Source organism: Simochromis diagramma, unplaced genomic scaffold (assembly GCF_900408965.1).
Source record: "Simochromis diagramma unplaced genomic scaffold, fSimDia1.1 OVJJ01000619.1, whole genome shotgun sequence".
Classification (NCBI taxonomy): Eukaryota; Metazoa; Chordata; class Actinopteri; order Cichliformes; family Cichlidae; genus Simochromis; species Simochromis diagramma.
The window spans coordinates 211246-273333 of NW_024386917.1; the positions used below are offsets into that span (position 1 = coordinate 211246).

General features: G+C 40.8%; 4 protein-coding genes and 1 long non-coding RNA gene across 8 annotated transcripts in view; 1 reads left to right on the top strand and 4 right to left on the bottom strand.

Moving 5' to 3' along the window:
- Positions 1-4252, bottom strand: part of LOC120736389 (interferon-induced protein 44-like) — an 8249-nt gene extending 3997 nt beyond the window's left edge. The window contains exons 1-6 of one of the 2 annotated variants that reach the window (XM_040036442.1): positions 4049-4251; positions 3925-3966; positions 3615-3648; positions 3287-3479; positions 2526-2681; positions 2226-2397 (exon numbers count right to left, since the gene is read on the bottom strand). In XM_040036442.1, coding sequence (XP_039892376.1) covers positions 2226-2397; positions 2526-2681; positions 3287-3479; positions 3615-3648; positions 3925-3964 — 595 coding nt within the window. In that variant the 5' untranslated portion in view covers positions 3965-3966; positions 4049-4251. Of the gene's footprint in view, positions 1-2225; positions 2398-2525; positions 2682-3286; positions 3480-3614; positions 3649-3924 lie in introns of both variants that reach the window. The other variant, XM_040036444.1, reaches the window with a different exon arrangement.
- Positions 4253-30902: 26650 nt separating this feature from the next.
- On the top strand, positions 30903-33812 carry LOC120736391. The gene is made up of 3 exons (XM_040036445.1): positions 30903-31725; positions 31951-32307; positions 32477-33812. The coding sequence occupies exons 1-3, from the start codon at positions 31674-31676 to the stop codon at positions 32734-32736; spliced, it is 669 nt and encodes a 222-aa protein (XP_039892379.1). The 5' UTR covers positions 30903-31673; the 3' UTR covers positions 32737-33812.
- Positions 33813-35929: 2117 nt separating this feature from the next.
- Positions 35930-38172, bottom strand: LOC120736392. The gene is made up of 3 exons (XR_005696495.1): positions 37826-38172; positions 36542-36886; positions 35930-36303 (listed from the first exon to the last, which is right to left on the bottom strand). It is a non-coding gene; the product is annotated as an uncharacterized LOC120736392 (long non-coding RNA).
- A 5166-nt stretch (positions 38173-43338) lies between these two features.
- LOC120736396 lies at positions 43339-46014 on the bottom strand. The gene is made up of 3 exons (XM_040036448.1): positions 45934-46014; positions 45112-45869; positions 43339-43362 (listed from the first exon to the last, which is right to left on the bottom strand). Exons 2-3 carry the CDS (start codon positions 45763-45765, stop codon positions 43339-43341), a joined length of 678 nt encoding a protein of 225 aa, XP_039892382.1. The 5' UTR covers positions 45766-45869; positions 45934-46014.
- A 6873-nt stretch (positions 46015-52887) lies between these two features.
- On the bottom strand, positions 52888-58843 carry LOC120736388 (interferon-induced protein 44-like). 3 transcript variants are annotated; one of them, XM_040036439.1, is made up of 8 exons: positions 58696-58843; positions 58572-58613; positions 58440-58473; positions 58111-58306; positions 56412-56573; positions 56109-56280; positions 53619-53719; positions 52888-53517 (listed from the first exon to the last, which is right to left on the bottom strand). In XM_040036439.1, the coding sequence occupies exons 1-8, from the start codon at positions 58838-58840 to the stop codon at positions 53341-53343; spliced, it is 1029 nt and encodes a 342-aa protein (XP_039892373.1). In that variant the 5' UTR covers positions 58841-58843; the 3' UTR covers positions 52888-53340. The 3 variants fall into 3 exon arrangements, with proteins under 3 accessions (XP_039892373.1, XP_039892374.1, XP_039892375.1); XM_040036440.1 differs by having other exon boundaries at positions 58111-58303; positions 58696-58841; XM_040036441.1 differs by having other exon boundaries at positions 58572-58840.
- Between the last annotated feature and the right edge of the window lie 3245 nt (positions 58844-62088).

Sequence of the window (62088 nt, forward strand, 5' to 3'; positions counted from 1 at the left end):
ATAAGTGCATTTCTTTAGTGCCCACTTTTAGAGAAACTGAGGTTGATACATACTTTGCAGCATTTGAACGTATCGCTGGCCTAGTGAGATTTGGCCTCTTTTGCTACAGGGCAAACTGTCCGGCAAAGCCCAAGAGGTGGTGGCTGCACTTTCTTTAAAGGACAGTTTAGATTACTCGTGCGTTAAAACAGCTGTCTTGAAGGCATATGAGCTAGTTCCCGAGGCCTATAGGCAGAGGTTTCGCCAGCAAAAGAAATTGCCAACACAAACTTATGTGGAGTTTGCAATAGAAAAGGGGGTTCTCTTTGATAAGTGGTGTGTTGCTTCAAAAGCGAGTGACTATGACGCTCTGCGCGAATTAGTTTTGTTAGAGGATTTTAAGAAATGCATTCCTGAGCGTATTGTGCTATATTTGAATGAACAGAAAGTGACGTCACTCGCATCTGGTGCTGTTCTTGCTGATGAGTTTGTACTCACTCATAAAGCCTCGTATACTGACAGTGAGAAGCCACGGGTTAGCTCTGTGCAACAGCGCCACACAGCTAAAGAGTCTGGGTCTAGGGAAAACCGTGAATGTTTTTACTGTCATAAAACTGGACATGTGATTGCTGACTGTTTAGCCTTAAAATGCAAAACATCAAATGCTCAGCAACCCAAAGGGGTGGGTTTTGTAAAAGCTGAGGCCCGTCATGAGGTCCATGGTTGTGGTGGTAGGGTGCCAGACCCCTGTTTCGAACCATTCATTTTTGATGGCTCAGTATCGCTAACAGACAATCCATCTGAGTTAAAACCTGTGCGTATATTAAGGGACACTGGAGGTTCTCAAACTGTCATCCTCTCAAGTGTTTTACCGTTTTCTGCTGAAAGTGAATGTGGTTTTAATTCTGTTCTACGGGGGATAGAGATGGGTTACACTCCCTGATCCATTTCCTAAGGTCTCTTTGCTGCCCTTGACTAGAGACCAGCTGTCAGCAGCTCAATCAGTTGATGAAACACTACAGAGCTGTTTCAAACGTACGGTAAGTGCTGAGCAAGTCGAGAAAGAGCAATAAGCCTATTTTGTAGAACATGATGTTCTAATGCGTCAGTGGTCTCCACCAGGTGCAGAAGGTGCAGATTAGCGTAAGGTCAAGCAGATTGTAGTGCCCTCTGTGTACCGGCAAAAGATCCTGGCCCTTGCCCATGAAAGCCAGTGGTCGGGACACTTGGGCATCACGAAAACATACCAGCTACTATTAAAACATTTCTTTTGGCCTGGTATGAAGTGTGATGTTTCTAAATTTTGCAACAGTTACCATGTATGTCAGGTTGCAGGTAAACCTAATCAGGTCATACCCCTGGCTTAAAATATCAATATTTTAATGTGAGGAGACTCGTGAAAATTTGATAAATTCCAAATGACTGTGATTATGACTGTGATTATAACTGTGAATCCAAAGACCAGGTACTTGGCGCTGCTGCGTGGCAGATACGAGTCTGACATTGGGGGAATAGTATTAGATAATGTACAGGATATACACGGGGAAACTGTGGGTGTTTTAGCAAAGAAACGGATGCGCTGTGGCTCCAATTGCTCAGTGTAGCTCTCTCTTAAACCCATCTTACAAACTCTGGTTTAGACTCTGATCCTACCTACATTCTTCAAATATCAGGTGGGTTAGGTTTGTATACTGTTTGTATATTCTTTGTCTTTGTGCTGTGTGCCATTTTGCTCTTGTGAAGATAGCTCTCATTTGTTCAATTCCTCAGGTACTTTCATTTTCACTTATAAGTGCTGTATAAGGCAAAAATAATCCTCTATTTTGATGAGCTCACGCAAGATACTTGACTATAAAAAATATTTCTAAACTCTCTATTAACACACTCACATACAATGAGCTCATAGCTTAGTCATTATATATGTAAATTTGTATCTAATTACTTTGTTAATCACATATTTTGACTTCAGAAATTATACCATGAATATTTTATGTATGAGCCTTCTAATTAATACATTTCTATCTGTATTTACAAATTATATACTAAGAGTAACGCTTTATAAGAAAGGAATTAAGGAAAGGAAGGAATTAAGGACTGACTAATAGCTTAACAATGTGAATAAGTGTTATTCTTTATTGATGGGTGTTAACACTGAAATGGCAACAAACAATAACAACTGATGGCTTACATTAGATTTTTTAAGGCAATTGGTCCCATTGTAAAAAGAAGGAGTGATTTTTGCTCACCCAGCTCAGTGGCTTCATCTCTGACGTCCTGTATTGCTTCCACAGTGGCATCATTCATCAGAGATGCAGTGTTGGCATCAACAACACAAACCAAAACGTGCACTTTGTCGTTCTCAGTTGGAGTGCTGTTGTAGTAACTATCGCCTTTTGACAGTTTATTTTCAGGGTTGAACTAAAAGATAAAGCATAAACATAAAACAAATAATGTAAAATGATGAATTATCGAAAAATTACCAAAAATAATATGAAAATCTTTTCTTTTAACTGAATGTCAGAATTTTAAAAATGCAGTAACTCTACCACGTAACCATCTTTTATGTGGCCCTTCAGCGCCTGTTTGACATCTTTCACATGAATCCTTCTGTTTCTTCTGCTGGTTGCGTCTTTCAACCCTACCATGTCATTTAGGAAAAAACGGTAAACGGCATTTCCCTTTTTGATCTTGTAGGTTGTATACTGTGGATCACATATGGAGAATACATTTATTTATTTTAACATTCAAACACTCTCAGAAACAGGTCCCATAATGATTATAAATTCAGAAGAAATTTACAATCTACTGAGCTCTTGTTATTTTTATAACTTGTTGCCACCATAGCATCACCACTGGGTTAGTGGAATTCCATACCGAAACTTCAAGGTGAAGACTTTTTAAGTTATTATTTTGGCCTTTTGAAACCAGAAGTGGTGAGCAAGGGGCGAATCTGATAGAGAAACTAAAGTGCCACTACTATTAGAAAGTGGCATTGGTACCACGAGCTGGTGAGGCAGGAGGGGCTAACAAAATTAGACAACAATAGCTATTGTATCTAGAAATAGCTAGTGCTATCTATTTCCAGGTTAGCTCATTGACGCTACTGATAGGATAGGAACATGGTGCATTCATTTATCCAATTCCAGGTCTCACCACATGTTAACTTGGCATACATGACAGTAAAAGATAGATAATAGCCTTCACCAACTTGCACATTCATGGATGAAGCCAGATCACTGATCTGCCTACAAGTTATTTAGTGAGTCACATATTAACTGTTACTGGCATAGTTGTACTCTGTCCATACCTTTTTGGTGAAACAGTCACAAGAGTTAGCCACCAAAGCCTCGCAACATACTTTCTTTTGTAAGACACTGTTTACAGAATTGATGAAACTAGATTTTCCAGCTCCAACTGGACCATGAAGAAGGATCCTAAGATTTTGTTCTTCAACCTCAGGTTTGTAGTTCTCCACAAAATGCTGATCAGTTGAGTTCTCTCTGCTCAGGAAAGGAAATATTACATTATCTCACACCTTACATGGAAAAAATGAATAGACATGGAAAATCTGGGTAGTTTACTGACTAAACAGAGGAAATAATTCAAATGTATTTTTTTCTGTGAGCTTCACTCACCCATTGTTAATTTTCCTCCATGGTTTTTCAAGAACTGAGAAAAAACAATTTAATGAGAAAATAACATCAATGTATAGTGCATTTTTTTATTGGATGACAACTCGTATCATTATAGCTTTTGAATAAACTTACGTTGAGGTGGAGCAGCTGTTTTTGAAAAAAAAAACAACCCATAACTGAAACATGAAGTATTTATTCTATTTAATTCAAAGTTTACAGACACAATTTAATGAGAAAATAACATCAATGTATAGTGTATTTTTTTTATTGGATGACAACTCGTATCATTATAGCTTTTGAATAAACTTACGTTCAGGTGGAGCAGCTATATTTGAAGACGAAGAACCCATAACTGAAACATGAAGTATTTATTCTATTTAATTCAAAGTTTACAGAAACAATTTCATTTTTGCTTTGGATTAAAATGAACCTACCTTTGCTGGAGAAAGCCTGCCACCCAATGCCAGAATGTGAACCTATCTACAGTTTTAAAGTCTTCCAAATCCCTTTTTACTTTCAATTTAACAGAACATGTGACTTCTGGGAATTCCCCTTGATCACAGTTTACTTTCATTTTCATCTTGTTAATAGATAACATCAAAACAGCAACATGTTGATGTTTCCACTCTCACTTTTACTGAGAATATTTAATCTCACATTTCATTTGGTTGAGTTTGATATACTTCCATTATATAAAGTCATGTATACCCACAAGGGGTTCTGCAAATTATTAGTTTTTAATCTTATAAGTAACATTTTTTTATATAGTACTTTCTAGATAAAAGATCACAAAGTGCTTCTCACAAGGATAACAAATCATAATTACTTTGCTAATAGTTGAGCTTGTCATGGGCGACTAGGGTTATTCAGGGTTAGGATTTAAATGCAGACATAGACAGAACAACCATTCAAACTTTAAAATGTTCTGAAAGTATTGGGCTATTCATGTATAATTCAGATTTTTCATATCTGTTACCATTTTCATCCTATCCCTCTTTAAGTTTTCAGTTTCATCTTTGTGATTTTTTAGATACAAATACATGCATTGTTATGTCTGTGAAGGTTCTCAGTCATCCAGGTCATCGTAGTCATGCGAGATCAGATGGCCCAGGGCCATCTGATCTCAGGAATTCGCATGATAAGGTGGGGCCAGGTTTCACAATGAACTCACCCGAAACTCTGGCTGATTGGGACCCACACCCAGTTTCACACCTTGTCTCAGGCAATTAGAGGATCATCAGGGCGTTCTTTTGTCCCTGTGTGGGGGGAAACTCCCACTAGGCTTATATCTGGGATTCTCCACCATTTGACCTTAGAACTGAAGAAGCTTCTCGGATGAGAGGTGAAACGTCTTCAAGTAACTTAAAGAAGTCCAGACGCCTTTCTTTGCAAGCTCCTTTGAATGCATTGTTATGGTTGCTACACTGAAAAAAAATTGGAGTGACATTTACTTAAAAAAAGCTAGGCAACTTTTTCCACACAGAAAGTGCTTGTAATCTTTACTCGGGCTATTTCTAAGTAATATTCACTTACTAGAACCATCTATTTTTTATGTGAAATACACAAGTAAATTGCACTGGCAATACTCATCTATAGGTTGTAACTTTTACTCAGAATACCATTGCATCCAATTAAAAAAACTCAAGTGAACATTGCTGATATTTCTATGTGTTTCTTACTCATCTTTTCTTTGTTATATTCTATGTAATTATTAAGTAATATTTATTATGAATGTACTAGTTAATATTAATCGAATTGAATAAATATTCTTATTATTCTATTAAATAATAAATCAATATTTTCCAAAACAAATATTTGCAGCTTAAGAGACACTTTTATTTCACAGTTGAAATGGCATAGATATATTTAAAATATCTACATAACATTATAACCACAAAAAACATGGCCATAGAACTTCTTGCTCGCAAATTTCAAAACAGAGCATATACACATATACAAAAACAAAACAAAACATGCTATTCAAAAACTCCGTGTGCACTGTCCCCTTTCTTCTAATCAACTTTCAGAACACATACATCAACTCTGTCCAGTTGCAATCACTACCTTTGCAGACATTCTCAGAACGTTCAGGACAGAAAGAACTTGTATAAAACTGAGCAACATTTGAAATTACTGTCAGAAAACAGACAAAATGCAAACAAATTAATTGTGCTGGGCAAAAGCACAAATAACACTGGAACACTCACGCTAAAAGTTTCTTGTGGAGAGACTGGACCTTTGGTGACATTTTAAGGATGTCAAGCTCAAGAAACAGCTTCTGAAATACCTCAAACGTATATTTCAGTTTCAGTGGGTAACTTAAGTTGGCAGCATAGATGACACCCATGAGCAGGAGGCAAGCGTTTGTCACACTTCCGCAGTCCTCCACAATTTCTGTCCCCTCAATGATGACCGACACGTTCACGGGATCTTGGTTTTCCTGTGCCACATTGGGATGGATTACAATGATCTTCATCATGTGATTACTGCAGTCCTCTTTCAATGCTTCTTGGCTGACGTCCTCCTGTGAAAACAAACAAACCACAATTAGAAATAACTAGAATAGATTCCAAGTAAAAGAAAAGGTTAAGAGAAAAAAAATGTAAAAATAAAAAAAGAGGTGTACTCAATTTAGTATACTCAAATCAAACAATATTCATATGGCACTTTTCATACGTAAAGTTACAGAACATGCTTCACAGAGGCTGACCCTCAGACAAAGAAAATCACTTTTGGGGGCCATCCAGCCTGGAGCTGTCTATGGGACGGCACGCGTGTTGGTAGACCAGAACTATTAAATCATTAAAATAGGTTATAAAGGTGTAATCAAATTAAATACTCTTTTGCTCATAAAATAAAGTTAATAAGACATCAATCTACCTTGCAATTCTGTGTAAGGCTGAAGACACCAAGCAGTTTGGATTCCAGCGAGTTTTAGAGCCACTGTTAACAGATATCCAAAGCTTGGAGAAAGATGGTCTTTTTGTTCCAGCGTTAGGGAAAGCCATTAAAGGGACTGTGGTCAGTGTGGTGGCAGATAATTTGGGGGCGCACTCTGTGGCAGGATTTGTCAAAAGCTTTGCAGGGTCATACATCTGCCGGTTTTGTGTTGGGGAGCGATCCAAGTTTCAGTCCAATGAAGTGAGATCTGGGTCTTTTCATCAAAGAACCAAAGATCAACATACACTGCATGTACAGACAGCTGTGTCTAGTCCAGATCACCCTCATTGTTATGGTGTAAAAAAACAGTGTGCATTGTCAGAAAAACTTGAGCATTTTCATGTTACATCTGGTTACCCTCCAGATGTTTTACATGATCTGCTGGAGGGCATTGTTCCAGTGGAACTGGCTTTGGCATTTGATAACTTGATCAAGAAAAAATATTTTTCTCTGATGGAACTGAATGATGCCATTTCCAATTTCCCATACAAGTGGAGTGATAAAACAAATCGCCCTCATCTCATTCCTGCTAACTTTTCGACTCGAAAATCAGTAGGGGGCAACCCACATGAAAACTGGTGCTTATTACGTCTTTTGCCTCTGATTATAGGTTTAAAAGTACCCCAACAAGAGCCTGTATGGCAGATGCTGATGACACTGAAAGACATTGTGGACCTTGTCATGTCTCGAGCCCATACTGAAGAAAGCATTTGCTATCTTGACAGCATCATTTCAGAACACCGAAGCAGATTCCTTGATGTTTTCCCCCCAACATAAGCTCATTCCCAAGCACCATTTCCTTGAGCACTATCCTCAGCTCATTCGGGAATTTGGCCCCCTTGCTGCCCTCTGGACAATGAGATTCGAGGCCAAACACAGCTTTTTCAAGAAGGTGGTCAGACACACTGGTTGTTTCAAGAATATTTTGCTGTCCCTTGCAAATAAGCACCAGCTCATGGTTGCATATCATCAATCACATTCTGTCAAACCATCACTTGCAGTCACAAAAACAACAGAGGTCTCTTTAGATGTGCTTAAGGATGATCTAAAAGACCTGGTGAAATGCAGATTCCCTGCTGTTACAGCTGTGCATGTTGCCAATAATGTGTGCAGTTTAGGCACCAACTATGCAGTGGGAATGTTGTTGTGTTGTGGTTCCACTGCAGGACTGCCTGACTTTTCTGAAGTGTTACAGATAATGGTGATTTGTAACAAACTGACTTTTTTCGTGAGACAACAAAATACATGGTACAATGAACATCTGAGGAGTTATGAGCTGGAGAACACAGGGAGTGTGCAGTTACTTGAGCAAAGAGAGCTTAAAGATTTTTATCCTTTGGCTTCATACACCCTTGCAGGAAGACGCCTGACAACTTTAAAGCACCACATTTGCCTACCCTTTTGAAATGTGAGGAGAGAAGCTTGTGAATAAATGTCTGTATTTCTCTTCTGTTGTTGCAGCTTCTTCCTGTTGACATGGCACCCTCAGCAAAACTGCGGATATTTTTTGGGGAGGATCATGCCCACAAACTACTTTTACCTGCAGGCATCCCAAGCACACTTCAGGACCTCAATGATGTTCTTCGAGAGACATTTGATATTACAGGACCATTCACTGTTATGTACCAGGACATGGATTTCGATGGTCAGTTCTTCACTTTGACCTCGATTGAGGAAGTACAAGATAAAGTTAACCTCAAAGTAGTAAAAACTGAACCAGTAATCTTAAATCTCACTACTGTGGACATGTCAGAAGTCGAATCTCCAGTTCCACTATCTACAGAAGCAAGCTCCTCCTCATCTGTATGTGACACAATCCTGTTGTCCTCCCCAGATGAGAGTGGACCATCCTACAGGTCTAAGCCATGGCCATTTAAGTTTGAAATACCAGACTTCTCTTATGATATAGACCTTGCACTGGAAGCAGGAAAGCAAGCTTATGAAAATGATGGCACACTTTTGAACAACCCAAGCGTAACTAGTAGCATTCTTGAGAAGCTTGCAGAGACTATATTTGGCTTCACAGCATATCCAACTGGTGTCCAGATTTTAGCTGTTGCTGAAGCCTTGGTAGCAAAATACCCATGCCTCAAAGAGCCAGGGTCTTTTAATGGCCTATATGGTTGGCAACAGAGGATAAAGTCTAAAATGGGCAACTACAGGGCAAAGTTAAGAGGTCGCCAATTAGCCATTCCAGAGCTCGAGGTGAACACGCTGAAGAGACGATGCTCCAGTGAAGAGGGTTCACTTAAAGGCTTTAAAAGGGCCAAAAAAGCTGAAGTCAAATATCTGCCACCACTGCCATTCGGTGAGACTGAGGAAACCTTTGAGATGGAGAGACTAGATTTGCTGAAGGAAATGAAGAAGAAGAACAATGAGAGGGCAATTAATGAGAAAATGGAGAAGTCTTTCACTATGAGAAGAAAAGAGGTTGTCAAGGATTGCCCTGCAATCCAAGACCTCTTAGAGAGGTGGCCTTCTCTGTTCTGTGAAAATCAGGTAAATCCAGTTCTTGTTCATGCAGCAACTAAGTGTATGTGAGATCTCGTGAGTCATCTTTGATATGATTTTGTGTTTTATCTCTCATTTCAGATCAAAGAGGAGTTTAAGCGAATAACCACAATTCATCTGGAGCGAACATTTTTGTCCAGATTGGACGGGTACACCACCAAACTCCTGGAGATATTTCGAAGGAAAGGCGGGACTGCAGGGACCAAAATAAAACCAATGTTGGACTCACTGAATAAGGTAAAATTTTAAATTATTTTAATTACATAATCTAATGGAAAAGATGAGGTCATACACACTGAGAATGTATCACTCTTATTTAAAGGACAAGTTTGTTATTTTAATCTTAAAGCTTTGTTTTCAGATTGTTTATGATGAAATCGAACGATTTTGATTGAAATTTGGACACATGCTGCTGGCCCGAGCTTTTTTGGTTTCTGTGGTAGCACACCCCCACCTCCACAATGGCTTCATAGGTGCACTGGAACAATTCTTCCTAAAACGCATAAAACTGTCGTTTAAAAAGACGTGAAACTCACCGAGTGGTCAGAAGTGTTCACTGATATGTTCACACAAAAATCGCTGCAAAAGATACTTTCCAACTGGTTTTTATTGTAGTTTTTGTCCAACTACATTGACTTGTATTAGATGTGCTGTGATGTACGGTATTAGTCCGCCACTATTCTATTCTATTATTCAAGCTCTCGGCGGAAGAATGTACAGGTGTAAGGCGTTTGAAAAAATAGGTCCAGTTTTACAACAAATGGTAAAACACCTGTTGGAAAACATTTTTGCAACGATTTGTGTGTGAACATATCAGTGAACACCCCTGACCACTCGGTGAGTTTCACGTCTTTGTATGAAGCCATTGTGGAGGTGGGGGTGTGCTACCACACAAAAAAGCTCGGGCCAGCAGCATGTGTCCAAATTTCAATCAATATCATTCGATTTCATCATAAACAATCTGAAAACAAAGCTTTAAGATTAAAATAACAAACTTGTCCTTTAAATAAGAGTGATACATTCTCAGTGTGTATGACCTCATCTTTTCCATTAGATTATGTAATTAAAATAATTTAAAATTTTACCTTATTCAGTGAGTCCAACATTGGTTTTATTTTGGTCCCTGCAGTCCCGCCTTTCCTTCGAAATATCTCCAAGAGTTTGGTGGTGTACCCGTCCAATCTGGACAAAAATGTTCGCTCCAGATGAATTGTGGTTATTCGCTTAAACTCCTCTTTGATCTGAAATGAGAGATAAAACACAAAATCATATCAAAGATGACTCACGAGATCTCACATACACTTAGTTGCTGCATGAACAAGAACTGGATTTACCTGATTTTCACAGAACAGAGAAGGCCACCTCTCTAAGAGGTCTTGGATTGCAGGGCAATCCTTGACAACCTCTTTTCTTCTCATAGTGAAAGACTTCTCCATTTTCTCATTAATTGCCCTCTCATTGTTCTTCTTCTTCATTTCCTTCAGCAAATCTAGTCTCTCCATCTCAAAGGTTTCCTCAGTCTCACCGAATGGCAGTGGTGGCAGATATTTGACTTCAGCTTTTTTGGCCCTTTTAAAGCCTTTAAGTGAACCCTCTTCACTGGAGCATCGTCTCTTCAGTGTGTTCACCTCGAGCTCTGGAATGGCTAATTGGCGACCTCTTAACTTTGCCCTGTAGTTGCCCATTTTAGACTTTATCCTCTGTTGCCAACCATATAGGCCATTAAAAGACCCTGGCTCTTTGAGGCATGGGTATTTTGCTACCAAGGCTTCAGCAACAGCTAAAATCTGGACACCAGTTGGATATGCTGTGAAGCCAAATATAGTCTCTGCAAGCTTCTCAAGAATGCTACTAGTTACGCTTGGGTTGTTCAAAAGTGTGCCATCATTTTCATAAGCTTGCTTTCCTGCTTCCAGTGCAAGGTCTATATCATAAGAGAAGTCTGGTATTTCAAACTTAAATGGCCATGGCTTAGACCTGTAGGATGGTCCACTCTCATCTGGGGAGGACAACAGGATTGTGTCACATACAGATGAGGAGGAGCTTGCTTCTGTAGATAGTGGAACTGGAGATTCGACTTCTGACATGTCCACAGTAGTGAGATTTAAGATTACTGGTTCAGTTTTTACTACTTTGAGGTTAACTTTATCTTGTACTTCCTCAATCGAGGTCAAAGTGAAGAACTGACCATCGAAATCCATGTCCTGGTACATAACAGTGAATGGTCCTGTAATATCAAATGTCTCTCGAAGAACATCATTGAGGTCCTGAAGTGTGCTTGGGATGCCTGCAGGTAAAAGTAGTTTGTGGGCATGATCCTCCCCAAAAAATATCCGCAGTTTTGCTGAGGGTGCCATGTCAACAGGAAGAAGCTGCAACAACAGAAGAGAAATACAGACATTTATTCACAAGCTTCTCTCCTCACATTTCAAAAGGGTAGGCAAATGTGGTGCTTTAAAGTTGTCAGGCGTCTTCCTGCAAGGGTGTATGAAGCCAAAGGATAAAAATCTTTAAGCTCTCTTTGCTCAAGTAACTGCACACTCCCTGTGTTCTCCAGCTCATAACTCCTCAGATGTTCATTGTACCATGTATTTTGTTGTCTCACGAAAAAAGTCAGTTTGTTACAAATCACCATTATCTGTAACACTTCAGAAAAGTCAGGCAGTCCTGCAGTGGAACCACAACACAACAACATTCCCACTGCATAGTTGGTGCCTAAACTGCACACATTATTGGCAACATGCTCAGCTGTAACAGCAGGGAATCTGCATTTCACCAGGTCTTTTAGATCATCCTTAAGCACATCTAAAGAGACCTCTGTTGTTTTTGTGACTGCAAGTGATGGTTTGACAGAATGTGATTGATGATATGCAACCATGAGCTGGTGCTTATTTGCAAGGGACAGCAAAATATTCTTGAAACAACCAGTGTGTCTGACCACCTTCTTGAAAAAGCTGTGTTTGGCCTCGAATCTCATTGTCCAGAGGGCAGCAAGGGGGCCAAATTCCCGAATGAGCTGAGGATAGTGCTCAAGGAAATGGTGCTTGGGAATGAGCTTATGTTGGGGGGAAAACATCAAGGAATCTGCTTCGGTGTTCTGAAATGATGCTGTCAAGATAGCAAATGCTTTCTTCAGTATGGGCTCGAGACATGACAAGGTCCACAATGTCTTTCAGTGTCATCAGCATCTGCCATACAGGCTCTTGTTGGGGTACTTTTAAACCTATAATCAGAGGCAAAAGACGTAATAAGCACCAGTTTTCATGTGGGTTGCCCCCTACTGATTTTCGAGTCGAAAAGTTAGCAGGAATGAGATGAGGGCGATTTGTTTTATCACTCCACTTGTATGGGAAATTGGAAATGGCATCATTCAGTTCCATCAGAGAAAAATATTTTTTCTTGATCAAGTTATCAAATGCCAAAGCCAGTTCCACTGGAACAATGCCCTCCAGCAGATCATGTAAAACATCTGGAGGGTAACCAGATGTAACATGAAAATGCTCAAGTTTTTCTGACAATGCACACTGTTTTTTTACACCATAACAATGAGGGTGATCTGGACTAGACACAGCTGTCTGTACATGCAGTGTATGTTGATCTTTGGTTCTTTGATGAAAAGACCCAGATCTCACTTCATTGGACTGAAACTTGGATCGCTCCCCAACACAAAACCGGCAGATGTATGACCCTGCAAAGCTTTTGACAAATCCTGCCACAGAGTGCGCCCCCAAATTATCTGCCACCACACTGACCACAGTCCCTTTAATGGCTTTCCCTAACGCTGGAACAAAAAGACCATCTTTCTCCAAGCTTTGGATATCTGTTAACAGTGGCTCTAAAACTCGCTGGAATCCAAACTGCTTGGTGTCTTCAGCCTTACACAGAATTGCAAGGTAGATTGATGTCAATGTGGAACGTAACTGCACCGGAATGTTTCCCAACACCCAATAGACAGCTGTGACTTTGTGCTTTTTTTGAGATGTCCCAAGAGGATTACATACCTCAAAGTCATCAACGTACAGGATGAGACTCACTCTGTTCCCCTCTACAGAGAAAAACTTGTTGTTTTGATAGTGAGATCCATCACGAAATGTCTGGTACTTAAAGTCATTTTCAGTTTTTTTTTTCACCTTCAAATGTGTTTTCTTGAAAAGACTTACTTAGGACCTGCACCAAGGAGGGCAATATTGGGACATACTGGAAGGTTTTGCCCTTTTTTTTTTTTTATCAAGTATGTGTTCTTCTGGTTCAACAACTGAAAAATGCTTCTTCATAAATTCTCTTCTCTTATAATAAGTTGTGAAAGGGCCACCTGTCCCCAAGGCAGTACTTATAGGGTGTGTCTCACAAAGATTTTTCACTAAATCTGAGATAATGGCTGGATCCAGATCACAGTTATGGCTTTTCAAGGTGGACACCACCACATCTCTTAAAAGTGGACCAGATGCAGAGGTGGATATAAACTGAAGCTCATCTACTATTTCATCAATGCATTTGTTTGGGACATTGAACATGCTTTCTAACTTTAAAAATGGCCAAATTTCTCTTTTATATCTTGAGACAACTCCTGTGGTTCCCCATCCCAAAGCTCTAAGCTCTCTTCCACACAGGTCTCATCCTGAGCAAACATGGGTTCATTAGGTTTGCTTTTTAATACTTCAGTTTTAAAATCCTCAAGGGTGTGTGACTGGTGTTTTCTGTGTCAATGTGTAGCAAAGGTGGAATAAATATTTGTACTGAAGTTGCAGTTTTTGAAGACACATGCAACTACTTCAAACTTCCTTAAGTGGTTGTTAAGATGATCAAAATACTGCTTCTCTGAATTAAAAAAAACAGAGCAGCAAAGTAGACAAGTAAATGAAAGAGGTCCACTTTGTGTGACCATCTTCACATGGTGTCGAGACAAATGGGTCTTAAGGGCATTAAATGTTTTAAACGAGCAAGGGCATTCAGTGTGAAGACAAGGGAACGACTGGCTGCGACCACCATTTCCATGCTTTAGTCTGTTGTGTTTTAACAATCCCAACCTCTTCTCTGACTCAAAGCTACATATCTTACACATCCATCTCATGTTGTGGCACCTAAAACAGACAAATTATGTGACAAGTTAAACCTAATCATTACTAATTTGATCTTACCTTGTGGAGTTTAAACTAGCAGTCAGAAGGTCCTATGTTCTGTAAAAAAAAAAAAAAAAGAAAAAAAAAAGAAAAAAGGTTATCTATATGCTTTTCAACTAATTTTTAGTAACTCAAGGATGCACACTGATTTATTTATTTATTTTTTTACATATGTTAGTTCGGTGGCAAATTTAGAACAGGTCAATATGAAGACTTGAGTGAAATCGAGTGCGTATATCGTTTTTTGTTTTGTTATTTTTCAAAATACACCTCATGGCAGCTGTGCAGCAATTATTTTAAACTGGACCGTGGTCATTTTATTCACAAAGACGTTAGTTAAGGCAGCAGGCGTGTGTTGTTTAGGTGGCCATCTAAGCTGTAAAGTGCAGTGGGAAATTCTGGACATACCTCCTGCCAGGAAAGTTAGTCAGCAAGTCTAGCAGGAAAATATACTATTTGCTAGTGCAGCTTCTTTCAGTGCGGAGAAACTGACTTAAAAGTAGGTGAGCCAACAGGAACGTACAAAGTTTGTTCCGCTTAAAACTTACATTCATGGTTCTACTTCTTCCCGTTTCCGTCAAGTCTGCCAACCGTCGAAATGTGGACCATGGTATGTCTGAAGAAAGACCGCTCAAATGTGGGGAGGGGCTTTGACGTCATGCTCCAAATGCAGAGAAGGTGGCCATATTCACTGATGTCACTCCATTACATTTTACTTGGAAATATCAACTAATTAAGCCAATGAATTGGTTTAGTGAATATTACTTGGGTCGAATGATTCAATTTACATACAAAACTGAGGACACATAATTACAAACAATCCTCAAGTAATGCACTACAAGAAAAACTGCTATTTTAAAGTAATAGCACTGAATTTGTATTTTTTTGTAAAATTTATATAGCTAATTGAAATAATAATTACAGGGCCAAAAAAACATTTTTTTCAGTGTATGCACTTGGCTTTGAGTGGGCCTTTCGCAATATTCTCTACATGTCCGAACAACTTCTTGTTCAGCTGACACTTGCGAGACTTTATCAAAGGTGTAAGAATCACAGCAGATGCCTTTGTGTCAAAGTAACTAAGAATAAAACACAGGAAAAACATTAATTTTTAGATGGGAAACTGTTCTTGAAGTATACTGTGTGTGTGTGTGTGTGTGTGTGTGTGTGTGTGTGTGTGTGTGTGTGTGTGTGTGTGTGTGTGTGTGTGTGTGTGTGTGAGAGAGAGAGAATGAGAAGTGTGCATGAAGTGTGATTTTATCGTGGTAAGTACTGCTAAGTACAAGTCTGCCACTGTTTTCTTCCTTTTACTTACTTCCGAAAAGAAAACCTAATTTCTGCCGTTAAATAGGCTTCTGAACAAATTTAAACTTTTTAAAATCATGCAAAATGCAAAACGCATAGCCGTGTCTCTAATAAAATCGCTGTAACTTCAGAGGTAATGTTCATATGTTGATTAATGGTTTTCTTTTGTTTTTGATGTACTGCGGAATATTTGTATAAAATCCCAGGCCAGGAAAATCACTTTCATGTTTTTCTGTGTTTTATCTTCAGCTACTTTGACACAAAGGCATCTGCTGTGATGCTAAAACCTTTGATAAAGCTTTGCGAGTGTCAGCTTTCTTTTTATAGATACAAAAATATGTAAATATACTGATCTGAATTATAATATTTTTGACTGTTGTGAATACATGAAAAATAATTATTAGAATGTAATGTGTTAAATTTGCTTAGATGAGAGGGTCCAGCTGTAGATGGGAGGAATAGGGAAGGATTTGTCTGTGTTTTAGTTTGGCTTAGCTGTAGGCCTGAGAGTGTGTGTAATTGTTTAGAGAGGTCAAAGGAGCTTGCAAAGAAAAGCGTCTGGACTTCTTTAAGTTGCTTGAAGACGTTTCACCTCTCATCCGAGAAGCTTCTTCAGTTCTAAGGTCAAATGGTGGAGAGTCCCAGATATAAACCTAGTGGGAGTATCCCCCCACAGAGGGACAAAAGGACCCCCTGATGATCCTCTAATCGCCTGAGCCAAGGTGTGAAACTGGGTGTGGGATCCCAATCAGCCAGAGTTTCGGGTGTGTTCATTGTGAAACCTGGCCCCACCTTATCATGTGAATTCTTGAGGTCAGATGGCCCAGGATGTGAGTGGGCGTTAAGGCGTCTGGGAAGGGATCTCAAAACTTGATTATAGATGGCAGAGAGTTGGTGTCGTAAACCCCCGCCTCTGTTCAAAGATGGTCGCTCACAGTGGACATAGATGGCTTCTTTCACTCCTCTTTCAAACCATCTGTCCTCTCTGTCCAAAATGTGAACATTGGCATCCTTGAAAGAGTGTCCTTTATCCTTAAGATGCAGATGGACTGCTGAGTCTTGTCCTGTGGAGGTGGCTCTTCTATGTTGTGCCATGCGCTTGTGAAGTGGCTGTTTGGTCTCTCCAATGTAGAGGTCTGGGCATTCCTCGCTGCACTGTACAGCATACACCACATTGTTAAGTCTGTGTTTTGGAGTTTTGTCTTTCGGGTGAACCAGTTTGTGTTTGACACCAGTTTTGTTTGATTCCATTAATGTGGGGGGCTGGTTGACCTCTGATGACCTCTAGAAATTTTCTTGAATATCTTTTAAAATGATAGGAGCACAAACGAAAATTTTTGCAGCACAAAAGTAGCACAAACATCTGATACCACTTTTGTTGGATTTGAAGAAGGTGGGGGGGCCAACTTCACTCATATCTCTCATTTTCATTTCTTCAGAACAGAAACTAAATGCCAACTAAATCACTTTCAATGTCAGATAAATAATTTATGTCACTGAATAAATATAAAATAGAAATATATAAAATCTCCAGAGGTATTAGTGTTTTACACACACACGCATATACATATACGTGTACGTGTGCATCTAGAGCTGTAGAGAGGAGGTGTGTGTGTATGTGTGTGTGTGGATGGGGAGGGAGGGAGATTCTCAACAGTTAGCTTACAACAGGAATATCAAGAAGTGCAAGATTTTTTTTCTTCCACATGAGCCCCAGGCATAAAGCAAGCATGAAACAGAATCCCTGCACAAAGCTGTACAGCTTGTGTTGAGAAACACACACAAAATGACAAACACCCGCCTTTATTCCGAGATGGTCTTTCCCTTTTCACGGAAATGGCCTCCTTGACTCCACAATCAAACCAGCGTTTCTCCCTCTCCAGGATGTGTAAATGTCCAACAGTGAAAGGGAAAAAACTACTTATTTATATTTAATAAAACTCATATCACGTGACTTTCAGTTCTTTGAAACTGATGAGAGATTTTTTAATTTTGTGAATTATGCTTAGTTGTAGCTTCATTAAAGAAGAAGAGGTTGTGAATTGGAGCCAACATAGAGAGAGAGATTGAAGCCATATGTGTAGAGGAATGCGGTGACATACCAAGTTATCTCCTCTTTCAGCTGACAAGCGAACAGTCTCTCATTTTATGGGAATGTCTGCATTTCCATACATACTACCTCCTTTTGTCAACAGGCAAGCTAACGGTCTCTTTCTCCTTTTATGGAAATGTTTTTGCCACTCCTACTTCCTTGAAAACTTGCTTAAGTATAAATAAAGGACGTTCTGGATGCCCTGGGCGGTCTTTCCTCTGTCTCATATGTGCCCTGCACACGTTGCTGTAGGATGGATCTGGGCGATGAGGGGGGGTCGTCCATGTGTGCACATGTATAAGATATCTTGAGTCTGAGTTCCTTTGCCTTCCAACAATTCTCTCCTCACATTTCTTGGTCCTTCGAGCCGGATAGAAAGCATCGGCCGCTGTGTTCTGACGTCGTGGAGTGCCCCCAGTGAAGCCTTTCAACAGCCTCTTCTAGGTAAGAGTGAAAGTCCAGAGACGTTAAATTCGGGTTCTGGCCAGTGTTCTTATAAGTGGTCCACGGCGTTGGGATCCAGTGGCTGACTTTCAACATAACCAGAGAGTCTTGGGAAGGTAAAGAAACCACTCACTTACACTCGCGTAAAACGAACCTAGGTCTTATCCGAAAGGATGTAATTAGTCTAATCCACTGAACGGATTTTCAAAATAAAAGCTTTAAGACTGACTCGCCGAAAGGGTCCAAGTGTCAAAATAAAAGCTTTAGGAGTAATACACCGAACGGATTGAATGAGTTTGATCTACTGCACGGATCTGTAAAAATAAAAGTTTTAAAGACTGACCCGCTGAAAGGGTCCACGTGTAAAAATAAGCGGAGTAAGCCACCGAACGGTTTTTCAAAATAAAAGCTTAAGGATTACATTGGGAATTTTTAGGACTGACCTGCCGAAAAGGTCTGCGGGAGTGTGTAAAATGTCTGTGTAAATGTTTGTGTTTTCTGTGTGTTGAGAGTGAATTGATTTGAACAGCACAATACACTGCTGAATCATTCTCATTGTTATTGTCATTTTATTTCCTGTCAGTAGCTGAAGTACTGGTGACAAAAGAGAAAGGTTGAGTTCCGCCTCATAAAATTGACACCGCTCCAGAATAGCTGGAGTAGAAGGGCGTAGTCAATAATCACTCTTTAAGTCTAATACCAGAGAAAGCTCTGCAGTTTTGTTTTAATGGGTAATCAGCCCACTAAGTTTACTGTTGATGAACAGTGTTTAGGAAAAAAAAAAATGTCCAGGCGCCGGACAAATTAGTGTGCAAAGATGGAGAAATCCTAAAAAGACCAAATGTCCCACCTGGGAAGGAAAATGTAGCCCATCTGCACTATCACGACTTAAAGGAGCATTACTGAAAGAACTAGGAGAGACAAAAGGTTTAAAGAAAAAAGGAAAACGCACGTAAGAATTAAATATTTCCAAGTATGGAAGCGAGAGGCAGCTAGACGATGTGAGACAAAAAAAAAAGGAAGAAGAAACAAGAAAAGAAAAATGAAAAAGGCAGAGGTAGCCGACCCCCACTCCCGCTGCTGCAAGGCAAACCCCCACTCCCGCTGCTGCGACCCCCCTTAAATTATCATCTGATCCGTTTAGACCTCAGCCTGGTCCTTATGCAGAGGCACAAAATATGTTAGATGAAATGGCACTAGGCGATAATCCACAGGAAAAAAGTAGGAAAAGATTGTTATGAAGCAGATGGAGAGGCAACGTGATGCTTCATAACCCAACTACATTCGTGTTCCGGCCGTAGTCACAAAAAGATAGGCAAATTGTGTTAAAAGACGTTCCCCCTCTTAATGAAGGTTTCATACCCTGGAGAGATGCGGTAGAAATGATCAGAAGACAGTGGTATTTAAATGGTCATGAAATGCTCCAAGTAATACAAGACATACTAGGTTTAAAAATGGGAACGGTTAGGGGAGATTTCACAGGTAGCGCCGCTGATTGAACGCCCTTAACACCTGTAAGTCAAGACCTAGAAACCGCCGTCGCAAATTTATATGATCGCATCAGAGTACGATTAGCTCCAAGGGCTGACTATGGCAAAATTGGCGAAGTAAAACAAAAAAAAAAAGAAAATGAAATAGCGTCCGATTTTTTAGATCGCCTGCGTCCGTTTTTTAGGCAACATTCAGGAATGGATTATAATGAAGGTCCCGACGGTCCTTACCAACAGCAGCTAAAAAAAAAAAATAATAAAAAATAAAAATAAAAAAATGCATTCCTGAATGGCCTGCTATCCGCAGTGAAATCCCACGTTGGAAAACACTAGGTCACAATGAATGATCACTAGCCGACGCATTGCAATATGCCGAGGACGCGCTCCGTGTAATAATAATAATAATAATATAAAAAAAAAAAAAATAAAAATTGCAAGCACAAGTACTTTCACATTAGATCCAGAAACAGAGTTTATCGCATTTTTAGGAGGATTTAGAAAGTAACAGACAAGAGGAACTTAGAGGAAAGGGCCAGAGATACAGTATGTAGGACAGATACACTTACGCGAAAGAAGTAAAGAAAGAGATAGTACGTGCTGGAATTGTGGCAAGGAGATTGCAGACATAAAACAGACAAATGGCAGTATTTAAATGAATGACTAAATGAGAAAAAGCCAAATGAAAATGACAAAAGTGACGCAGGAGTATTTAATGTCTATCAATTACCGTCTGAAGTAAAAGGCAAACCTACACTGACAGTATATGTCAATGGCAAACCAGTGCAGATATTACGTGATACAGGAGTATGTGGAACCATTTTGAACGGAAAACCACAGGAAGTACAAGTCTCAGAAGATACTTTAATAGTAAAATCAGCATCAGGTCACACTACAATGCAGTGACTGACAAAACCCTTATTAAGTGAAAACTAGAGATTAAAGTAGTTTAAAAAGGTTGGAAACAGACCCCACTGAATAGATATAAATATAAGGAGTACAAAAATAAAATAAACAAAGACAAAATTACATTAGAACTTATTTTTAATGTAATGAAACTAATAATAGGAAGGATAACAACCTGTAAACTGATATTAACAATGAAACATAGTTGGCATGACGACCATGCCCAGAATGTATAAAATAAATAAAAGGAAATAATTCACATGAAAACCTTTTAAATAAAATAGAGAGATGCATAAGGTACATTAAGGCTGTGTCATTGTTCAGCCAAGGAAAGTGTGTGAAAAGGTAAATGTCTCCAGCTTGGGAAAGGGTGAAACTGCAGATCACCCGAAGCCCTTGATGGACACAAAATAAAATATAAAATATATAATAATAAATTACTTGGTTCGACATGCAACAGAGAGAATGAATGTGACCGAAGGTTGGATCTGAGATGAGGCAAACAGAAGAAGAAAAAGAGAAAAAGCAAATTTGTACAGATTGGATGAATTCTCAATTATCTGTTTGCTGAGCAATGCAAAGTTTAAAAACATATAAATATAAAAAAACAAAAAAAAAAAAAACAAAACCTCTAACTTCAAAGTTTGAAATATGTAAGATGTGTGAATTCTTTGAAAAACTAGAAATCATCTAAAAATGTCTTAAGTGAAAGTGTAATGTTGCATCTATGGAAACCAATATTACCAGAGTCGTTACACAGGACAGCGGCTGTAGTGACACATGAAGTAAATACATGTGTAAACAGGAGGGAATATAGTATAGATAAACAATACACACTTTTACACTATCAATTTTGAAACTTTAGCGAAAAAATTTGTAAGAACATGCCTATTCTGTCAAAAACAACTCATAAGGAAACTTAAGACCTACACACCTACACTTAAGATCTTGCACAATCGGTGGCTGACTAAATACTTTTTTGCCCCACTGTAAATTGTTACATGTGAAATTATTTTTGGAAAGAATCAGAAGTAAGATAGTTTGAATCAGACCTCAGTGAAAAGATGCATGAATTGATACAAGTGAACCAATAGATAAATCTGTTAGAGAGACAACTTTAGTAGAAAATAGGGATATTGTTTTGAACTGCCGTGCGACGCTTCTCAAGTCTCTTGCAGATTAAACCCAGGCGATAAGGTCCATACCAAGTACTCCTAACGACACCAACAGCTTGCAAAATCGCTGAGAGGCCCTTTTGGATCCACCAGAGCCATTGCAAAAAAGTGGAAGTGAGTGACAGCACAACCTAAAAGACACCACCACCCGATGCTTTGGTGATCTACAGGTGAAGGGAGGGCTGATTGGGTATATCCCGCCTTGTACTTCTCGCCTGTAGTCTACTCACCAAAGAAATCGGTGTGTCTGGTCATCATGAAGATTATTCTGTTTACCACCTTGGCCCTGCTGCTTACAGCATGGACTCTGATGCACTTAATGGATCAAGAAGCCAACTTGCATAGAAGGACATGGACATATGACAATTCCCACCTGGTCGAAGTGACACAGGACCACATCCATCCCTGGATGAACAATGCCTGATACAGATATATATGCTCACACATGCCTACTACAACGCAGCATGCTATATTATATGGCAAACCTATGAATATGACTCAAGTGACATGCGCAGCAAGCTTTGCCAATCTAGGTTATCAATATTCAGGAATTGTCCTAAACCACAGCGACCCCCTGACTATTGGACTATCGTTTTGGGCTGTTTTTAAATGCATCGACCACCATCAACAACGAGCAAAATCAGGAAATTGATGCCATAAGAATAACTGTTATGCAACACCGAGTCGCCCTGGACATGATCTTGGCAGAAAAGGGTGGTCTGTGTGTTTTGTTCAATACAACTTGTTGTACATATATTTCAGACAATGTGCATTCCGATAATATGACAAATGCTCTACAATTACTTAGAAATGTTCAACAGGCACAGGTAACCAATTGAGCGGCTCATGGAGAACATTGATGTTTAAGGTTTTGATGTTTATTGGCCTAATACTTATCATGTTTTGTATCTTTACTACATGTATTATTCCCTGTGTAAGAGGAATGGTATCAAGAATGATATCCTAATCTCTTGTTGCATATGTCACTGTGCCAGACAAGGAGGAAGGAGAAGACGATGAGTATGAAACTAATGTGATGAATGATTATGTTTGAATGATACACATTTTATGACGACCAGACCGAAAGCACTCACAATGTAGGGTCTGAAACACATTGATGTATTTCTTTAATTTCAGCTACAATCAGGAGGGAATGAGAGATTTTTTAATTTTGTGAATTATGCTTAGTTGTAGCTTCATTAAAGAAGAAGAGGTTGTGAATTGGAGCCAACATAGAGAGAGAGATTGAAGCCATATGTGTAGAGGAATGCGGTGACATACCAAGTTATCTCCTCTTTCAGCTGACAAGCGAACAGTCTCTCCTTTTATGGGAATGTTTGCATTTCTATACATACTACCTCCTTTTGTCAACAGGCAAGCTAACGGTATCTTTCTCCTTTTATGGAAATGTTTTTGCCACTCCTACTTCCTTGAAAACTTGCTTAAGTATAAATAAAGGACGTTCTGGATGCCCTGGGCGGTCTTTCCTCTGTCTCATATGGCGCTGTCACTTGGTGTTCGCTCGCTCTGTGGTAGAGTATCACTTCCTTTTCCTGCTCAAACACAGTGGTGTTTCTGAGTACCTTATTTGCTTAGCAATTTAATTAACAACTTTTAAATACATTTTTCTTTCATAGTATAATCTTCACGTGCTTCATCCGAATCACACTTTCTGTGTACTCACTACCTAATTTATAGCCAAAGTATTCACTCACTGTCTCTGTACTGTCTCGCTAGCTTAGCTTAGCTCGTAGCCGACTCATTAGCACCATGGCTACTTCACCTGTCCCTCCTGCACTTTCTTGCTCATTGTGTCAGATGTTTAGTTACTCCTCGGCCTCCTTTAGCAGTAATGATATCTGTAACAAATGTAGCATATTTGCAGCGCTGGAGGCCAGGATTACTGAATTGGAGACTCGGCTTCGCACCCTTCATTCACCCGTAGCTAGCCAGGCCCCTGTAGCTGGTGCAGCCGAAGATAGCATAGGCCCCGCTAGCTGTTCCCCGGCAGTTCCCAAGCAGCTGGGGAAAGAGGGCGGCTGGGTCACGGTGAGGAGGAAGCATAGTTCTAAACAGAAGCCCCAGGTACACCACCAACCCGTTCATGTGTCTAACCGTTTTTCCCCACTCGGCGACACACCCGCCGGGGATCAAACTCTGGTAATTGGCGATTCTGTTCTCAGACATGTGAAGCTAGAGACACCGGCAACCATAGTCAATTGTCTTCCAGGGGCCAGAGCAGGCGACATTGAAGGAAATTTAAAACTGCTGGCTAAGGGTAAACGTAAATTCAGTAAAATCATAATTCATGTCGGCAGTAATGACACCCGGTTACGCCAATCGGAGGTCACTAAAATCAATATTGAATCGGTGTGCAACTTTGCCAAAACAATGTCGGACTCTGTAGTTTTCTCTGGTCCCCTCCCCAATCAGACCAGGAGTGACATGTTTAGCCGCATGTTCTCCTTAAATTGCTGGCTGTCTGAGTGGTGTCCCAGAAACGATGTGGGCTTCATAGATAACTGGCAAACCTTCTGGAGGAAACCTGGTCTTGTTAGGAGAGACGGCATCCATCCCACTTTGGATGGAGCAGCTCTCATTTCTAGAAATATGGACAAATTTATTAAACCCCCCAAAATATGACTATCCAGAGTTGGGACCAGGAAGCAGAGTTGCAGTCTTACACACCTCTCTGCAGCTTCTCTCCTCCTGCTACCCCCCCCCCCCCCCCCCAAAAACCCATCTCCATAGAGACTGTGTCAGCTTCCAAAAAGACAAAAAACAAACTAAAAACCAGCAACAAACAACTTAAACATAAACAATTACAAAGAAAGAACAATACAGTATCCACATCTGAACCAAAGAGTAAAACAGTGAAATGTGGATTATTAAATATTAGGTCTCTCTCCTCCAAGTCTCTGTTAGTACATGACTTAATAATTGATCAACAAATTGATTTACTCTGCCTTACAGAAACCTGGTTGCAGCAGGATGATTATGTTAGTTTAAATGAATCAACACCCCCGAGTCATTCTAACTATCAGAAATCTCGAAGCACAGGCCAAGGGGGCGGTGTGGCAGCAATTTTTCACACCAGCCTATTAATTGATGAAAGACCAAGACAGACTTTTAATTCATTTGAAAGCCTGATGCTTAACATTGTCCACCCCAGCTGTGAAACTCAGAAACCAGTCTTACTTGTTATCATCTATCGTCCACCTGGGCCTTACACAGAGTTACTGTCACGGTTTGCCAGGGCAAGCCGTGTGGAATTATGTAGGACCAGGACGCGGCAGCTCTGGTGCAGGTGTGTATTTATTAAACGAAAGAAATACAAACAACAAAGGCACTGGGAACATAAAACTGAAACCTAAACTGGGTAAACTAACAACACAAACCAGAAACGAAGATGCAGGGAGGTCCGGGGAAATACATACGGAGAGACGCAGGGAGACCGAGGGGAAACAACACAGACGAACCAGCAACTACTAAGACAGAAAACACAACTAAAATACACTCAGAGAACACAGGGAGATTACACGCAGGTGGGGAAGCCAGCTGGGAGTGATTACGTGAGGGAGACAAACTGAAAACACTCACATAAGACACAGACCTTCACAATAAAACCGGAAACACATACACGCAATGACATAACACACCAACTTAACACAGACTGGGGTACACAGAACATAGGAACATGAACCATGAAACAGAAGAGTACAAACACCCAAGGTAACCAAAACCACAGAATACTAATAAACTAGACATAAACACGGAGTCGCAGACTCCGGATGATGACAGGACCCCCCCCCCCCCCCCCCCCCCCCGCCCCCTCAAAGGCTGGCTCCAGACAGCCCAACAAGAAACAAAACAGCCAGAAAAAACAGAAAACAACCCGACCAGGGCGGGCGGCGGGGGTCCAGGATGGAGGGCTCGAGGCAAAACAAAACAGGAGCACCAGAAGGTCAAAAGACAAAAAGAAAAACAAAACACGAGTCCAAAACCAAAAAAACCCAATGAAACGAAACACACCATAGCCCAAGAAAAATGGAGTCCAAAACAGAAGAGCTCAGGGGGCCGACAGCACAGGAGTCCAAACAGTTCAGGGGGCCGACCGTGCGGACGGCAACGGCGGCGACGCGGACACAGTTCGGGAGGCCGGCCGTGCGGAAGGCAACGGCGGCCACTCAGGCAATGGCGGTCCGGGGGCCGGCCCTGCGAAGGGCAACGGCGGCCACTCAGGGGAAGAGGGTCCGGGGGCCGCCCACGACGGCGATGGCGCCTGGCCAGTGGCCTAGCCAGCGGTCTAGAAAACGGCCGTTTAGCTCCAGACCCATACGAGGCTGGGCCAGACGAGGCCGAAGGCACGGAGGCTGGGCCAGGCGAGGCCGAAGTGGATGCGAAGGCCTGACTGGGCGGCGGCATGAGTGATGCTGGAGCCGGACCAGGCAAGGATGATGAAGCCGGGGCCGGACCAGGCGAGGATGATGAAGCCGGGGCCGGACCAGGCGAGGATGAGGAAGCTGCAGCAGGCGAGGATGAGGAAGCTGCTGCTGGCGGCTGGACGGGCTCCTCGGGCCCCCCAGCTGACGAGGCAGGAAGCTGGACGGGCTCCTCGGGCCCCCCAGCTGACGAGGCAGGAAGCTGGACGGGCTCCTCGGGCCCCCCAGCTGACGAGGCAGGAAGCAAAGGCCGGTGCGGTCCCTCGGACCCTCCAGCGGAAACAGGAGACGAAGGCCGGAGCGGTCCCTCGGACCCTCCAACGGAGACACTAGACGAAGGCCGGAGCGGTCCCTCGGACCCTCCAGCGGAGACACGAGACGAAGGCCGGAGCGGTCCCTCGGACCCTCCAGCGGAGACACGAGACGAAGGCTGGACGGGCCCCTTGGACCCTCCAGCAGAAACCATCACAAAGCCAGCAGGCATGGAGTCCTCTGGCAGACACGAAGGCAACTGGCAATGCACTGAGCACGGGCTCTGCACAGGCAATGCTGACATGGCGCAGTTCTCAGGTGGCTGCTTAAACTTCAGGGGTCCAGAATCAACTGGGGACTGAGACCTAGACTCTGGGGAAGCCCTGGAGCGGCAAACTGTACCAATGGCGGCTGAACCATGAAAAGCACCTTGAGGTGTAATTAAACTTTCTCCCTGCATGGAGTGAGTGTGTGAGACCAGTAACAGTGCAGGTGGCACTGGCGCTACGGGGGCCTGAGCTGCAGGTGGCACTGGCGCTACGGGGGCCTGAGCTGCAGGTGGCACTGGCGCTACGGGGACCTGAGCTGCAGGTGGCACTGGCGCTACGGGGGCCTGAGCTATAGGTGGCACTGGAGCTACAGGGGCCTGACCTACAGGTGGCACTGGAGCTACGGGGGCCTGAGCTGCAGGTGGCACTGGAGCTACGGGGGCCTGAGCTACAGGTGGCACTGGAGCTACTGGAAACTGAACTGAGGGTGACACGGGAAACTGAACTGAGGGTGACACTGGAAATTGAACTGAGGGTGACACTGGAAATTGAACTGAGGGTGACACTGGAAACTGAGCTGAGGGTGACACTGGAAACTGAGCTGAGGGTGACACTGGAAACTGAACTGAGGGTGGCTGCGGGGGAGCTAACCGAGCTGAGAGTGGCTGCGGGGTAGGTGATATGCTGTTCACAATATCATCTGCCGCACAGAACACCGCCCCTAAATGAACAGTCAAACAGTCCAAAAATGGAAAAGAGTCCTCACTCACCACAGCCGGCGAATTAGAAGTCCGAACGTCCGGCTGTGGGGTGGTGCGCTGGCGGCGCGATCGGCGTTTCCTCCCCGCAGACGGCTCCGACGGGCCGGGCAAGATCACATCCGGCGAGTCGGGCAGCGAGGCAGGAGTGGCTGAGAGAAGGTGGGGTGTGTGCTGGAGAAAAGCCTGCATGGTCGGAGGAAGCGACTTCAGAAGCCATGGCAGGCCAGAAAAGAGCCGTTGTAGCCGACTTTCCACGGTGCGGCCAAGCTCCTTTGCAGGGTTCTCAAGCCACAGCCCGAGGAGAATCTCCACGTTATATGTAACGTCGTCCCGGAGCTCCTCAGACAGATGTAATGCCACTGGGTCCATGGTGGCTGGTTCGTACTGTCACGGTTTGCCGGGGCAAGCCGTGTGGAATTATGTAGGACCAGGACGCGGCAGCTCTGGTGCAGGTGAGTGTTTATTAAACAACAAAAATGCAAACAACAAGGGCGCTAGGAACATGAAACTGAAACCTAAACTGGGTAAACTAACAACACAAACCAGAAACGAAGATGCAGGGAGGTCCGGGGAAATACATACGGAGAGACGCAGGGAGACCGAGGGGAAACAACACAGACGAACCAGCAACTACTAAGACAGAAAACACAACTAAAATACACTCAGAGAACACAGGGAGATTACACGCAGGTGGGGAACACAGCTGGGAGTGATTACGTGAGGGAGACAAACTGAAAACACTCACATAAGACGCAGACCTTCACAATAAAACCGGAAACACATACACGCAATGACATAACACACCAACTTAACACAGACTGGGGGACACAGAACATAGGAACATGAACCATGAAACAGAAGAGTACAAACACCCAAGGTAACCAAAACCACAGAATACTAATAAACTAAACATAAACACGGAGTCGCAGACCATGAATTCACATGGTAGGATTTGTAAAGAATTTATTCGTAAATCAGGGTGGAAAATAAGTATTTGGTCAACAACAAAAATACAACTCAATACTTTGTAACATAACCTTTGTTGGCAATAACAGAGGTCAAACATTTACTATAGGTCTTTACCAGGTTTGCACACACAGTAGCTGGTATTTTGGCCCATTCCTCCATGCAGATCTTCTCGAGAGCAGTAATGTGTTGGGGCTGTCGCCGAGCAACACGGACTTTCAACTCCCGCCACAGATTTTCTATGGGGTTGAGGTCTGGAGACTGGCTAGGCCACTCCAGGACTTTCAAATGCTTCTTACGGAGCCACTCCTTTGTTGCCCGGGCGGTGTGTTTTGGATCATTGTCATGTTGGAAGACCCAGCCGCGTTTCATCTTCAAAGTTCTCACTGATGGAAGGAGGTTTTGGCTCAAAATCTCACGATACATGGCCCCATTCATTCTGTCCTTAACACGGATCAGTCGTCCTGTCCTCTTGGCAGAAAAACAGCCGCATAGCATGATGTTTCCACCCCCATGCTTCACAGTAGGTATGGTGTTCTTGGGATGCAACTCAGTATTCGTCCTCCAAACACGACGAGTTGAGTTTATACCAAAAAGTTCTACTTTGGTTTCATCTGACCACATGACATTCTCCCAATCCTCTGCTGTATCATCCATGTGCTCTCTGGCAAATTTCAGACGGGCCTGGACATGCACTGGCTTCAGCAGCGCAACACGTCTGGCACTGCGGGATTTGATTCCCTGCCGTTGTAGTGTGTTACTGATGGTGACCTTTGTTACTTTGGTCCCAGCTCTCTGCAGGTCATTCACCAGGTCCCCCCGTGTGGTTCTGGGATCTTTGCTCACCGTTCTCATGATCATTTTGACCCCACGGGATGAGATCTTGCGTGGAGCCCCAGATCGTGGGAGATTATCAGTGGTCTTGTATGTCTTCCATTTTCTGATGATTGCTCCAACAGTTGATTTTTTCACACCAAGCCGCTTGCCTATTGTAGATTCACTCTTCTGTGGTGCAGGGAAATTATTTTACTGCTATTGTTAAATAATCATCATCATTACTATTGCATTAATAATATAATTTGCAGCATTGATATTGTATTCAGAGGTTTAAACAGTGTGTGTGTCTTTTAGAAAGACTAAGTTGCAGTTGACAGGAAGTTGCAGAGAGTTTGCAGGACAGAAACCGAAAGTTATTCTGAGCAGGTTAGACGAGGCTATTTGAATTACTAGGTTATTCAAATTGTCTGTTATACTTTTATATTCTTTTACTAAGCTTTTAGTAGAGGTTCTTGATTAAAACACTTATTCAACATAGTACATGTAGTTTCAGTTAGGTTATTACACATAAGGATGAGCCTCTGGTCTGGTAAAAGGTCAGAAGTGCAACGGGTGAATTGAGAGAACATTTGAGGACGACACACACACACACACACTCAGTTAGAGAGAATCATTTATACGTGGAAGTTTAATCATGTTTTGCTTGGGGTTGCACAAGAGCAGTTTGTCGCAGAACTGCTGCTGAGGTGTCAAGATGACAAGAGAGTATCCGGCAGTGACAGGAAGTGTGAAGATAGAAGACAACGTTCTTTTAAACTGTGTTAAAAGTCATTGTGGTTTTGATTTGACGTATGTATATATTCTGTCTGTGACGTATGAAGGGGCGTCATTAATTCAAACCCTGATGCTATAAAAATCTGTGTATGCTTTGATTAAGTCGAAGATCAATCCCTGTCTGCGAACAGACTGGTCTTCCCACATGTGTATTCATTAAAATCAATTGTTTGACCAAGATCTTCTGGACCTGGTTGTTTGTACTCTCCTTCCTCAATTATGTGAACCTTAACACTTCCCAGTCTGGTGCAGGTCTACGATACTTTTCCTGGTGTCCTTCGAAAGCTCTTTGGTCTTGGCCATGGCGGAGTTTGGAGTCTGACTGTTTGCGGCTGTGGACAGGTGTCTTTTATACAGATGATGAGTTCAAACAGGTGCCATTCATACAGGTAACGAGTGGCGGACAGAAAAGCGTCTTACAGAAGACGTTAAAGGTCTGTGAGAGCCAGAGATTTTCCTTGTTTGAGGTGACCAAATACTTATTTTCCACCCTAATTTACGAATAAATTCTTTACAAATCCTACCATGTGGATTCATGGATTTTTTTTTCACATTCTGTCTCTCACAGTTGAAGTGTACCTCTGGTGCAAATTACTGACCTCTGTCATCATTTTAAGTGGGGGAACTTGCACAATCAGTGGCTGACTAAATACTTTTTTGCCCCACTGTATACCAGTTTTTTAAATTGTGTTGATAGGCCATGTAAAACCAGAGTCATGATAAACAGTAAAAATATAACTTTTTCTACTCGGATTTTATGTTTTTTGTCCGATTTTAGATCAATTGTGTTAATACAGTATGTCAAAATAAAAACATAACCGTAAATTCAGACACATGAGGTTGTGCTGAAAAGAATGAGACCAAGCAAGGCAAGGAAATAGTTTTTAAAGGTGAAATGTAGAGGTCAAATCAAAAGTAGTTAAAAATGGCCAATTATACCCTGGGCCCCAGAGGGTTAAAGATTTTTTTTAAGTAACGCAATAGTTACTTTTCAAGTAATTAATTACTTTTAGTATCTTGTAACTCACTAACTCAGTTACTTTTTTGTAGAAGTAACTAGTACCTATAATTAATTACCTTTTCAAAGTAACTTGTCCAACACTGTTCCTAACCTCTTTTTATTGATCTCAATACAAGCACCATAGAGGTCAAGGAAAAGTGCATACGAGAATTGCTAAGGACTTAGGAAAAGAGAAGAGTTGTGCGTTGAGGTTTGGAACTATCTTACTCTAGTCTATCCCTATAAATGTGCTGCCTTATGTTTTGAAAATGCAATGTGCAGAAGATGAACTGCAAGACCAAAGGTCTCTAAACCGGAGGTCTTGTAAGGTCATGCAACGAGAACAGCCTGTGAAAAATATCCTTCATTATGAACGGTGGAATTTTAGGGGCCAGATTTATTAAATGCTAACTCTGCCTCTTGATTGACTGAAGAGGCTCATTGTCACTTTATGACTGACAGTTATGAACAGGAGTATTTTTACAGCTGAACTTGTGTCGTATATGTTTTTAAGAGTTTCATTTCACAAGAAGAATAATTCAATTTCTTGTTTTATTGCCAAACGTTTGGCTCTGTCCTAATAATCTTAACTCAGTCCTCACACCAAACATTTAGATCATCTTATTGTTCCTCAGTAATGCTGGGAGTTTCATAAAACCGAGCAGAATGAACTGAATGAGCTAGGCTCTCAGCAGTGAGCTAGGCTGTTGTTCAATTTATACATTTCTTCCTTCAGGTCAGGTTGCAGCAACTCCACTGTCTGCACGACCCGTCATAGATGAATCCTCTCACCGTCCTTCTCATTTTGTCTCTTAATTCGGCATCTACAGGTGAGTCAAAAAGGGGACGTTGATTTTAGTTCGTTCAAAACAAAAAACTCATGAGGAAAAAAGAGAAATGTTCTAAACAGTATTTGTGTATCTAACAGGATTGTGTGTAGCTTGTCTGTCATAATGATATGATTGTAAAAAAAGGTGCTGTTTTTCTACTTGTTTCTGCATTTATAACGTCACAAAGACTGTGTGTCCCACTTCCTCATTCTGTCTTTTGCTCAGGCTTAAAAGAGATAGATGTGCAGGCAGACAGGAATGCCCAGCTGGAGTGTCAGGGTCCTAAAAAAGCCAAACTTGTCCTGTTAGAGTGGAAAAGACTTGATCTGTTGTCGGATGGATACGTCTTCTTCTACCGAGATGGTCATCTTCATAAAACCTTCCAGCATCTAACTTTTAGAGATCGAGTGGAACTGAGAGATCCGCAGATGAAAAATGGGAACATGTCCATCATTTTGTCCAACACCACAATTAAAGACACTGGAACGTATGAGTGTCGTATCATCGCACAAAACACAAGAGACAGTAGCAGCTCTACCTTTGAGATCAAGCATGAAATCAAGCTGACAGTTGTTCCTCCAGGTGAGTGAGGAGAGTTGAGTGTGTGTGATCAAGCAGCTGGTCTGAGTGATGTGATCAGAGTGCAGTAGATAATGTCTGACAGCAGTTTGAAGAGGAAATGGATTCTGTTCTGTTCTTCACTCATCACCTACCTGACAGCTGACACCTCACACCTGTTTCTCACCTGCAGGTCAGCCACAAGAGGTCACCGCACTTAGAGATGAGGAGAATGGAGGTATGGACGTTGGGAACAAGGATGAAAGAGATGGAGGATTTATTGGACTAACAGGTGGTCTGTTAGCTTTGTTGGTGATTCTTGTTGTTTTGTTTTCTTACAATGTGTTCTTTTCCTCCTGTTGGAAAAGAAAGTTCATAAAGCACAACAGATGTGTTTTTGGGAAGATATGGCAAAACGGTCGCAAAAGTGACAAACTAACAGCAATTGGTTAATTGCCAACATGCATTTAAAATATTATATGAATCATGTCATTAAAACACACATTGCGTGCATCTTCTGTTTTCTTCTAAGCATGTGCAGTCGTTTGCATTTTTTGTTCCATCACAGTATTGTTACCCCAACACAAGCCCGTGGGGAGTAGGGTTGCTGAGGTTTGCTGCTCCAACCCTTGTCGCAAAAACAAATGTCTTCAGAAATGTTTTATTTAGGAAGTAGAATTAATTAATGAAACAAGTAAAAAAGGTTTTTCTCCCCCCTGTAAAGCATTATAGTCAAATAACATGCATACTAGATACCAGTACAAGTGGTGTAATTTACAAAAAGAGCTAACAGACAACAACTGTCACCAGCTAAATGCTCTCCCTAACATTTTGAACACTTTGGACATCACTGCTCCTCCTGAGGAAATTTATCACCAAAACTTAAAGTCACATTTAGAGTATTAATAGCATACACTCAGACAAAGGTCACACTTTAGCTTATTATGAGATGTCATCACAAAGTTTAACATCATACTTAAGCAATAATTTCACCTTCCCACTTTTGTTTCCAAAGGGTTCTTGACTATGTGTGTAAATTTGACTTTTGGCTGAGTGAAATATCCATATATGACTTGGTTCTGTTACATTTTGGCTCTTTATGTGAGCACCGGGATCTGTAACTAGGGCTACACTGACTAGAGTAGTACACCAATCCAGTGTTGAGTAGCACAGAGCTGTTGCCTTAAGTAGTGGCAGGAAAATGCAGGAACACGGGTTACTTGCAGGTGCGTAGGTCAAATGCGGGAACCTGTAATGAGGAGTGGAAGAGAGAGAAAGAGAGAACAACATAACAAAAACCCAGCTGACATAAATTTGGAGGCACGAAGGATCATGACATCTGCCCGTTCATCACTGGGATGAGAAAGTGTTGCAGCTCTCAGTCTGACAAAACCTGCAAATATACACATTGTTCAAATGACTTGATATCTTCCACAAAAGATATGTTTGACAAGTTATGGGCCATACTGGAAATCGCTTTTTGGCATGGCAATTTGATAAATAAATGAATCTTTGGGAAAACTGTGAACTATGAGATTTATTTTAACACAGTTACATGCTTTATTTAAAATAATTTTATTACTGGTCCTGGTGGCAATAATAAACTTCGTAAACTTACCTTTCTAAATGCTGTAACACTTTCATTTGTGGGCACTGACTCTTAGAATGAAAACACAGCTGCCTAAAACTAATGAACTAATAAACTACTAACTAAAACTAATTAAAACTATTCCTTTTGTGTTGGAATTGGAATCAGCTGGATGCGTGAATCATTTGAAAGTTTGTGGCTGCTATAATTGCAGCTGACCACCAGATTTCACTGGTAGGGCCTGTCTTTGACGCTTGGAACTTTCATATCTTTTACTTGTACAATGAGAAAGAAGTCTCAGAAGCTTCACAAGGCTTCATGGGCCTATCTCTAATATGCGGAAGAAAGTGAATGGGTTACAGCATTTGTAAATTATGTGCACTTGCGACATTCATTCTCCTCATTCATTCTGATTGAGAGGAGGAGTGTAGGGAGTGCCTGAAAGTGAAAATATGCAATCCTGCATCAGATCTGACGCACACAAACACCCACAGTCAAGGTGCTTTTTCGTCACTCAGACATAGTTCATCTGTCAAGGAATGCATTTACCCAGTTTGTTTTTCAAACCTTGTCTCATGTGATGAGGCACATGATCAATTGTGGGTCAATGAACTCTTATGGGACAGACCCACAACAGTTTGAATAACTAGGACCTTCACCATTTGATTTTTGGAGTTCAGGAAGCCTCTTGGATGAGAAGTGAAACATCTTCAAGAAACTTAGAGAACTCCAGCTGCTTTCTTTCCAAGCTCCTTAGACACTGAAACAGAGTGAACTTCCACTGCTGGTTTATGTCCCTCACTCAACTCACTCACACTTATACACCAATCACCATAAGGCAAATACGTATTTTCAAAATACCATCTTTTAAAATGATTTCAAGATTAATTTTGCAGAATGAAATCTCCCTTATTCAGCTTATAGCTTCTCTCTGATTTTTTTGCTGTAGAAGTGATTTTTTTCCACCATAATTTCACACTGGATAAGTTGAAGGTCCTGTGCTTCCACCTGGTGGCTGCATATATACAACATTTTGATTTAAAGGCCTGACAGTGTGTCTCTGATTCACACTCACAGCAGATATTGTGAACCAAGATTTAACTGATCATTAAAGGTGCACTTCAGACGCTGCAGGAGGAGTAAGTGAGGAGGATGTGTTTTCCACCACTGCCACTGTTATCAAACCTTTTGGGGGAGACCATTCTACTTCAATATCAACTTTCATGATTTTCTGAAGTTCAAGTTCCCTACTTGATAAAGCTCCTCTAGAAGTCTTACAAACAATCAGGCTGGGAGACATCTAACTGATTTAAATGTCACCCCTTTGAAAATCATCACTTGTCTGACCCTCAGATTTGTGAATGTGATCTGAAGTTTGTGGTGGGTGATCGATCTCCACGTGAGGACACTGCTGTAAGTAACTCTGTTTAAAAAACAAACAAACAAACAAAAAATCATCTTTTAACTGACTGCTTTATTATTTGACTCTCATTAATATGAAACATTAAGAACATACAATCAAGTATGTTTGTGTCTGAAGACGTTACATTAAAAATTGACATTATAAAGATTGCAAGTTTAGAATATTCAAATGAAATGCACATGTTTTTCTTATTTCTCTTTAAATCAATGAAGACCTTCAGAAAAGCAAAGAACACATACTTGTCACAATGTTGTCACCTATGACAATAGTGGTCTCAACATGATCTCAACACTTAGAAGATTCTTTAACCATTCAACCAACCATTTAGAGTTTGATATGAGTTTGACAATCAACTCTTTGAACCTAATTATATGATATGTTTGTTAAACCTGCTGTTAACAAACAATGTCAGCTACATCAAAATAAAAGTCTCAGTTAAACTAACTAAAAGAGTTAAGGTGGGCTATTTATATGGATACACCGTAATAAAATGGGAATGGTTGGTGATATTAACGTCCTGTTTGTGGCACATTAGTATATGTGAGGGGGCAAACTCCTCAAGATGGGCGGTGACCATGGTGACCATTTAGAAGTCGGCCATCTTGGATACAACTTTTGTTTTTTCAATAGGAAGAGGGCCATGTGACACATCAAACTTATTGGTAATGTCACAAGAAAAACAAGGGTGTGCTTGGTTTCAAGCAAGAAATTCAGAATGCTGACAAATAATGAGCTGCAACAAGTTAAAGATGATTATTTTCGTGTAAAGTGTGGAGTAATTCCACCAGTGATGTTTTTAATTTTGACGGAGTCTCTGGCTCAGCATGCAAGAAGCTCTGAGACGCTGAGGCAACCATTCTCCGGTTCATAGAATATTTTCTGTAAATCAAAACAACAACAACAACAACAACAACAATAAGAAAAAGAACAGCAGAAACTACCAGACCCACTCTCAGTCTAACAGATCCATCCTCCTTCCCTCCGTCCTCTGTGTCTCCTCCTGTCTGACCTGCAGTTGAGAAACAGGTGTGAGGTGTCAGCTGTCAGGTAGGTGATGAGTGAAGAACAGAACAGAATCCATTTCCTCTTCAAACTGCTGTCAGACATTATCTACTGCACTCTGATCACATCACTCAGACCAGCTGCTTTCTACAAAGTCTCATCAACAACATCTTTAGAAACAAACATCAACAACCAGGAAGCAGCTTCACCTCTGATCACACACACACTCAACTCTACTCACTCACCTGGAGGATCAACATGCAAGTGGATGATGCTGATGGGGTCACCACTCAGATTTGCTCTTTTTCTGCGATTATTTCCTGTCTTTACACGACACTCGTATGTTCCAGTGTCATTAATCGTCACATTCTTCAGAATCACAGACACGTCTCCATCCTTCATCTGTCTGTCCTGCAGATCCACCCGGTTCTTAAAAGATGGATGCTGGTTAAAGTGCCCGTCCCGGTACAAAAGCACATATTGATCCCCCAGGTCAGCTCTGCTCCACTCTACAGCTATGATGTTGTTGTTTGGAGCTCGACATGGCAAAATGATGTTCTGTCCAGACTCAGCTGTGATGTTTTTCTGGTCTGAAAGAGGAAACAACACAGAGCAGATATTTCTATGATATATTTCTGGAGATTTGGGGAGATTTTCATACAGCTGTTAGAAAAGAGCCAATCAATCAGAAGTAGGAATTATGAGCCAATTATGGTGGTGCATTAATGCACAGTGGACGTTTGGGACAATCTCAATTACTGGTTATTGTTGGGTCTGTGTTTCCACAAGCCTCGTTAATTCTAGAGACTTATTCATCATGAAAAAAACAAGACAGTCGATCGATCGATTATTTGCGCAAGGGAGGCCTGTGTCCACCACGAAAATGACCTCCAGATCTGACCTCCTCCTGCTGCCTTTTATTGAGAGACAGTTCACACAAAACACGTCAGAACAAAGCCACGCCCAGACAAGGCATTGTATGTATATGTGTGAACTTCTGTATCTAAGTAAGAATGTGTGTGTGTGTGTGTGTCAGACCTCCTGCTGACCAAAGGTCTAAACGCAGGAAGCTTACATCAAAAGCACAAGGATGTGTCTGTAATAAAAGACTACAGCCCCCCACCTAGAACCTCGAGAATCTGGAGGGGAGGACAGTGGGATTTCTTTCATCAGAGTTAAAACAATGTACAAATGGTAAACATAAAAATGACAAACATTTAACAATTCACTCTAACAGTTATGGTAATAAAGATGTCGTCGAGTACTTATTGGAGGAGCAAACAAGGAGGAACCGCTTACATGTCAACTTGTCACACAAGATTCAAGTGTAACATTCTTAATCCTTCTGGTAAAAAAAATCTCATTGAGATTAAAAATTGCATTTCAAAGAGAGACCTTCATGATCAAAATAAAAATAATGAAAAATAATAAAATGTACATAAAAATCTATCAGGTTTTAATGAATGAAACGTGTAGAAAAACACAAAAGATCAACATGTAAAATAAATAAAATAAAACAAAAGCCTTACGATAAAGATGAGACTGAAGTAGTGATGCAAACGAAGACAAGTTGCACAGTTGAGCTCTAAGAGCAAACGTTCGATCGCTGTGCGTCTTTCCGCGTGAGGTGGGAACAGTGAACAGGTTTCTGTCTGCAGGATCTGGGGATAGACGCGGTGGCTGTTAAGGGAACAGCAGCTCAGGTACAATATTCTGGAGCCAGACCATGAAGGACTTTAAAAGTGATAAATAAAACCTTAAAGTCAGACTGCCTTCTTTAAGTTACCTCAGCATTATTGAGAGATATTACTTTGTTTCGATCAGTCAGGTATAAGTTCAGGTCTGAGGCTCGGCTGATGTCAGAGCTCACTTTCATCAGCGCAAACCAGGACGCAGACGCACAGCACGCCCCGGAAAAGTGACGCAGGTTTAAGATGTTTCATTCCTGCTAACAGTGATCCAGAAGAACCGTCTACTTCATGCCTTTTCATCCACATTAAGTCACGAAATCCCGAATAACGTTGAGGAAAGCCTTATTTTAAGCATTGGCGTGGGTGGCTTCAGCTTCTGACAGTAAGCTGAAAACTCTTTTGCATTTTTCATATAAGATTCAACTCATATTTGGCTTTCTGTGGGTTCACACCGCAGACATAAACACGAATCGCACATTTTCTTTTGTTTTTTTGTTTATTTCTTTGGGGTTTTTTTTTTCTCGAGACAAATTTCCTTCCCTTTTTTTTTCCAGTGATGACGCTTTTTAAATCTGACTCGTCTTATATACGGACTGACTCGTGTCCGTACATAAACTAAATTTCACCTTTAAACGGGGAAAAAATCCGCAATTTGGGGTTGAAGGGCTTGGTGGAGCCGTTTACATCACGCACAACCGTTCGCATTTTGACCCGATTTTTTTGCATTACTTTACAGAAAATGAAAAATAATACAACTGAGAAGTGAAAATTAAATCATAACTGACATTTTACGTTTTACGTTAAGACAAAAAACAAACAAACCAACATGAAAACCCAAAGTTTGAAAAAGGTTCGCGTTCATCAGCGATACTCTGGTGCAGTGTTGAGTGTGCTGATGTGGAGCTGTTCGCATCGTTGCTCACAGTGTGAAGAAACGCAGAGCTCACCTTCGGCAGCGCAAATCAGGACGCAGGCGCAGAGCACGGCCCAGTACAATGAAGCGGCTGTAAATGTTTCCATTGTGGCTGAAAGCAGATGAGGAGAGGTGTCGCCTCCATGCGTTTTACCAACCAAATTTCGATCAACGTTACAGAGTCGGCAAATTCTCGGCTTTGACTTCGGAGTGGAAATGATGGTTCGTCTGTGAGGGTACGCTGAAAAGTACTAAGTACTGATTCATGTACTTGCTATAAATATTTATTTTAGTATAAATGACGTTCAGAAGTTTGAACTTTTAAAAGTTAATTTAAAAGAAATAAATGCTAAATGATTGAAACGTTTCTGCAAAACACAAAAACGATAAAAAACTAAATGTGAAAATCGTCACTTCATCCTTCTGCATTTATTTTTTCTTGAATTCATAGATTCTTTGTTTGGATGGGAGGTTGATTATTTTATATTAGTCACATTTTTCAATGGTAAAGTGAATGTATTTGAGGAATACATCCTAAAGAGATTTGTATTTGGGATAACTTGAAATGCAGCTGGGGTAGACTTCATCTCTCTGTGAACCTGAGCTGGACGTGCAGAAGCAAATGAAGAGGGGACTTGAAATATCTCTTCAGTAATTTATGTGAATATGAGGAGTATCTGAGCCACCGTTAGTTTCTGTTGTACAGACGTGATTATAAAAGCTGTTGTTCTGCTCTGTGTTCCCTCTGGACTCCTGTTAAATCATCAAACAGCACACAGCTCACCCTCCTGAGCTTTGCTCCAAGCAACCGACAGTGGAAACTAGAGGGATCACTGATCCTCCTCCTTAACCACAGCGCACTTTATGAAAGCAGTCTTAAATGTCTGTTTGATAAGCTTTTATCAATCAGGTACAATCAGACTCATTGGTTCTGTGTTCACTTTTAAATCACAAAGATTAAACAAAATATAAGCTCTTTACTGTTATTGTGTGCCTGGGAATCAAAGATGTGATCTGGCTCTAATTGGCTGCTCTCTGCCTTTGGCTGTCATTAGAGGCACCAAAATGAAGCTGCTGTTACAGATTTCAGCTGTTACACTTCTTCCTGCGATCTGTCACTAAGTCATTGTTGAGTCAGTTTAACTAACTTTTGCAGGATGTCACAGGTTGTTTTTAAGTGTTTCAAAAATACTTTGTTTTTCTTTTTGTTCTCTCATTTTTAAAACTTGTATGGGAGGATTTTGAAATCCAAAAATCACATATTGTGGTAATGCAGAGTTAGAGGTAGAGGCAGAGGACTGGGTGAGGTGACCTAATTCTCTGCTTCTAAATTCAGACAAAACTGAGGTTATTGTAGTCTGTGCTAAAACTCAGATACATACTTTTTATGGCATTAACTTGCCATGTAGTAAACGAGTATGGAGGTGCAATCACATTTCCGGTCCTGCATAGGTCAAACACAGCTAGATATAAAAGAAAAAAGAAGCAGTTTCCTGCTCGTCAGTGTGTTACACAACTAAACCTATGACCACACTGTTCATCGCTTTTCTCTGCAGTCTTGTTAAATGTTAAATGTTAAACTCAAACTGCTGACCTCATTGTTTACCTCCCCATGACTCTCTTGCTTTAACCTCTATTAAAAAAATTCTGATCTTCCGCTTACAGGAAGTGACTTCATCATCTCCATGGCAGCAGAACCACCCAAGCACACTGAGCAGAGATTGGCTGAGGGGTGCTGTGACTGCTCAGCATCACTTTTGAGCTGCACAGACTCAGAGTCACAGAGTTCATGTTCAGTCAGCTGGGTGTAACTTGAGCTTTATTCACTGAATTTAAATGAATCCTGCCTTGTTCCATTTTAGTGAATTCTGAAAGGAATACAGCTCTGAGCTTCAGCGTCTCTTAATCTTTCCTTCTTGGAAACATGAACTTCCAGTTAGTATCTGCAGTGAAGTGTAGTGATGGATTATCTTTAGTTTAGAAGAGCACATAATGTCGAAGCCTCCACAGGAACAGAGGGAGAGACTTTAGGGATCGCACTGGAACTGTTTTTACGGCATCAACCAAGAAGGTCAAACTTTTCTGCTACAGAAACTGTTTAGTTTTAATCCTTCAAACATTTCACATTTGCTAACATGGATTTTATTTTGATTTGTATTAAGTTAAAGTTAGTAACGGTCTATAAATCATCACAGTACAGTTGGTCTATTTTCCACCTCGTGGGTAACAAACGCAAACACCTGTGTGGTAGTCCAGGTTCAAGTTTCTGATCCTCAATCTTAGTGTCATGTGCCTGCCTAGTCAGCCCATCATGGCAACAAATGTTTTGGTTTTGTCTCTCTCTCCTCTCTCTTGCTCCTGTCACTCTGCCTGCTCAGACTGAGGTCCCGCCCTTGCCTCACGCACCTGCAGCTGATCACCGGTGATTCCTCACTATTGTTTGCTGGCTCTTCATAAGGCATGGGTGCGGGCTACATGTCGCTGGAATATTGAGTAACTCAAGTTAGTGTTTGCCCAGCTCTGCAGAAAGCTGACATTTGTTGTGTTTGCTTTGGAGTAATTCTCGTCTCTGTATGTAGACTTCCCTGATCCCTCTCATACCCTCACCCCTGAGCGTGAGTATGGCTCATTGCATGGAGTTTTGTGTGGGAGGGATACCCTGTGAAGAGCGAGAGGAGTGGAGCATGTGTGAAGATCTTGTTGATCCGTGACCCTGTGGACCCTTGGAACTTTTTCCCCCACGTGTATCTAGTGCACCCAGTGTGGATTAATAAAAGACTGTTTAATTGTATCTCTCAGTCTGCACCTGAGTCCTTCCCGATTGCCTTGACTCTTAGCCAGTTTGAATCTACTTTAGCATCTATATTTTAAATAATTTGGAGTTCACATTCCACTCACTGTGAGAGATGTTGACATAAACGTGGCGCAACAAGCAGCTCAAACAATGATGCACATTATTAGCACTAACAGTATCTCCCATATTATACATGACACATGCTGCTGCTTTGTGAAAACTTGTTTATGTGGGAAATGCACATGATTAATTACATGCCACCCTGAAAACAAGGGTCAGGAAAGGTTGCATGGTTTTAGTTAAGAAGCAGTTTTAAGAAGTTTCCAACAGGGAACAGCAGATCATCTCTTTAGTTCCAACACTGAGAGAGATAGAGATTCACTATTTAAGTTCTGTGTAGAGCAGGGGTCCCCAATCCCAGTCCACGAGGGCTGGTGTCCCTGCAGGTTTTAGATCTCACCCTGGGTCAACACACCTGAATCACATGATTAGTTCATTAACAGGCCTCTGGAGAACTTCAAGATGGTTATTTATCTATTTAAATCAGCTGTGATGGATCAAGGACACATCTAAAACCTGGACTGGGATTCGGGACCCCTGGTGTAGAGTCTAACCCAGTCAGGGTAACAGACACTGTAAAATGAGGTTGAAGGCTCTGAAAGCTGTTTTTTTTTCTTGTAGCTACAACTTTGAAACTGACACACGGAGTCATCAATTCTGGACAAAAACAACATAGGAAAAGCCCAACACGTCTCCACACTGCAAATCTATTCCTGAGTGTCCCTCTGTGGTTAGTTTGAAGTCAACTCATAGTATCTTTGTTTTAGTATTTGGTGCCTTTGAAGTCATTTCTGTTGTCAGTATTGTAGTTTTCAGATTAGAGATTTAGTCAAACACTTTTTTAAAAGTTTTTTTTGCTTGTTATTTTTATTTTGCTGTTTTTATTTTTAGTATATGGTGAGAAGGCAAAAAATGAAATGGCTGCTCAATTCTTAATGTCAGAAAAATGAATAATAAAAATAAATATTATAGAATTTATTTATTGTTTGCATTTTAAGCCACTTAATGACCTCTGAATTATTATAGTGTAAAAAGCCACCACAAACAAGGGAAGAACTGTATGCTAGCTACACATAGAAGACAATTTAGAAACTGAACCATGTTTTAATTGTACCTTTGCGTTTTTTTGTTGTTTTTTTTTCTATTAACAGCCTGCAAAAATACATGAACTTTTAGAATGATTTTTAACTGAAGCTAGAAAAATACCCCAAGTAAGATCTCATTGATTGTTTTACACACTTGGTGATTCTCACAGAGCTGTTAGCTAAAAATGTTTCACATCATTTTTTGCAAATCTGAGGAAACTGGATACGCAGAGGACAAACTATCCACAGCAGACAAAAGTCACTTTTTAAAAAAATATTTTTTCATCATGGAGTTAGAAATGATTGAAACATTGGTAATACCAACACCAAAAAGGATGTTTCTTCTCAAGATTCAAAGTTCAATATTCAAAAAAATTACAGAAAATGAAGAAGAAAGTATAATCTCTAAATTAAAAAGTTCTTAAGCAAGGGATGAGTTTGGATTTGATACCAATTTCCTGAAGCATTATAAATCGTGTCTTTTGGTGCCTGTGACCCATCAATCACACACGTAGTCATTCCTCTGAGTTGGAAGGTGGAACAAGTTACACCAATTTATAAGATAAGATAAGATAACCTTTATTAGTTCCACATGTGGGGAATTTGTTTTGTCACAGCAGGAAGTGGACAGTGCAAAAGTTAAGAAGCAAAAATTAGAATACAATAAGAATAAATACAGTACACAACTGTACAGAATAGAATAAAATAAAATACTATATACAGTAGAATAAAATAGAATAAAATATACAATAAGATAAAAATAGAATACAAATGCTATATACAACTGAGTAAAAATACAACGATACCAGAAAAGATTATTGCACTTCGTGTTATTGCACATGTGTGGATGTGTGTGTTTGATCAGTTAAAGTCTTTATTGTGGAGTCTGACAGCAGTGGGGAGGAAAGACCTGCGAAATCTCAGTCTCCCACTGAAGGAGCTGCTCAGTGCTGTCACAGTCTGCTGCATGGGGTGGGAGATGTTGTCCAACAGGGATGACAGTTTAGCCGCCATTCTCCTGTCACTCACCACCTCCACTGGGTCCAGAGGGCCCTTCGGATCAGCCTGTTCAGTCTCTTCCTGTCACCGGCAGAAATGGACTGGTTCTTATATAGCGCTTTTCTACTCTTCTGAGCACTCAAAGCGCTTTACACAACTTGTGCATTCACCCATTCGCACAAGCACATTTTTCCTAGGTGCTTTCTAAATGACATTCACACACATTCATACTCCGATGAATGCATCGGAGAGCAATTTCGGGTTAGTATCTTGCCCAAGGATATTTGGCATGCAGCCTGGGGGAAGCCAGGAATTGAACCACCAACCTTCTGATCAGTAGACGACCCGCTCTACCGCCTGAGCTGCAGCCACCCTTGATGCTGCCGTCCCAGCAGACCACACCATAAAAACTAGCAGAAGCCACCACAGAGTCATAGAAGGTCTTCAGGAGTGGGCCCTCCACTCCAAACAACCTGAGTCTCCGCAGCAGGTACAGCCTGCTCTGCCCTTTCCTGTAGAGGGCGTCTGAGTTATGAGTCCAGTCCAGTCTGTTGTTCTGATGAACACCAAGGTACCTGTAGCTGTCCACAGCCTCAATGTCCATACCTTGGATGTTCAGTGGTTGCAGTGGAGGATGTTTGTGCCTGCGGAAGTCTACCACCAGCTCCTTGGTTTTACTGGCGTTGATTTGGAGGTAGTTCAGCTGGCACCAGTCCACAAAGTCTTGGGTCAGTCCTCTGTACTCCTTGTCGTCCCCATCAGTGATGAGGCCGACTATTGCAGAGTCATCAGAGAACTTCTGCAGGAAGCACTGGGTGGAATTGTGGGAGAAGTCTGCAGTGTAGATGGTGAAGAGGAACGGAGCCAGAACCGTTCCCTGTGGGGCCCCCGTGGTTGAGAGAGACAGGCTGGAGCCTTGTGTTGAGTGTGTATTGGATGCTGTTGTTGGGGGTGGGGAGGAGTGAGCAGGGTGAATAGAGGAGGTGTGAAGTGTCTGAGGTGTCAGAGGTGGAACAGCAGCAGTGGGGGTGGGTGAGTCTGCAGCCGATGTTGGAGACTGCCTTATGGCTGAACGAAATCTGTTGAAGAAATGATTCAGTTCATTTGCCCACCTCACATCCCTCCCAGGCAGAGAGTTCTGATGTTTGTGGTCTGAGATGGTTCTGAGGCCTCTCCAGACTTCACCAACGTTGTTTTGCTGAAGCTGGTTCTCCATCTTTTGCCTGTAGCTTTCCTTCCCATTCCTTATCAGTCCCCTCAACTCTCTCTGCACCCTTTTCAACTCCTCTTTGTCTTTGGATTTGAAGGCCCTCCTCTTCTGCTTGAGGACAGCTTTAATTTCTGGGGTAATCCAAGGTTTGTTGTTGGAGAAACACCGTACAGTCCTGGTAGGTACGGTGTTATCCACACAGAAATTAATATAGTCAGTAATGCATGTAGTAAGGCTGTCGATGTCCTCTCCGTGGTCGTCACAGATCACCTCCCACACAGTCGACTCAAAACAATCCTTAAGAGCCTCCTCGCTCTCCTCCGACCATCTCTGTACTGTGCGGGTGGCTGGTGGCTCCCTGCGCACTAAGGGCTCATACACAGGGACAAGGTGCACCAGGTTGTGGTCAGATTTGCCCAGTGGAGGGAGAGGTGATGAACTGTATGCCTCTTCTGCATTGGCATACAGTAAGTCCAGTGTTTTATTGTCTCTGGTTGGGCAGGTCACATACTGGGTGAAGGTGGGCAGTGTGGAGTCCAATGAGGCATGATTGAAATCCCCTGATATTATGAGAAGGGCTCTCGGAGATTGTGTTTGCAGTCTGCTGACCACTGAGTGGAGAGTGTCACAGGCTGCATCCGCGTTGGCCGAGGGGGGGACATACGCTGTTATTGTGATAACATGCAAGAATTCCCGGGGCATGTAGTACGGACGCATGCTAACGGCTAACAGCTCAATGTCTCTGCTGCAGAGTTGTTCTTTCACAGTGATGTGCCCAGGGTTACACCATCTGTCGTTCACAAACACTGTCAGTCCCCCTCCTTTGCTCTTACCGCTCTCTCTCGTCCTGTCCGCTCGCAGCATCTGAAATCCCGGTAGTGTCACGCTCGTGTCCGGAGTTAGCGGTGTTAGCCACGACTCCGTTAGCATCATGATGCTACATTGTCAGTACCCCCTCTGTGACCAGGTTAGCAACGTGAGCTCATCCATCTTATTGGGAAAAGATCTTACGTTTCCAATAATTACAGAAGGAAGAGATGGTCGATAACGTCTCCTTCTCGGGCGACGGTGCTCCTTCCCAGCACGACACCCCAGTCTTTTCCTCCTCAGCTCGCTGGGAATGTCGGGTCTGTCCGCTGGCAGTACCGCTGCGGGACGCAGCGCTAACAGCTGATCCTTACTGTAAACAAAGGATCCCTGCTCTGGGTCACCAGACACGGGTGAAAAAAGTAGAAATAAACTAAGAAAAACGACCAGAACTAGCACAAAACGGTAGAACATGGTTGCAGAGTCTAATTACTAATACGTTAGTTATAAAAATTACGAGAAGAAAAAGATAAGAAAGAAAGAAACTGAGAATGAGCAGAGCTGCTGTAACAGGCTGCCACACACGGGGGGCGCTGGAATAAATCGGGTGATAAATAAGACCCTCCTAATTATCGACCTATTAGCATACTCCCTAGCTTTTCAAAGATAGCAGAAAACTGGGTTGCTAATTCTGTCATTGAACATCTGACTCCAATCCGAGTTTGCACCATATGCAAATACCAAATGCAATTTTGCACTCTTCATTCAACTGAAACGGCTGTCTGTGTTTTTTGTTGAGAGAATGAAATCTTACTTAGACAAGAGCAGTTATGTTGCGGCTATTGTTCTTGATTTCAAGCGTGCGTTTGACACTGTGAATTGTCTTCAGCTCTTGTCTAGACTGTCAACATTTAACTTTAGTAATCACACCGTTAAATGGATACAGTCTTATCTATCAGATAGAAAACCATGCATGCAAATAAAGTAGAGCAAATCGCCCGTTGTTAATCTAAGCAAGGTGTTCCTCAGGGTTCAATTCTATGCCCCCTGTTATTTTCACTTCATGTAAATGACTTGCCCAATCTGGACACGATTATCTCAACACGTTCTCACTCCCAAAGCGTAACATTTTACGCTAGGTGACAAATCATCAATATATTACGTTTCCGGCTACCCAACACGTTCCTAAATGACAACCTCGGAAAAAATGAGGAAATATGAGAACCGTCTGGACTCAATCTACACATGTTCACTCTTTTCCTTCAAATAGCTTCGAAACACGCTATGTAACGTCATTAAAGTCCTGGTTAATATCAAGAATAAGGTTATGGTTAGGGCTAGGGATAAGGTTAGGTTTAGGGCTGGAATACAGGGCTGGAACGTCTATTACCGCGGGAGCGTCATTGCACTGGATTTCAGCCATAACCCTCCGCGTACCATAAGAACGCTGAAGGTCTCCTTTCGCGTTCCCCAGGAACGCCGCGGGACGTGACAAAACGTCGACATGTTACACCTCGGGAGTGAGAACGGGCTGTAAAAGGAGTTAGCTTTAGAGGAGGACATTTTTTGTGAAGCTTGTGTTGAGGGCAAATTATCAAGAAAACCTTACAAATCAGTGGGAGAATTACGAGCAAAACGCAAGTTGCAATTAATGCATAGTGACGTTTGTGGTCCTTTTCAAACTGAGTCACTAGGAGGAAAAAAGTACTTTGTTACTTTCATTGATGACTACTCCAGATAGTTGTAAAGTGTATTTCACAAGAGAAAAAATGGAAATCCTGAACAACTTCAAAGAGTTTGAAAGAATCTTCTCGAATGAATGTGGACAGGGAGTAATAAGACTCAGAACTGACAATGGTGGGGAATACACATCTAAAGAGTTTCAAGAATATTTGAAAGCTCAAGGCATCCACCATGAAATGACTGTACCACATACACCACAGCAAAATGGTGTTGCAGAGAAAAAAAAACAGAACTCTTGTGGAATCTGCTAGAAGTATGCTGTCACATGCAAAGTTGCCAAACACATTCTGGGCAGAAGCTTACTGTACATACAGAATAGGCTCCCGACATCTGCTTTAAAGAATGAAACACCCTATCAGAGATGGTATGGGAAAAAAAACAGACATTAGCCATATGAAAGTATTTTTTTGTGTTGCTTATGCTCATGTTCCAGACACAGAGAGAAAGAAGCTGGACAAAAAGGCAGTGAAACTTCGTTTCCTGGGATATGCAACCAATGCAAAAGGCCACCGACTGTGGGATGAGGAAAAAGGAAAAATACTGATTTGGTGAGATGTCGTCTTCAGTGAACCAGAGTTTAAATGCAAACAAAGTGAAAATGATCTCTAATTGGGGAATGAGGTGACACTACACACGGGTGAAAGACAAAGTACTGAGGAGACTGTCGCCAGTGAGGCTGCAAAAGGAGATCAGCGGATCAGAAGACCTCCAAAGAGATATGGATTAGAGGAGTTTGCTGATGTAGCTACAGTTGATCATTATGCAAACATCTGTTGTGTCACAGAACCAAATACACTGGAAGAGGCTATGTCAAGTCCAAATGCAAAGGAGTGGAAAGAAGCAGCTGATTTGGAATATGAGTCACTGCTGGAAAATGGCACATGGGATTTAGTGGATCTACCAAAGGATTGCAAAGCAGTTGGATCAAAATGGGTCTTTAAAGTTAAGCATCACAGTGATAGACAAGTGGAAAGATACAAGTGCAGACTTGTTGCTATTCATAGATTTATGGTGCAGACTATGATGAAACATTCTCTGCTGTTGTACGATTTGGTTCAATTCGTACATTGTTATCATTTGCTGTGCAAAACAATCTAAATGTGCATCAAATGGATGTTGTGACTGCATTCTTGAATGGACACCTGGAAGAGGAAATCTACATGGAGCAGCCAGAGGGTTACATCAAACCTGGGCAGGAACATCTAGTGTGCAAACTAAAGAAGTCAATATATGGACTGAAGCAGTCTCCACGTTGCTGGAGCAAAGCTTTTACAGAGTTCATGAAAAGCATTGGTTTTACACAGAGTACTTCAGTTTAGTGTGTGTTTGTTAGAACAGGTCAGGAGTTGGAAATATTGGCTTTGTATGTTGATGATCTGATTTTGATTACAGAATCAGCATAGAGCATGAAGACCTTAACTCTGAAGAAACACTTCAAAATGAAGGATATGGGTGAACTATCCTAATAAAGAATAATAGTTTTGTCTAAGATGGACACAGTACATTTTTTTTGTAAGTTCAAACCAAAAGAGAAAATGTTTTATTTTATTTTTTTATTATTTTTTTATTATTTTATTTTATTTTATTTTCTAGTAACACTGTGATATAGGTGCATAATGTTGTTTTTTTTTGGAAAGAAATAAGCAATGGCAGTCAAGTAAGTGAACTCCATGGTAAAATTAAGTGGGAGTGTTGTAATAGTAATTTTACAATGAATGTTATAGGGATATTACTGCCCTCTGTTGGTGTGTCTGTGCATTACAAGCAATAAAAGGTGTTCGTTAAAAACATCATAAACTTGTCCACCCCAGCTGTAAAACACAGAAACCAGTCTTACTTGTTATCATCTATCGTCCACCTGGGCCTTACACAGAGTTTCTGTCTGATTTCTCAGACTTTTTATCTGATTTAGTTCTGAGCTCAGATAAAATAATTATTGTGGGTGATTTTAACATCCATGTAGATGCTAAAAATGACAGCCTCAACATGGCATTTAATCTGTTATTAGACTCAATTGGTTTCTCTCAAAATGTTAAGGAACCCACCCACCACTTTAATCACACTCTAGATCTTGTTTTAACTTATGGCATAGATACTGAACATTTAACAGTGTTTCCTGAAAACTCTCTCCTGTCTGATCATTTCCCAATTACATTTACAATAATTGATTACACAGCAGTGGAGAGTAGACTTTATCAAAGTAGATGTCTTTCTGAAAGCGCTGTAACTAAGTTTTAGAATATAATCCACCAACTGTTATCATCTTCAATGACCTGTACCAACACAGAGCAGAGCAGCTACCTGAACGCTACTCCAACAGTGGTCAATTATCTTGTTAATAATTTTACCTCCTCACTACGTACGACTCAGGATATTGTAGTTCCTGTGAAAAATAAGTCCTCAAATCAGAAGTATTTGACTCTGTAGAATAATTCACAAACACGTAGCCTAAAGCAGATAACTTGTTAGCTTCTAAATACAAATTTAGAAGATCATCATTTAGCGTGGAGAAATCATTTGTTGCTTTATAAGAAAGCCCTCCGTAAGCTAGAACATCACGGATTGAAGAAAATAAGAACAAACGTAGTCTCCAAAAGTTGATTCTGTTCATATGGACATAGCGTTTTCAGTGGCACAAACGTTTCGTCACTCATCCAAGTGACTTCTTCAGTCTCAGCTGACTGCAGGTTTCCCCAATCTTATAACCAGTACATTTGCATAATGACTGAAACCAGCCCACTGAAGGAACAATGGGCTGGGAGGTCAGTTCCTTCGTCATAATTATGCAAATTATGATGAAGGAACTGATCAACAACCACTAATCAAAGACCACTGATCAGATTGTTTGATTTCCAATCATAAAATGATTATGTTTGTTTTTGCATTAGAACATTAGTATATCTGTGATGTACTTGAAGTCAGCCAGTTGAGCCTCCATCTACATGTCCTCCAACTTCTCTCTAAGCAGCCCAGGCTGGATCGTCTTAAACAAACTGTAATGCTGGGTCTATAGAGGGAGTAATACGCTCCCTGCAGCGGATGTATCACTGCATTGTCCACCCCCAAGTGGGACTGGTGTGCAAACTGCTAAAAGTCATGTGACTTGCTCACCTGAGGTCTGAGGTGTTCCATGATAACCTTCATAATATGAAACCACAGTACATCAGTCCTTATGCAAGATACTAACCCCATGTTGCTCTCCGATGCATCCGTGTGAATGTGTATGAATGTTAGATAGGCACTAACAGCTTAGTAAAAGTGCTGTGTGATTGGATGAATAAATTAGTTGTATAAAGTGCTTTGAGTGCTCAGATAGAGTAGAAAAGCACTATATAAGAACTGGTCCATTTACCTCTTTGGTGGGAATAGAGTTGTCAGTGTCATATACACTCTGTTAAACCATCAATGTCACTGCCATGTGTTTCATCATTTGTTTATATGACTATAATACATTTATTAATAACCTGAGAGTTTATCCACTTGTCACTGATGGGTCAGTCTAGCACAACCCCTCGCTAGAACGAGACAATTCAACAGTTTCTCTGTTACTATCAATAACTAGCTGGTCTTCGTTTCTTTCTCTGTGAAAAGTTTGGGTGTCATCCTCGATAGTACTCTATCTTTCAAGTCACACATTAATAATGTCACTTGGTCCGCATATTTTAAATTGCGCAACATTAATTGTCTCCATCCTTTTCTCACCCCACATGCCACTGCCATTCTTGTCCATAGCCGTGTTACTTCCCAGATTGATTATTGTAATTCACTTCTTTTTGGTCTTACTCAAAAATCCACCCACAAGCTCCAATGTGTCCAGAACTCTGCTGCCTGTATCATCACTAGGACCCCTTCTATCCACCACATCACCCCTGTCCTGTAGCAGCTTCATTGGCTCCCAGTCAAATATCGTATCAATTTCAAAATACTCTTGTACACATTTAAGGCTATTCATCATCTCTCCCCTCCATATCTCTCCGGTCTGGTTGAGATCACCGCCCCATCTCGTTGTCTCAGATCTACTTCTTCCCTTTCACTCTCCGTCCCCTCCCCCCGTCTTGCCACCATGGGGAGCAGGGCTTTCAGCTGCTCTGCTCCACGACTCTGGAATTCCCGACCTCCTCTCGCTTTAAGTCCCAACTCAAAACTCACTTGTTCAAAATAGCTTATCCCACATAACCTCTTCATTCTGCTATTTTAAATTTGTTTACGTCTTGTGCTTTTATGATTCTGTAAACTGCTTGCTTTTATGTGGCTTTTTATTCTGTGTACAGTGACCTTGAGTGTTTTGAAAGGCGCTTTCAAATAAAATGTATTATTAATTCAACTACAACAGCAAAAAGCAAGACGCAAGTCACCAGAGTTCTTTGTGTTACTCGTGCACCAGGGAGAGAACCGCGACAGTGCCGTTCCTTCGCTTGACCCCAGTTGCTCTTGTCTGCTCCCTCGTAACACTGCTCTTTTATTGAGGTTACATGAATATGCATAAGTTATGTACATAAGTTTTGTAAAATATGACATTTTACATTGGCGTACACGTAAACAAAGGGTACCTTGTCTGTGTGTCGTGTAGGTGTGTGTGTGTGTGTGTGTGTGGGGGGGGGGTTAGTCCAGCAGTTCATCTAAAAAAAAGGCACTTATACTAAAACAGACATAGATGTGTTTATCCTACCACAAAACAATAAAATAAGGTACGACCTTAGGATCTGTGTGTGCATGCCAGTACACTCTGGAAGGCACACAGAGTCTTTACAGACTGCTAAGGATCAAACCTCTATCATTATGGAATCAAACTCTATGCATATATGGGTAAATATTTCTAAGCATAAATGACGATCCAACAATATAAACCTGACAGTCATTTGACATGAACTGAAACAGAATAGTTTTAATTATATTTGGTGGTGGTTTAAAAGTCTTCCTTCTTATTCCCGCTCTGCCAACTCTCAGCCTCATTCTGTCTCTGCGCTTCCTCCTAGCCTACAACAGCTAGAGCTTCAAGTCAGGGTCTTCTCTTTCATGTTCCTTGCAACATTCTGCTTTTATTTGCGGGTCTGGCTCTAATACCTATCACTGCCGAGATGGGCCATCGGAGTCTGCCAAATATCTCTATAAAAATTGTGTACATCAACAAATCATGTTCATTCTTTGTAATGATCTCTCTTTATTTAAGTGGCCTCTAGGCCACTTTTGACAAGCTCAAGCTTTTTGGAAGCTTTGTGTGTTTTCCAGATGTTGGGGGAAAACTCTGTAAAAGACCCAGGAGAAATAAAGACACAATGAGACAAGGTTACTTTTTATGCTTTAACGTGCGCACGGGTAAGCTGTTCAGAACAACTCACGACGTGAACAGAGGCTGGGCACTTTTTTATAGGAAACACAGTGAGAACAGGATAAGAAAATACAAAACAGATAAAATAAACAACTCCATATGTGGCGCGAGTCTCGTCAGCAGAGAGCTGGGAGAAAGCTGTGAGAGATAAAACAATCTAAAACAATATGTCACAAAACAGTATGTCTTTGCTGAGAAAGTCTAAAAAGATAATTCTAAACTAATCTAACCATAGACAAAAGGGCATGCTTGCACATTTAAAAGAAGGTAAAGAAACATAGAATCATTTTTCCTGTAACACCAGACTTACCTCAAACACCCATATTGTATGGGTAACACATAATGTAACACATAAAATGATTGCGATGGTTTTAACACTTGAACCAAAACCACACTTTCAGTACAGTGGATGTCTAGGTCTGGGGTCTTAACTTTCTGTTGAGGGAGTCATTTCCAATGTCAATGATGTGTCTCATGGTGTTCATTATTATAGCATCAATGTCAGGATTCAGTTCTCTTTCTGAGTGGTAGTTCTTCACTGGAAAAATAAAGTTAATAGGGATGCCCACACGTTCGCTGAACTTCTCAATCTAAATTAAAAAACAAACAAGAAATATAAAAAAATATGAGAATTATTTTGACAGTTTAATTATAATGCATTCCTGTATACAGTTCTATTAAAATAATGTACCCTTTGCTGCAGACATTTGCTCCAGTAGACATTTGTCACATCATCTTTTATCTCAGGAAAAGCCTCGTCAATTTTGGTGAAAATTGCCACTTGTGGAATCTCTGACAAAATAAAATACAGATATTGAGTGAATGGATTGTGATGTGAGATAAGTGTTTCCTAACACTTCTAGTTGTACATAAAAGATGGTGGTCCAGTTTCTATCTGTAGTGATGTGTGATACCACTGATTTCCTTTCCAATCCGATACCAAGTAACATTCAGGGTGGTATCGACGATACTGATCTGATACTGATACTTTGTACAAAAACTTATTTTATTTATTGTATCTCAAATGATAGCATCATAATGATTACAGTATATCAGATTACTTGTTCTTATCACTTAATAATGCAGAGTTCATCATATAGAAATAAAAAACCTGAAGTTGTGCTATTTGAACACCTGCCTGCCTGCAGCACTAAAGGACTCTGTGAGAGACGTCTGTCTCGCCCTAGCAGCACCTGTCCCTGTCCTCCTCTTCAGTTCGCCTCAACATACGCGCCTCATATTCTGTAATATGATTTACTCTGAGGTGTTTGACAAGGTTAGTGATGTTGCCGCAACCATACATGTCAACCTTGCTGATTTTTCCGGGAGAATCCCGAATTTCAGTGCCCCCCCAAATTGAAAAACCATATGGCAGAATTCAAAGCGCAGCCCGGCCAATTCCAGTTTCCAACAATGACGGCAGCGACTTAGTTTTAATATTACTCTTATTTCTCTTTCTGGGTTGCAATTTTTTAAACATATTTTCAGGTAGCTGTGTAAACTTCAAATATCTGAGCCGACCAATACATCGTCTTCAAACCCTGCGGTCTTTCACTACTCGGGTTAAAAATTATATACAAGTCACTTTGATAACTTAAAAATGTTATTGTTTGGCTTTTTCAGTGTTTTATTTGTTCCTGAGTAAATCGGTTTAGCTGGGATTAAAATTATTACATTAGATTACATTAAATTTAACTTTATTAATCCTTCGGGTGGGTTCCTCCGGGGTTTTCACACAGCTGTAAACGTCAAACAGAAAATGATTAAACAGAAGAGTGAGGCGGTCGAGAATTTACGTCAGTGCCCGGTTATATTTTAGATAGAAAGGAGCAGACGGCAGAGTTTCACTCCACCGAGGGAGCTCGTGACGTACTACCTGGCTTTCTTTGGACCGCGAAGGCCGGGTCCTCAGGTGGAAGCAACCTCTGAATTTGGACACCCCCGCTGTTTCCGGGACGACCAATAATAACGCCTTTTGAATGTCTCCCTATTATGTCCACAACACCTCACTCTTGGAGCACTTTTTTGCCACATGTATTGCAAACCATGTCTCAGCTGTTTGTGGAGGTAAAATAAGTCTGCGCATGACTCCAGTTACGCTCAGCCATTGTTGTGAGTGCACGCCAAGGGGCTGCTAGACTTTTATACAGCCGTATTTCGTACATGACTATGAAAGGCGGAAGAGGAAGTAGTTCCTTTGAATGTAGACAATCCGAATGTTATAGTTTCTTTCTACTGTGTTCCTGTTAATGATAAACTACAAATTTACTCTAAATTACTAAAATATCGATATTTTAATGTGAGGAGACTCGTGAAAATTTGATAAATTCCAAATGACTGTGATTTGTGAACTGTGATTATAACTGTGAATCCAAAGACCAGGTACTTGGAGCTGCTGCGTGGCTCATACGAGTCTGACGTTGGTGGAATAGTATTGACAGCTGAGATAATGTACAGGATATACATGGGGAAACTGTGGGTGTTTTAGCAAAGAAACGGATGCGCTGTGGCTCCAATTGCTCAGTGTAGCTCTCTCGTAAACCTATTTTACAAACTCTGGTTTAGACTCTGATCCTACCTACATTCTTCAAATATCAGGTGGGTTAGGTTTGTATACTGTTTGTATATTCTTTATGTCTTTGTGCTGTGTGCCATTTTGCTCTTGTGAAGATAGCTCTTATTTGTTCAATTTTTCAGGTACTTTCATTTTCACTTATAAATGCTGTATAAGGCAAAAATAATCCTCTATTTTGACGAGCTCACGCAAGATACTTAACTATAAAAAATATTTCTAAACTCTCTATTAACACACTCACATACAATGAGCTCATAGCTTAGTCATTATATATGTAAATTTGTATCTAATTACTTTGTTAATCACATATTTTGACTTCAGAAATTATACCATGAATATTTTATGTATGAGCCTTCTAATTAATACATTTCTATCTGTATTTACAAATTATATACTAAGAAAGAGTAACGCTTTATAAGAAAGGAATTAAGGAAAGGAAGGAATTAAGGACTGACTAATAGCTTAACAATGTGAATAAGTGTTGTTCTTTATTGATGGGTGTTTACACTGAAATGGCAACAAACAATAACAACTGATGGCTTACATTAGATTTTTTTAAGGCAATTGGTCCCATTGTAAAAAGAAGAAGGAGTGATTTTTGCTCACCCAGCTCAGTGGCTTCATCTCTGACGTCCTGTATTGCTTCCACAGTGGCATCACTCATCAGAGATGCAGTGTTGGCATCAACTACACAAACCAAAACGTGCACTTTGTCGTTCTCAGTTGGAGTGCTGTTGTAGTAACTATCGCCTTTTGACAGTTTATTTTCAGGGTTGAACTAAAAGATAAAGTGTAAACATAAAACAAATAATGTAAAATGATGAATTACCAAAAAAATTTAAAAAAAATAATGTAAAAATCTCATTCTTTTAACTGAATGTCAGAATTTTAAAAATGCAGTAACTCTACCACGTAACCATCCTTTATGTGGCCCTTCAGCGCCTGTTTGACATCTTTCACATGAATCCTTCTGTTTCTTCTGCTGGTTGTGTCTTTCAACCCCATCATGTCATTTAGGACAAAACGGTAAAAGGCATTGGCATTTCCCTTGTTGATCTTGTAGGTTGTATACTGTGGATCACATATGGAGAATACATTTATTTATTTTAACATTCAAACACTCTCAGAAACAGGTCCCATAATGATTATAAATTCAGAAGAAATTTACAATCTACTGAGCTCTTGTTATTTTTATAACTTGTTGCCACCACAGCATCACCACTGGGTTAGTGGAATTCCATACCGAAACTTCAAGGTGAAGACTTAAGTTATTATTTTGGCCTTTTGAAACCAGAAGTGGTGAGCAAGGGGCGAATCTGATAGAGAGACTAAAGTGCCACTACTACTAGAAAGCGGCATTGGTACCACGAGCTGGTGAGGCAGGAGGGGCAAACAAAATCAGACAATGATAGCTATTGTATCTAGTAATAGCTAGTGCTAATTAGCACTAACTATTTCCAGGTTAGCTCATTGACGCTACTGATAGGATAGGAACATGGTGCATTCATTTATCCAATTCCAGTTCTCACCACAAATTAACTTGGCATACATGACAGTAAAAGATAAATAATAGCCTTCACCAACTTGCACATTCATGGATAAAGCCAGATCACTGCTCTGCCTACAAGTTATTTAGTGAGTGTTAAGGTTCAGATATTGAGGAAGGAGAGTACAAACAAGCTCCAGAAGCTCTTGGTCAAACAATGGTTTTAATGACTACACGCGTGGAAGAACAGAAATTGATCTTCAACTTAATCAAAGCATACACAGATTTTTATAGCATCAGGGTTTGAATTAATGACGCCCCTTCATACGTCACAGACAGATTAGAATATGTTCCAGACATTAGTCACAGTTTACTCGTACATCTTGTACATCTTGTAATAGCTATAAGCAGACATAGAACTTCTCTTTTCTATAACACCTTCCATACAAGGTAATAATCTTAAGCCCTCAGGGTCTCTGAGGCTAATTATTGACTCTGATCATCTGTTACCAAGTAGAATAAAATGCAACAGGTTTGCAACAAGAAGCTAGAAACATTGGGGCCTCTGCTCAGGCCTACTCCTAGATTATATGTATTATATGTACTGTAAGCATGCATTGCAGTTATCCTTCTATGTTCTAGTTTCCCTCAGCATGGATCATCTGGACACCCTCACCAGTGAAGCTTAAAACCTTCTAGAATAGAACATCAACTCAAAATAAGCACAGATATGCAATATGTATAAAATAGTTATAACTGCATCTGGAATACAAGGTTAATATAATAACTGTATGCATAACATCTTAAGGCCTTCTCAAAGCTATCTGTTACTCTGTTAAAGCAATGATCAATTTGAATAACCTAGTAATTCAAATAGCCTCGTCTAGCCTGCTGCTCAAAATAACTTAAGACTCTGCTTTCACTTTTGCAAATTCTCTGCAAGCCTGTTTCCTGTCAGCCTGTGACTTTTAGCCTTTTCTGAAAGACACACACTGTTAAACCTCTGAATGCAATATCAATGCTACATGATGATAATTATTTAACAATAGCAGTAAAATAATTTCCCTGCTCCACATGAGTCACATGTTAACTGTTACTGGCATAGTTGTACTCTGTCCATACCTTTTTGGTGGAACATTCACGAGCGTTAGTCACCAAAGCCTCGCAACATGCTCTCTTTTGTAAGACGCTGTTTACAGAATTGAAGAAACTAGATTTTCCAGCTCCAACTGGACCATGAAGAAGGATCCTAAGATTTTGTTCTTCAACCTCAGGTTTGTAGTTCTCCACAAAATGCTGATCAGTTGGGTTCTCTCTGCTTAGGAAAGGAAATATTACATTATCTCACACCTTACATGGAAAAAATGAATAGACATAGAAAATCTGGGTAGTTTACTGACTAAACAGAGGAAATAATTCAAATGTATTTTTTTTCTGTGAGCTTCACTCACCCATTGTTAATTTTCCTCCATGGTTTTTCAAGAACTGACAAGAAACAATTTAATGAGAAAATAACATCAATGTATAGTGCATTTTTTTATTGGATGAAAACTCGTATCATTATAGCTTTTGAATAAACTTACGTTGAGGTGGAGCAACTGGTTTTGAAGAAAAAAAACCCATAACTGAAACATGAAGTATTTATTCTATTTAATTCAAAGTTTACAGAAACAATTTCATTTTTGCTTTGGATTAAAATGAACCTACCTTTGCTGGACAAAGCCTGCCACCAATGCCAGAATGTGAACCTATCTACAGTTTTAAAGTCTTCCAAATCTGTTTTTACTTTCATTTTAACAGAACATGTGACTTCTGAGAATTCCCCTTGATCACAGTTTACTTTCATTTTCATCTTGTTTATAGATAACATCAAAACAGCAACATACTGATGTTTCCACTCTCACGTTTACTGAAAATATTTAATCTTACAGCCTGACAGTGTGCTGTGTCACTGTGTCTTAGTGATTTCTGGAAAATAATACAATTTTAACTGTGGGTTTTCATTTGGTTGAGTTTTGATATACTTCCATCATATAAAGTCATGTATACCCACAAAATTATTAGTTTTTTATCTTATAAGTAACATTTTTTATATAGTACTTTGTAGATAAAAGATCACAAAATGCTTCTCACAAGGATAACAAAGCATAATTACTTTGCTAATAGTTGAGCTTGTCATGGGCGACTAGGCTTATTCAGGGTTAGGATTTAAATGCAGACATAGACAGAACAACCATTCAAACTTTAAAATGTTCTGAAAGTATTGGACTATTCATGTACAATTCAGATTTTTCATATCTGTTACCATTTTCATCCTATCCCTCTTTAAGTTTTCAGTTTCATCTTTGTGATTTTTTAGATACAAATACATGCATTGTTATGGTTGCTATGCACTTGGCTTTGAGTGGGCCTTTCGCAATATTCTCTTCATGTCCGAACAACTTCTTGTACATTAATTTACATTAAATTACATCAAAAGAAGCAGATCTTCCAGATAGTTTGTATCTGCAATAAAACATTACAGCCCCCCACCTAGAACCTCGAGAATCTGGGGTGAAGGACAGTGGAATTTATTTCATCGTAGTCAAAGGAGCTTGCAAAGAAAAGCGTCTGGACTTCTTTAAGTTACTTGAAGACATTTCACCTCTCATCCGAGAAGCTTCTTCAGTTCTAAGGTCAAATGGTGGGGAGTCCCAGATATAAAGCTTCTTCAGTTCTAAGGTCAAATGGTGGGGAGTCCCAGATATAAACCTAGTGGGAGTAACCCCCCACAGAGGGACAAAAGGACCCCCTGATGATCCTCTAATCGCCTGAGCCAAGGTGTGAAACTGGGCGTGGGTCCCAATCAGCCAGAGTTTCGGGTGTGTTCATTGTGAAACCTGGCCCCACCTTATCATGCGAATTCCTGAGGTCAGATGGCCCAGGATGTGAGTGGGCGTTAAGGCGTCTGGGAAGGGATCTCAAAACTGGATTATAGATGGCAGAGAGTTGGTGTCGTAAACCCCCGCCTCTGTTCAAAGATGGTCGCTCACAGTGGACATAGATGGCTTCTTTCACTCCTCTTTCAAACCATCTGTCCTCTCTGTCCAAAATGTGAACATTGGCATCCTCGAAAGAGTGTCCTTTATCCTTAAGATGCAGATGGACAGCTGAGTCTTGTCCTGTGGAGGTGGCTCTTCTGTGTTGTGCCATGCGCTTGTGAAGTGGCTGTTTGGTCTCTCCAATGTAGAGGAGGTGTGTGTGTATGTGTGTGTGGATGGGGAGGGAGGGAGATTCTCAACAGTTAGCTTACAACAGGAATATCAAGAAGTGCAAGCTTTTTTTTCTTCCACATGAGCCCCAGGCATAAAGCAAGCATGAAACAGAATCCCTGTACAAAGCTGTACAGCTTGTGTTGAGAAACACACACAAAATGACAAACACCCGCCTTTATTCCGAGATGGTCTTTCCCTTTTCACGGAAATGGCCTCCTTGACTCCACAATCAATTTAGAAATAATTTTTGACTGAGTTCAAATTTAGAACTACTGACAGAACTGAGGAACCATGTGGATCCAAACTAATGACTCAAATAAGTTTAGAATAAAATCTGTGAAAAGCCCGAGTTTGTCTACATTTGTCTGCATGAAACAGCAAATTAATGTTTGGGTAAAATATTCATTTTTAGTCATTAATATTTTTTATAATTTTTTTGTTTCCACATATACCCTGAAACATCATGAAGTAGTGTATAAACCCATGATGTGAATCCTGTTGATGAGGAAGAGGCTGAGCTAATTATTGGAGCTTTAGTTTACCTGATCAAGTCCATACAGAGTGTTTCTATTACAATTGGAATTGTATCTAATATGCAGATGACACTGAGATAAGAGATCCCACTTACAATTTAACTCAATAACTTTGTGAAAATAATGAGATGTTAAATGTCTCGAAGTCATCTCTGACTGAATGAGGACAAATGTCAAACATGTCCTCATTTCATTATGAGGACATCAACACAGCCTGAACCATGGAGGTAAAACCATCACCTGATGGAGGAACATCATTCGTTCAAACAGCGCCTGTAATAAATTATCTGAAGCTTTCCTGCGAAGTTTTAAGCCCCTGAGTGATGTTCCTGCTGCTTCTAGTCTGCGGCTGTGGGTTTATTTGTGTTTGTTGTTGTTACTGCTCAGCAGTCGGTTAGCCACATTTGACATTTGTCCCCAGCCCCCAGCGCTCTTTCTGAAACCCAAAGAACCTCACAGGAAGAAAAAGAAGTGAGAACAAACTTTATTGTTCCTGCGAGAAAGCAGGCGACAACAGAGTCTTACACTTGGAAATAAAATATAACCGGAAACAGTAAAATATTAAAGACAGTGCATTATGCATTATTTATAAAATACATAGTATCATTTCTATATTATGGAAGAGATATTGCCAATATGGCCATCATAAGACAGTTAAGAGCAGGTTGAGGACAACATGCTTTTGAACATACAAAATAATGATTTCTAAAACGTTTGAGACCAGCAGCTGGTTCCAGTGGTTGGACTGGTTGGTTACTTCAGTAAGGAGTAAACATCTGGCTCTTGTACAAAGTCTGAAAACACAAAAAACACACAGTTCAAACAACATAAGAAAAGTATAAAACTAAGCCCGTCTGTTATATTTATATGAAGCAAATTGACAGAATTGTATCAAATCAATCACAGTGAAAAATAACTTATCCAAAAAACATTTTCATTAAGGAAACATTTCTCAGTGGGTTCAAACTCTTGTAATTCTGAAATTTGACTACACTAATGACTTAAATCCACAACCACTTTAGCTAAAAGTGTTTCAGCCAGGCTGTCGCAAATAAGGTTTTGATGTGAAAGAAACCCAGCAGGAAGTTGCTGGTGCAGTAGTTTATGTCAAAGGGAGAGAGTGTCAGCAGAGCGGTTAGTGTGTGACACATCGCTGAGCTGCACTCATACACTGAAAGCAAAAGGGTTGTTTCTAAAAGGTAACATGTTCGCGTCTCTTATTTCCTTTGTGGAGTCAAAATCAAAAGATATTAAAGTAAAGAATCTGAAAAGACTGAGCTGCTCAAAATGTTCTTCAGCAAGCTATCAAAAAG

What these genes read in the sequence shown, in the direction of transcription:
- LOC120736391 (XM_040036445.1), top strand. Translation starts at nt 31,674, where the DNA reads ATGAATCCTCTCACCGTCCTTCTCATTTTGTCTCTTAATTCGGCATCT. An exon ending in TCTTAATTCGGCATCTACAG is followed by an intron (nt 31,726 to 31,950) that starts GTGAGTCAAAAA and finishes TCTTTTGCTCAG; the next exon opens with GCTTAAAAGAGATAGATGTG. An exon ending in GCTGACAGTTGTTCCTCCAG is followed by an intron (nt 32,308 to 32,476) that starts GTGAGTGAGGAG and finishes TCTCACCTGCAG; the next exon opens with GTCAGCCACAAGAGGTCACC.
- LOC120736396 (XM_040036448.1), bottom strand. Translation starts at nt 45,765, where the DNA reads ATGCGTCCGTACTACATGCCCCGGGAATTCTTGCATGTTATCACAATA. An exon ending in ACAAAGAGGAGTTGAAAAGG is followed by an intron (nt 43,363 to 45,111) that starts GTGCAGAGAGAG and finishes CTTCCAACTCAG; the next exon opens with AGGAATGACTACGTGTGTGA.
- LOC120736388 (XM_040036439.1), bottom strand. Translation starts at nt 58,840, where the DNA reads ATGAAAATGAAAGTAAACTGTGATCAAGGGGAATTCTCAGAAGTCACA. An exon ending in GTGAATGTTCCACCAAAAAG is followed by an intron (nt 56,574 to 58,110) that starts GTATGGACAGAG and finishes TGTGATCCACAG; the next exon opens with TATACAACCTACAAGATCAA. An exon ending in AGATGAAGCCACTGAGCTGG is followed by an intron (nt 53,720 to 56,108) that starts GTGAGCAAAAAT and finishes TTATTTTGTCAG; the next exon opens with AGATTCCACAAGTGGCAATT.